This window comes from Epinephelus lanceolatus, chromosome 15 (genome assembly GCF_041903045.1).
Source record: "Epinephelus lanceolatus isolate andai-2023 chromosome 15, ASM4190304v1, whole genome shotgun sequence".
Taxonomy (NCBI): domain Eukaryota; kingdom Metazoa; phylum Chordata; class Actinopteri; order Perciformes; family Serranidae; genus Epinephelus; species Epinephelus lanceolatus.
The window spans coordinates 26,843,941-26,907,904 of NC_135748.1; the positions used below are offsets into that span (position 1 = coordinate 26,843,941).

The 63,964-nt window shown below is 41.9% G+C and overlaps 3 protein-coding genes and 1 pseudogene across 5 annotated transcripts; all 4 read left to right on the forward strand.

Annotated features, from left to right (window-relative positions):
- The first annotated feature begins 13,290 nt into the window (after positions 1-13,290).
- Positions 13,291-19,537, forward strand: bdkrb2 (bradykinin receptor B2). Its single transcript, XM_033642380.2, has 2 exons — positions 13,291-13,501; positions 15,607-19,537. The coding sequence occupies exons 1-2, from the start codon at positions 13,482-13,484 to the stop codon at positions 16,646-16,648; spliced, it is 1,062 nt and encodes a 353-aa protein (XP_033498271.1). The 5' UTR covers positions 13,291-13,481; the 3' UTR covers positions 16,649-19,537.
- Positions 19,538-19,794: 257 nt separating this feature from the next.
- Positions 19,795-25,096, forward strand: LOC117267153 (B2 bradykinin receptor pseudogene; annotated as a pseudogene). Its single transcript, XR_013493363.1, has one exon. The product of XR_013493363.1 is annotated as a B2 bradykinin receptor pseudogene (transcript).
- A 158-nt stretch (positions 25,097-25,254) lies between these two features.
- bdkrb1 (bradykinin receptor B1) lies at positions 25,255-27,852 on the forward strand. The gene is made up of 2 exons (XM_033643569.2): positions 25,255-25,373; positions 26,008-27,852. The coding sequence occupies exon 2, from the start codon at positions 26,011-26,013 to the stop codon at positions 27,094-27,096; it is 1,086 nt and encodes a 361-aa protein (XP_033499460.1). The 5' UTR covers positions 25,255-25,373; positions 26,008-26,010; the 3' UTR covers positions 27,097-27,852.
- A 3,379-nt stretch (positions 27,853-31,231) lies between these two features.
- LOC117267532 (B2 bradykinin receptor-like) lies at positions 31,232-41,934 on the forward strand. 2 transcript variants are annotated; one of them, XM_033643494.2, is made up of 4 exons: positions 31,232-31,343; positions 35,593-35,704; positions 38,933-39,954; positions 40,071-41,934. In XM_033643494.2, exons 2-4 carry the CDS (start codon positions 35,685-35,687, stop codon positions 40,271-40,273), a joined length of 1,245 nt encoding a protein of 414 aa, XP_033499385.1. In that variant the 5' UTR covers positions 31,232-31,343; positions 35,593-35,684; the 3' UTR covers positions 40,274-41,934. The 2 variants fall into 2 exon arrangements, with proteins under 2 accessions (XP_033499385.1, XP_078031222.1); XM_078175096.1 differs by lacking the exon at positions 31,232-31,343 and adding an exon at positions 38,297-38,585 and having other exon boundaries at positions 35,591-35,704.
- Positions 41,935-63,964: the final 22,030 nt, after the last annotated feature.

A 63,964-nucleotide genomic window follows, 5' to 3' on the forward strand; every position in this document is an offset into this window, starting at 1 on the left:
AAAAATAATAAAATTCAGTTAAAAACCAGACTAAAAAGGTAAAAAATAATAAAATAAATAAAATTCAGTTAAAAGCCAAACTAAAAAAGTAAAAATAATAAAATAAATAAAATTCAGTTAAAAGCCAGACAAAAAAGTAAAAATAATAAAATTCAGTTAAAAGCCAGACTAAAAAGTAAAAATAATAAAATAAATAAAATTCAGTTAAAGGCCAGACTAAGAAGTAAAAATAATAAAATAAATAAAATTCAGTTAAAGGCCAGATTAAAAAGTAAAAATAATAAAATAAATAAAATTCAGTTAAAGGCCAGACAAAAAAGTAAAAATAATAAAATTCAGTTAAAAGCCAGACTAAAAAGTAAAAATAATAAAATAAATAAAATTCAGTTAAAGGCCAGACTAAGAAGTAAAAATAATAAAATAAATAAAATTCAGTTAAAGGCCAGATTAAAAAGTAAAAATAATAAAATAAATAAAATTCAGTTAAAGGCCAGACAAAAAAGTAAAAATAATAAAATTCAGTTAAAAGCCAGACTAAAAAGTAAAAATAATAAAATAAATAAAATTCAGTTAAAGGCCAGACTAAGAAGTAAAAATAATAAAATAAATAAAATTCAGTTAAAGGCCAGATTAAAAAGTAAAAATAATAAAATAAATAAAATTCAGTTAAAGGCCAGACAAAAAAGTAAAAATAATAAAATTCAGTTAAAAGCCAGACTAAAAAGTAAAAATAATAAAATAAATAAAATTCAGTTAAAGGCCAGACTAAGAAGTAAAAATAATAAAATAAATAAAATTCAGTTAAAGGCCAGACAAAAAGTAAAAATAATAAAATAAATAAAATTCAGTTAAAAGCCAGACAAAAAAGTAAAAATAATAAAATAAATAAAATTCAGTTAAAGGCCAGACTTAAAAGGTAGGTCTTGAGGTCTAGTGGTAACCCATAAAAATACCTTCATCACATCACCAATAAATGAGAATAAAATAAATTATAATCAACAATAAGAGGCAAATGTATACTGTACATGTATACTGCCAGATACTAATATATACTTTCAACATATTGTACCACAGTAGCCAGAACTATAACGATAATATTATTTCTTTCATTAATGTTGTTGTAAGCTACTGTCATTACCTGCATATCTCTCTCTCTCTCTCTCTCTCTCTCCCTCTCTCTCCTTCCTCCTACTTAAAGGTACAGTGCATATTTTCAGATTTTAGACAGGTCACATGAGATTAATGTTTAGAAATCATCAAATTCACATGCTCATCAACCCAAAAAAATGTTAGTAGCCTCCTATAAATATCATGCCTGATAACAGTGACATGGACACAATGTATGTTTAGCATTACTGAATTATTTCCATTTATGTCTAAGGAGCATTTTTAAAAGAGGATGGCCGACTGTCTTCTCACTTTTAGATGTGTCTAGTAAATTTCCAAGGCTCAGAGCACTTTGTGTTTCATCCACTAGAGGTCTCTATTTCCAGTTTTTCCAGATGGTATTCCAAGATGATACAGGTATACAGTACATGCATTATACACTGTATTCTGCAGAATCAGAATCAACTTTGTTGGCAGACATATGAGGGATTTTACTTCAGTTTTCAGTAGTTGGAATGCTGCCATTTTAAGATGTGTAATAAGTTATACATATATTTAAAGTAGAGATTGCTCAGACTGTTATGCTTGTGTATAGATTAGCCTATGTTCTTTACATTGCAAGGATACTAAACTTGCTTTGCCTGGGGGCCATGTGTGCAAAATGAAAGAGGCCAAATCAGTGGCAGCAGCCCGCACAGGGGCATTTCTGTAATTTGAGGACATTCAGAACTAAGCCCAGACCTCTGTCGGCAGCTTCAGGGGGTTTCCTCCTCTGGCACAAGCTTTATTTTGATGCTTTTCATTCATTCTGACACCTTACTTATATTAAAAGTACAAAAAAAATCCTAAGTGTGAATCATTTAATTTTCAGTATGAATTATAAAATGCTTGGGGGGCCACCTGGCACCCCATTAAAAGTTGAGTATCCCTGATATGTGTGTGCAAGTACAGTAGATTTTTTTGTATTGCAGGGTTAATGCAACATTGGTCTGTAAAGTAATATGGCTGATTTAACAGTTTACACATGTTCAGTGAGCTGTGTGGTGCCCACTAGAAGGAACAAGTTGGATAAAACTGATTATGTGCATGGTGTGATGGGTCTGTGTTGATTTCTCCCTGCCTGTCTCAGTCTATACAGAATACGCTTAAGAATTATTTTGCAAAAACATGTCATTTAGATTATTTAGATTTCAATATTGTATTCAATCCATACGGTTCAAGATATACTGTGTTTTTACTAAATGAATAAGAGGCAGCTTAACTTAAATGGAGGTCGAAAGGTTTAACCAAATATGTCTTGACATTATTTTTTCATTGCATCAGGATTTCTGAAAGTTATCCCTTTTAGATAGAGGAGATGTTTCAGGGATGTAGTGAGACACGTTAGAGACATGCCGTAGCAGTCCTCTCCCAAAGTATCACCACACTGTCAGAAGTCATTCAGTAAAACAAGCAGTCATCTCTTTTGTCCCTCTGAGGCTAACATTTGTAGTCTGTCAGCTGGGATCAGAGTAAAAAGAGACAATATTTGATTTTCTAAGACAAGACAGTCTGAAAACTAAAATGCTGTGTAAGACAGACATTTATCAGACCTTCATTTAATTGTGAAAAAGGTTTAAACGGTAGAGTATGACGCAGAGATTTTTGCTGAGATGGTTTTAAAGCATGTAAAATCTTGCAGGAATATGTGTGATGCATATCACAGTTGGGAAAATTCCCTTATTTCTCAATAGCATTGACAGATGTTGACAAAGTGGATACTCAGAAGTTAGAAAGTAGTTCAATAAAATCAATCGGAGCCATAACCACAATTAACCACTATGAATGATGAAATATTCATTCTCAATCAAGTGGCTTTCTCCCACGTAGTTTACCTCTTACTCAGTCCTTCTCTAAACTATTAACGCCCACAGACAGCTCTCAGCTTGCTCACTGCACATAAACATGTTTATTTCGCCATAAATGGCAGATTTCCTGGCCAGTGGCGTCCCAAAGGAGGAGTAGGGGGCCCATGGCCCCACTAATTCAATTGACCCTTTGCCCCCAGACGCAGAATCCTAATGTAGCATCGGGCCGGCTCAGACCAGGGTCTGACAACAACACAGCTGTGCTCCATTGACTCTAATGCAGTTGTTTCAGATTTCCTTCATTTTCAGGCTGGTTTTGTGGATTTGGAGCTAAATGTTGTGCCTGGGGCACGTCATGTATTAATGATACTCGTTACCTGGAGAGGTTGGAAAAAGATATACGTTTCTTCCCTGTTCCAAAACCAAAATCAAACCCTGAAAAGTGTAGGGTTAGCTAGCTAGCTACTGAAGATATAGCCTACTGAATGTATACACATGCTGCTTTTGCTTTTTAATGATTATAACAGTGAAACAAAGACCGACCCTGCTGTACAGGAACCAGTGAAGGGAAGCAGGGAAACTTTGCTGATATTCAACCAGCTGTGTGTCATCCCTGCCCGTTTGTAGGCGGAGATCCGGGTGCTGGCAGTGACACGAGGGCGAAGCCAAACACCAGTCATCAGCACACGCTCAATATCAGCAAAGTTACCCTTTATATTCATTGTCTTGTGTGGCGATCAGCAGTGATGTGGTGGTTCACTTTTACGCTGTGATCTGTAGCCTATAGTTCGGCTTTAGCTTCTAACTATCTTTGTCTTTTTAACCTGTTGTTGCTGCTGAGTCAGTTTGACATCTTGGATATATCCTTCAAACACAGACTGTAGACCCCTCTGTCTGCTTCTCTCTGGAATCACTCTTTCATTTTTCCAAAAATATGATAATATTTCATCAGGGAGTGCTGTTGGTTACAGTGTGGGCTCCATGCTTACCGTGACAGCTTGTCGGACCATCACAAAGAAGTGGGGCTTAGCAAAAGGTCAATTGCTGGTCCCCCCCACTGCCCACCATTGACATTGACTTCCGGCATCAGACACTGATGAAAAAAGCTGTCCTTTTACATTGGCTTGATACGCAGACAGTCACCATTATTCTGTAATGGTGGTGGACAACAACATAAGTTAAGGGGGGAAAAGTCTGACAAGGCTGGGTGGGACAGGTGATAGATGGGTCCAACAACCATCGGCTTTCATCCGTGTATTGGTAAAACATTACCACTTGCGTTCGTTATTGAAGGGTTACCGACGTAGTGCCCTTATTTTGAAAGAGACTGTATACATTACCTGTGTATTTTGAAAACAGACAATGCATGTAACCGGCAGAAGGTGACACAGCATCCCAGAGCGTCAACAACCAACACACCAAGGGTACCTTGCATGTCATATCTCAACATGGATAGACCGTGACCAAACGCTCATATGTGACGAGATCAGAGTGAGAATGTGCTGCATATCAACACAAATGAGAAATCAAAGTATTTCAGCATGCAATCCCTTCTTTACTATTCCTGTGTAGCTCATCCACATATAGACCTCATGAAATTCAGTTATGGTTTTTGGTTCTGAAGTGCCACCCCAGATTTTCCAGTGGCCTCATCTGGCCAACCCATTGAAAAACGTCTGGGGGTGTCACCGTTCCTGGTGTGGCTAAAATGTTTTATCTTTGTTCTGACAACCAATTTGCATGAATAAAAACTAAACCAAAATCCAGACAGCAGATGTTTGGACTGTGGGCGCCCACCAGTAGCTTGCTCAACATATTGCATAATGTCTCATGATGACTGGTTTGTTGATATGAAAAAGGGGATGTGAAATTCGAGCCTATTTTTACCCATGTTTGATTGGCTCATTTTGCAACGCCTGTAGTCCAGAGCAATATAACAGACTAGAAATTAGAGAGAAAAATATGAGGGAGGACACATGGATCACTTTCCAGAACGGCCTCTGTTTCAATAACAGTCAGATACACAGCAGCAGAAGAAGCAGAGTTTGAATTCTACTTTGATTTTATTATTTTCTTTAAGAGATGGCTTATTGTTCCATGGCTGCATTAGTGGTATCACACAGCGCTCGTCAGAGCTGCATTAGTGGTTTCAGACAAGAGGCGAGGCCCGGGGCCACTCCCTGCATGAGACCCTGGGGCCGGTATGACTCCGTCTCTTACGAGGTCTCATTCACTCTTTCAAAGCCTCTGATTGTACCGGACAGCTGTAAAAACAATATAGAAAGTACACGAGAGGAGCCGTGCCCTGCTGTCTTAAATCCGTCAGGAGTTATGAAAGAGGGAACGGGGGCGGGATCAGGGCCGAGTAATGGGGCTCACAGCCTGGAAGAAAAACATGTTAAGCAGACAGGCAGAAGGAGACAGGAAATGAGCTGAGTATTTTTTGAAGAGGAGCATGAGCCCTGCCGCCCCCTCGTCCAGACATTTGTTATATACCTCATTACACACCACTGAGACATAACTAACAGCAGTGGACAGAGTTGTGGCCTGTTGTCATGATTACTCAAGGACCTTTGGGTTTGCTGTGATAAATTACTTTAGCGTCTACCGCATGACAGTTAATGTATTGTAATGTAAAGGATTCACAGAGTGTGTCTCTATAAACTTAGGAGGGATTGAGTCACACACATTAAACTGAAGTTATAAGGCTGTTAAATTTAATAAAGGTTATGTTTAGACACAGGCATTGTGCTATTAAAAACATTTCTTTTCCCTCTTCACTCCTAATTAAGGTTCTGTTTGCTGAGGTTTCAAGATAACCATTGTGTTGACAACTAAAAAAACAGTGGCTTGTCTTTCCAGAAACAATGCCTTGGTTAGTGAGGATAAACCACAGACCTTACCGTCAGCGTTTATTTGATAATTTGACAATTGCACAATATTTTTCCATGTTCGGTACAAAATAGTTTCTCATGGAAACTGTCTACAACACAAAACAGTCAACCTACACTATTTTACTTTAACTTTAGTTCTCCACCAGCCCATAATATACTGCAGCAAGAAACAGGAACAGGCTTCAAACCGCAGTAAAACCACCAACGTGCATGTTTTCACTGGCAGTGTAGTAACGTTACTGAGTCGTTGTTATAACAGTTCAAAAAAATGGCCAAAAAACAGCAGTCATTTCGGGGTAGCAGCAGTGCCGATAACTCTATAAAAACAGCACAATAAATAAAGGATGTTTCTTGGGAATAGTGATTAGGTATCTGTAAGCTGACAGTCTGTGCAATTAATTTCATGGCTCAAACAATTACTGGAAGTGCAGTCAGTGTGCTTTCAAGTGCCAAAATGATAATTTGGATCTGCTGTTTTTGGGAGTAGTTTTCCCTTTTGATTTCTCTTTTTCTCTTTTTGCCTCATGTAATTGTTTAATATTTGTTAGAATATAGCTTTCACTGCACTAATGACACTTCAGTCACAGAGATCACCCACCTAAACGTCACTACAAGCAAAACTTCAGCAGCCACCTCTCATACAAGATTGAGCATCAGTGGTATGGAGCAAAATTCTAAAGAAAAGGAAACAAAAGAAGATGTTTGATTGCATAAGACGCCACAAAGACATCTTTCTGTGTTCATTCTGTGGATGTGAGTCACTCATTTGGTTCCTGTGCAGTAAAGATAGGGGAAGTAGGTTATGGATCAGTTGTTTGTGAAATAAGACAGGATGGGCCCATTCATGTCCCCAAAGCAACTTATCTTTATATGTCTACACATATCAAAATAGCTTTATTGTATAATGCCATTCATTCTGTTCAGGTTAGCTTGTCAAAATACAGGCACACCACACCCACACAGAAACAGATGCAGAATAAGATTTAGAGAGCAAATGATGAGCAAACCGAAACTTACAAGTAAATAAGATAACCTGAGAGGCATGCAGGTCTGGGAGGATGTTGGCAGGAGGTCAAATATTCTTTCAAATGGTGTGAACAAACCAGAGACAGCAAGAGAAGTGCAGTCTGAAGTCAACATCTCTTAAAGGAACAGTTCACCCGAAATTTGAAAAATACACATTTTCCATCTTACCTTTAATGCTGGTCTTTAATCTTGATTATTTTAGTGTGAGTTGCTGCTGAGTGTTGCAGAGATCGGCCGTAGAGATGTCTGCCTTCTCTCAAATATAATGCCCTAGATGGTGTACAGCTTGTGGAGCTCAACACGCCAATGACTTCTTGTGAGCAGTTTCATGTTTAATTATTTTCATTCTTCTAAACAACACCCACCGATTATATCATGGCGTGGAAGACTGTATACATACACTCATGAATGAGAGGCTCATGCTTGTGAAAGCTTGAGATGTAAATATTTATGGCATCTAAGCTGAAGTGAGCAGTAGATGCACACTTCCTTCTGCGCAGTGATACTGTTTGCGGCTGTAGTTTGGATGAAAGAAAAGGTTCCTACATGAAACTTCTCACAACAAGGTCTGTGGATTATCTTGAATAACCGGGTAATGATTTCTGGAAAGAGACATTGCTGTTGAGCTTGATATTTTTTGGCGCTTTGATCACCATAAGCCAAGTTCCATCTAGTTCTATTAAATTCAAGAAAAGGCAGACATCTCTACGGCTGATATCTCCAACACTCAGCAACTAACACCAAAAAAATCTTGACTAAGAAATAACACTGCAGTTAAGAGAGAAAATATGTATTTTTGATTTTGGGGTGAACTGTCACTTTCAGAAGTTGAATTTGTCAGAACACCCACACTAAAGGCTAGTTCACATTACTCGATTTTCACCCCGATTTTGCATCACTGAGACTATCGTAATCTTTTGAGTGTTCATTCCTGGCGTTGTGTGTTTCTGTCATCGGGAGTCTCTCTCCAGATTTCTCCACCAAGCACTCGCCGACAGAGCCCCAGATAACATGGTGACGTCACCAGTGTTGGGTAAGGGTTACTTTAAAAGTAATCAAAGTACATTACTGTGTTACTTTCTAAAAAAGTAACCATTTACCTTACTGCAATACTCCCTGAGTAAAGTAACTCAATTACTTTAAAAGTACTTCCAATGTTACTCCCTGAGAAAAGTAACTCAAGCACTTTTAAAGTACTTTTGAGTATTCTACATTTCCTATTGGACAATGGACCACAGGGCTCTAAGCCTACATTTTTTGTCTCCAAAATTAAAGTTATGGACCACTTGCCCTTCACTGAGATCCAATTCTCCCATCACAGCCATCACTTTGACCAGTAGAAACACAGGACGATCTGCTGCCGTAGACAACTGTATGACAACAACACCCCAGCGTTTTTAATATTTCCTCTAGGGATGTTACCACACAGAGTAAAAGGGGGAAATGATGGTGTGAAACAGCAGAGGCACTTTGTCAACCCGCTGAGTTAACGTTACTATCATTAGCATCAAGCTAGCAAACAATGGTACATCCTCACGGTCGGACATAAAGTAATAACATTAACAAATAGCGGCGGGGCTTTTACTCACCACAACTGCAGAGGTTCCCAGCTTCATTTGAAACAAACTACATTATAGACGGTCCGTTATTTATTAATCCCTCTGTGTGTTTATATATTTACTTTTTATCCGCTCTGTTGTCTTTGTAAAGTTAACATATCGCACCGTCATTTCAAACTCAACACTTGTTTCAAATTAAAAGCCCCTTATATCCTCGGCTAGGCTAAGATACAGTAGCTTGATAGTTAACATATGGCGCTTCAAATGTAGCTCCTGCCATCTGCTGACGCTTTTAGGTGACTGCAGCAACATGTCGGCTGGCACATGAACAGACACAGTGACTCAAATAATAGCAAAAGTGATAAAAACAGGACAAGAATAATCTGATGACATCACACACGCCGTGAAAGATGACCGGGGATAAGTGGTGAGTACCAGTGTGTAGCGTGTACCAGGCATAATGCAAGTCCTGAGTCTGAAATATGTCTGTCAGCGAGTCCTATTGCACATATTTAGACTTCACCGTAGACAACGGCAGCATTTCTCCGACTATGTAGCGAGCCAGAAGCTCCGTGGCTTCTTTCAGACTGATAGGTTTAACGTTATCTCCGTTATTAGAACCAAACGACAGCCGTTGCTGTTTCGGACCTGAAGGACCTGCGTTGTAAAAGTAACGGAAGTAACTGATGTCTTGTTTGAAAATGTACTTAAGTATTTGATTACTCAAACAGCAAACTAACGCCTTAGGTTTCTCGTTACTGCAAGAAGTAATCAAAGTACTCTAATGCGTTACTTTGTTACTTTGTTACTTTGTAATGCGTTATACCCAACTCTGGATGTCACCAAACTAAGTTTTTTAACTTGGAGACGACATATCGTAAAGGCATGGATATCCTTCCCAGTGTTGAATCAGATCTGCCTCCAGGGCCTAGCTCCAAATACAACGCGCTCCCCGTGATCCTGTGGACGCCACCGTTGTTGTTGTTGCTTGCCGGCTTGTCAGTGTTGCTAGATCTTGGGAGAGAAACAAGCAACCAGGGCTATGGATACAAGCCCAAATGAAGCGACAGATATATATAGAGAGAGAAAGATGACGTTTAGAGAGCAAGCCCAAATAAGCAACTCCACTTTAGAAACAAGCCCAAAAAAACGCAACCCGCGACTACCAATATTTGTAAGCGACTTTACAAAAAAACAAGCCCAAAGTCGTGGCTAATAAGCGGACCTGGCAACCCTGCGGCTTGTCCTCCTCACATTTCTTCCGTCCTCCTGCGTGCTGACGTGGGACGTATCCCGCCTCTCATTGGCTGATGCTCTTTGCCAGTCAAACTTCTCCAGTTTTCTAGCATGCCAGATATCCAGACCCAGTCACAGACGAGGGGGCGACTTGCTCGTAGGTTTTTTCACGCATGAGGACTCGTCGTGGCAGACTATCTGCCGACTCACCGCCGACCCAAGGTGGCTCTCAAGATCCTCTGCGACGTCAAAATCGGGGTGAAAATCATGTAATGTGAACTAGCCTTAAGTTGATGTCAGTGTTGATATTTATTTATTCCTATATCAACCCTGACCATTCAAGGACTTCCATTGTTTGTAATAAAGGTGTTGCATAACTACTTTTGTTCTGTTATTTAGATATTTAGCTTCCCTTTCTACGCATTTGACTCCTGGGAAATGTCTTGGTAAAGTGTCCTAAGTGGAAAATCAATAGTGCACAATACACTCAGTGGTAAATAGACCAATCAATCATACAAGTTTATAATAGCATCCAATTAATAAGACATCTTAATGTGATTCTTATCATTTCAAGAAACAAGGAAAGGGTGGCTGAGAAAAGGAGGAAATAAAATCTCTGTTGCAACACCAGGACGTCTCATGACTTAGCTGTTATTAGATTGTCTGAGAGACAACCTGACCTGTCAGAGGAAACTGATGGTGGGTGAGAGAATGGCGCCAGCACCAACTGGAAATTTACAAGTGGATGTTAAGTGCTTTGGTGTGGCCACAGGGCTTCATCCTGCTGGAAGTCATTTCGAGGTTACCACTCAGATTGTGGGCCTTCCCCTAACATAGTTAAGGGTTCATGTGTAACAACAGCTACACTTCTAAAGTATTCATTACAGAATATCATGAGGTGGTTCTTCAATCTGTGCGTGTGTTTTGAACCAACAGAAAGTGGCAAAACTGAAATCCATCATTGCGACATTACTTCAATAAAGATCACAGTCATGGTCATGCACTTACTGCACGCTAATCCCATGACTATGATGCACCAGATCAGTTTTCACACATTACTGACTGCTTTTAAGCACTTTGTCTATTCAGATCAATGCTGAATCAAGACCTTTGTTTTAAAGTGTTTCTTGCTATTTAGCTGCACTGTGAGATCTTAATGTGCCCAAAATTGCCATGTTGTTCATCCAAATGTTGTCTGTGAGATAACTGAAGATCTCAGTCATTAGATAAGAGCTGAAAATCACAGGCTTGATAACTGAGCCAACAGTCCATCTTCCTGCATTGTTCGTGACACACACACACACACATGTCCATTTGTGCACAGTATAGAAAATGTAATAGTGTAACTGATCTATAAATCTTAGTCAAGTAGATTAAGAAGAGACTGGAGGGTCAGTGTTGAACATTAAACAGGGGGAAGGGTCTGAGTCTTTATCCACAATACAAGACAGCAGGAGAGCAACAATGGGTCATGAGCGTGTCCTGCCGGGACAATGGAGAATGAATGAATTTTTTGAGTTTCTGTTTTGCAACAACTCAGGATTTTTGCCTCCAGTAAGAGACGAGCATGAGGAATAGAGGCCAACCGCAATGGCTGTTTCCAATCCTGTGGTTTTGGCTGAGTCAAAGCACACTCATTCTTGTGTCAAACTTGCAACATGCAGACACCAGACCTTGGGTTGAGGACACATTAGGTGAAAGGTAGACCATGTTTTCAAATGTCTTGTATAAGTCATAATGTTTCACTTTGGAGAGAAGTTTGAAATGGCTCAGATGATCATAAACTGTGTATAGAAGCAGCAGCAATGTCAAAGTTTCAATGTTCATAAGTGTTTCTTTTTAGTCTCTCTTGTATTGTCCATCCATCTATTTTCATCAACTTATCTGGAGCCAGCTCATGGGGGCAGCAGGCTGATCAAATTACTCTAAATGTCCCTGTGTAGCGACGATTTCCAGCTCCTGCTGCAGGATCCTGAGGCATTCCAAGGCCAAATGAGATATATAACCCCTCCAGCGTGTTCTGGGTCTGCCCCGGGCCTCCTACCACTTGGACATGCTCAGAAAACTTCTAACGGGAGGTGCCCAAGAGGCATCCTTGCAAAGGAGCAGTAGCTCTACTCCGAGCTCCCTCCAGATGCCCGAGCTCCTCACCCCATCTCTAAGGCTGAGTCCAGCCACCCTATGGAGGAAGCTTATTTCGGCCACTTGTACCTGCAGCCTTATTCTTTGGATCACTACCCAAAGCGCATGACCATAGATTTTGCAGATGATGTGGCTCTGTTTACTTCATCACACCATGATCTCCACCGTGCACTGGGGCAGTTTGCAGCCAAGTGTGAAGTGGTTGGGATGAGAGTCAGCACCTCCAAGTCTGAGGCCATGGTTCTCTGCCGGAAAATGGTGGATTGCCCCCTCCGGGCTGGGAGAGAGTTGCTGCCCCAAGTGAAGGAGTTCAAGTATCTCGGCATCTTGTTTATAAGTGAGGGTAAAATGGAGCGTGAGATGGATAGGCGGTTTGGCACAGCATCAATGATGATGCAGGCACTGTGCCAGACCATCATAGCAAAGATGGAGCTGAACTAAAAAGGCAAAGCTTTCGATGTACCGGTCCGTTTATGGCCCAATCCTCACCTGTCATCATTAGCTCTTGTATTGTGTCACGATTAAATATGATCCAGGTAGAAGTGCTTGCAAATTGCTTTCATGAAATGGCCACCATGATTTTATGATCTATCATAGTGATGACAATGAAAATAGTAGAAACACACAAAACACATAGTAAGATCTGTCAGGAATCTCTGCATGTATTTAATTAGCCAAGCAGTGCCTGGCTAAATGACTCGTCATTTTATTCTGGAACTGTAATTGCAGAAATTAATACTATTTTGATATTTAAAAAAAAGTCTCAGCAATTTTGTAGAAATGACAAACATTTATGGTGAAAACAGGAAGATTTGCAAGTACTTATCAATAACTGCATATTGGTAAAGTATATTGGGTGGTGTAGGTCCACCCCCAGTGATGGACTCCATGTTTGCTTCTGTCTGCATAAACACATTTGAAGGTTAGTTGTGGAGGGTAAGTAATGGTTTCAGGTTCACCACAGTAACCATACATTTCACTGCTCAACAGTGTCCCTATCATAATGCACTTCTGAGGCTATTAAAACATTGTACATCAGACACAACACTGGCAGAAGTATTTACTATAACAATAACCTTACAATAAACTCAATGTGGTGCAGTAAATGGATTCATTTGTCTCTAATGCACAGCGAGCAGTGCATGAACATAACATTAAATGACTCTATAGTCCGAGCACACATCTACTTCACTTTAACGCTGAGGGAATAGCATTACTATGCTCACGTCAGATGTTTGTGTAATTGGAAATTCATTCATTTCCCACAAAATATCCAGTAAGTCCTCAAATATGCTGAAATTCTCAATTTTACCTGCAGTGTATTTACACCAAGACAGACGTCATCTGCCCACACTGACACTTAAACTTCCAGCTCAAGCGGCCGCATTCTGAACAGTCCTCATCCAATAATAAAACCTCAAGCAAATAAACATTAGCCAGGTCGCAAACACATAGACATTGCTGTATGTATGATGTTACTCAGAGGAGGGCAGGGGACAAACAGGAGAGTGAGAGAGAGAAAAAGAGAGCATAAGAACTGAAGTTGGCTGACACCCTTATAATTTCCTATAAGAGGGCAAGTCAGAGGCAGACTCAGTAGAGTAAGGGAGGGCTACTGAGCAGTGCAGCTGGGCATCTGGACATTTTACATCTGGACTTACTCAGGAGGAATGACTCTTCAATCTACAAGGTATGCATGACCGCCGTTTGGTTTTAGATATTGTGAAATATTTCACAGTAACACTGATACATTAACTCTTCTTAAACATAAAGTAGTGTTGTGCTTTATAATCACTGTATGCCAATGACTAAGTGCAGAAACTCACAGAAAATCACAGTTATCACACATCAGGGTGTGTTGGGTGACAGAATGTCTTGATTCCTAAAAGTAAATGATCCAGTGAAACAAAGACAAAACAAACCAGGGGATGAAAAACCAGAATTGTCTCTACCAGTATAGACATGTCTTTCATCATCTCATCTATTTATGTAAACATATTCAGTGTTATGTAACAGTGATCAGTAGTTCCCTTTCATTTTCACTATAAACATTTTGGTTACAAGGTTGTTGTTTTTACGATTTTGACTACCAAAGAAAACCATGCATTTTACGACAAACTTGTGGTTACTGTAAAGTTCATGTTGCAGAAGTTGCATATGCGTTCAATTTGCCCACTGTTGCAGAGCTGCCATCTTCTACTTCAAACTCCTGTGTGATACATTTGATGTGGACCTATGCTCTTAAATTGCAGCTCTGTTACTGATTCTTAATACATTCAGAAATTCTCATATGTGTATGTACAGAGCCAAGCCTGTTGCTCATTACTGGAACATGGTGACCGCTCTACGACAGTACGTGACTTAAAATGAAATGAATGATGAAAAAAAATGCCTTTTTAACTCTTTTTGATCACATCCCCTGACGTTTTGTGCACCTATTCAACAATATATGCCCAAAACATTTACAAAAAAATCGTTCTTCATTTTGTTAAATCAAAATCCAATAAGGGTTTCTCCTTTAAAGCTAAATATGATGTGTGCTTACATGAGCTACAACGATCCAATTTCAACCGATAATATCACACCATCCACCCATAAATCAATCTGCACAGGGCTAAGGTTATGTTCGCTAGCTGGCAATAGTATGGTACATCAGGGTGGCTGTTTACCAAAAATGCTGTGGTGACAGGCAGCAGGCCAGAATTTATTCACTTGAGGAAAGTGGTATCTGTGAAAGCTCCAGATTATGTGCAAGGCAATTTAAAGTGGATTGCTTGAGCAACTAATGTTACATGAGGCATATGATGGACTTTGTTTATATCTCCCTGATGGATCATAAAAGAGTTGGCATTACCCCGTCATGGCCTCACTGTTTGATCTAAATTTGAGGGGTCAAACACGTGAAGGCAGAAAAATCCATTCAGGGAAATCACACCAAAGTCCCTCACTTTAAGCTGAGACAAAAACCAAGGAATCAAACACAAAGTAAAGGCTGGAAAGCATGAACACAAGAGGAAGACAATGACAAGAGGCAAGTGAATGGGGGAAATACAGGGCTTTAAATACACAGGGGTTGATTACTACGTACACACAGGTGAGTGGAACAAGACACAGGTGAAACACATGAGGTAATTAACAAAGGTGGGAAAACTCAGGAAGTAAAAAAGAAAACCCACTAAACACAATGAGAGCACATTTCAAAATAAAACAGGAAGCGGACACAAAAACATGAGCATAAACTTGGCAGAGTATCACAACAGGTATAGTTGTAAAAGTTATTGATTTATGGGTGAAGGCAGGGCTGCTGGTGGTGTGTGTAAAGGTTCAATGCAGCAATTAGTAGTTCCAGTTGCAGTGAACTGCTCTGTTTTATGATCAGCTGTGTAGGTGGTGCTTAAAGAGCTAAGAGGCTTATGATCAGCTGTCTGTAGAGGCTCAGTTGCTAGTCATGTTGTGTTGTTTTACTGCACAACAAAGCTCACAGCTTGAACGTACAGAAAAGAGTCGTAACAGCCATCATGTTGAACTCTGCTCTTGCTGAATCCTCATCTCAGGGGATGACCTAATAATGAACATTTCCCCAACAACACACCAAGTTGGATTTTGTTACCTCTGGACAGAGACAAGCCGAGCTACTGCAGGTGTTTCCCACTGTTTTCAGTTTTAATGCTAAGCTAGGCTAACCAGCTGAGCATAAAATAGCAGTAAGAGTGGCACTGATGTTCTCATCTAACTCAAAAAAAAATGTTGTTTTAATGCTAACATTTATTGGTCTTTGTTTTATGTTCCCAACAGCATCCCAGACTTAAGCACCACAGCTCTATATGGAGCACAGAACAACACCAATGGCTCCGATTGTATTGATCCGTACGACTGGGAGTGGCTCCACACCGGCCAGCCGGTGTATATCCTGGTCATCACTGTGCTGGGAGTCATTTTCAATGCGTTCGTCCTGGTGGTTTTCTGCTTCCACAAGAAGCCCTGCACTGTTGCTGAGATCTACTTGAGCAATCTGGCTGCAGCTGACTTCGTCCTGGTGTCCTGTTTGCCTTTCTGGGCCGTCTACATATCCAATGGTTTTAACTGGCATTTCGGTCTGTTCCTGTGCAAAGTGATCAACACAGGCATTAAGCTGAATGCCTACAGCAGCATCTACTTCCTCGTCCTGGTTAGCATAGATCGCTATGTGGCACTGGTGCGAACAATGTCCCATGGCAGAATGCGTAGGCCAAAATATGCCAAACTGGGCTGTGCGCTGGTTTGGGGTTTTGGTTTGCTCCTGAGTGTCCCCACGCTCATCTTCAGGAAAGTGGACTACCTGCCTGACCATGATGTCACCGCATGCTATCTGGTCTACCCAAACCATACTGTAGAGCTGCTCTTTGATGGGATGTTGGTCGTTTTTAGCTTTATCATCCCCATTACGATTATCTCATTCTGCACTATCAGGATTATTCAGGCTTTGAAGGTCCAGGCAATAGAGAGGTTCAATGCTGAGAAAACAGAGCAGAAGGCCACCACGCTGGTGCTGGTGGTCCTCCTGGCATTCCTTATCTGCTGGGTGCCATTCCACATCGTCACCACGCTGGACGTACTCCTACGAGCCGAGGTCCTGGGAGGGTGTCACCTCTTGTCTGTCCTGGAAATCTGCAATCAGCTCTTCACCTACTTAGGCTTCTTCAACAGCGTTCTCAACCCCATCCTCTACGTCATTGTGGGAAAGAACTTCCGGAAAAAAGTTCGGGAACTCTTCAAGCAGTGGCACTTGGAAAGAACAATTAACTCTGAGTCGTCGCGTTCGTCAAACCTGTCCTCTACATTGAAGACAATGGTATAAAATGCTGCTTTCAAAAGCAGTCTTCCCCGTCAAAAAAGACTTTGCAGAAAGAGTGGTGGAGTGTCATTTAATAGACTTGCACAAATGTAAATTATTCCAATGATAAGCTTAATTTATTATTACATTTGTAGTGGATGCAATGGGACCATATCACCCTTTCTCATATCAATACTGCAGTAGATGCCTGAAGCATCTGCCCTTTGCATCTCATTACCATCGATAAAGGGTGCCTCTGTGCATGATATGACCGAGTGTCTGTGTTTAGCAAGTTGGGAGTGAGACCTGGATGGGCCTCTTTAAAAAGATAAACTGAATTTTAAGAAATGAAGTTATACGTGTAGGACCAGGGCTTGAATGAATTGCTTTTCTCACCACATGCAATAAACTTCAGCCAGTCTCTTGTTACAAACATTGGCAAACATCCGTGTCGTGAATGTAGAGATGGTGTGGTGTGAACCAGCCTGGATGCTGTAAAATAATTCATGTAAATACAGTTTTTATACTCTGCCTTGTACTGCTGATAACTCAGATTGTAATAGTACCAGTATCTGTTTATCTCTGAACATATTACATGTCAAATAAAACATACAAATGGTTTTATGGATGTCTTGTTGAACCTTGCATTTCAATGTTGAGTTGAGCAAAAGACTAGACTTAGAACGAGAGCTCCAACAACTGCTTGCTAAGTGTTTTCTGGTGTTTCTGACTCATTGTCTGCTGCAGTTAAAAACAGGGCTCTGTCAAAGAGTTTCCACTGGTGACACACAAACACACTCATTTTCGTTGGCTGTATGGACATCTCACTTTATATTTTTCCACACTCCCAACATTTAATGGCCCAATGTTGACTCATTGTGGGCTGTGGGCAAGGGTACACCCCTAGCTGTCCCCAAAATGTTAGGCATGTTGCGCCAAACAGGAAATCTTTGTTGGGAGTCAGGTTTTACCACCACTGCCAGAGCTGGAAATTGTTGTGGAGCGAAAAAAACATGCAGGCAGACAAAATGACTTCAAAGGGTGAAATGCATGCTGAAAATACACCGTTTGACCTTGCTCCATGTATTTTTGTCTGCCTTTTAGGATTATGCAAGTTATCCTAGCTTGTTCCACTTTTTCAGAGGAATAAAAACTTAAGCACATAATGGTCAAATGTGAGGGGGAAAATGTTTAAAGGCAACACAAGGCGTTGACGTACTCCTGGTCTGTAGCACCATGGAAGTTGACAGCATGCCTCCCAGTAAATCCAGCCCTCAAATGTCAGCCTGCCATGAGAAAGATCTTGCCAGATGCTTGAAGCTTCATCCAAAAAAATCTGCTCCTAATAATGGGAGGAATGTGCACAGCAGTTGCAGTATCATCTCAGTTCATATTTCTTTGCACAGAAAGTAAGAAGAAATTAATTTTCAGTTGGACTTAAATATATAAATACTCACGGTGTGTGTGGATGGTTCTCCAACTTTTTGTGTTCTTATCAAAAATAAGAAATATAAAAACACATTTCTTATTTTCTATTTGTGTCCCACTTACTTGACAGCAAAAGGAACAAACAGTATCTTGTGTGTTTTTTGCATTAAAAAATAGCACCACTTTGGGTTGCTGTCATTTCCATCACACTGTAAAAAATGTAAACTCAGGTAGGTTCTTTTAAGGTTTGTATACTTGGTGACTGCAGCAGAGGTCATGTGACAAGGGAGCACATGGCTGGAGGACAGCTGGTTCCAAAGAGGAAACTGTTAAATAAAGAATATGTTTATTGGCTGTCAAACTGCTGATATATTATTTGAATGTTAAAAAAAAGAACAACAGTTTATATTCTGTATTTTGTGTTAATTTAATGCTAATGCTAAAATGGACATTAGCAAGCTAACATATAATGAGATGTGGTGTTGTTTTTTTTTTGTTTTGTTTTTTTGATGTAACAAAATTACATATTTTCCATAACTTTGTTCATTATAGTCATGGGCGGATTATGATTATTATGGGCCTCTGGGCATAGATATGTAAAGGGCCCCACCACCTTTCCTACGTAGGAGCAAGACGTGTGGTCATGAAGCATCTGTCTGTGGTTAATGTCTCTTTGTGGTCATGTTGTGTCTTCTTGTGGTTGTTTTGTTTGTATTTGAGGTCATTTTGTGTCTTACTGAAGTAAATTTATACATTCTTTGGCCATTTTATGTCACTTTGTAGTCATTTTGTGTCTCTTAGTCGATGTTTTGCCCATTTTTGTGGTGATTTTGTGCGCTTTTGCAGTTCCTTCGTATTTCTTTGTGAGTTTTTTGTCTTTTTGAGGTAATTTTATACATTTTTGGTAATTTTTTGTTGCTTTGTAGTCATGTTGTGTCTCTTCATAGCCATTTTGGGGTTTTTTTGTGTTTTGCCATTATTTGTGTTGTTATTTTGTCTCTCTTTGCATCTCTTTGTGATGTTTTTGCCTTTTTGTCTTTTTGTAGTTATTTTGTGTCTCCTTATGGTTGTTTTGTGTGTCACTGAGGTCATTTTATGTCACTTTGTAGTCCTTTTGTGTCTCTTTGTAGCTGTTTTGTCTTTCTTTGTGAATGTTTTGCCAATATTTGTGTTGTTATTTTGTGTCAGATGCAGTTCCCTTGCATCTCTTTGTGATCTTTCCGTGGCCATTTTGTGTCTCTTTTTGGTTGTTTTGTTTTTTTAGGGTCATTCCGTACCTTGTTGAGGTAATTTTATGTATTTTTGGTCATTTTATGTCACTTTGTAGCCATTTTTGTAGTCTTAGTGGACATTTTTTCTGGTCATTTTGTGTCTCATTGCATCTCTTTCTGATCTTTTTGTCTTTTTAAGGTCATTTTGAGTCTCTTTCTGGTCGGTCCATGTTAATTTGAATGACATTTTGCAAGGGAAGGCCATGCAGCCCCCTGACACTTTTTTGCCCCTGGATCTGTGCCTGCCTGGTAGGCCCGTTCAGTAATCCATCCATGATCATCATGGAAAAGATGTACAGTAATGGAAATAACAATGGCAGTTTTATATTACTGAAAATATTGTATCAATATTTTTTTTCTAAATTTGTGTTAGTTTCCAGACCAGTAATCATACTGAAAGAGTTTGAAAAGAACCCAGGCCACAAATTCATACTTGCACGGACTGACGATCAGACATGTTCCATACAGTACCTGTTGCTAAGATTCCCCTCTTTGACAAAGGCATGTGTGTGCTGTGAGCTCTGACTGATAAACCACCACTAAATCACTTACACCCTACTAAATCAATAATCCCTTATCACTTTAAAACACAAATCATGATGTGAAGGTAGCAACACAGATATTACGCCTGTGTTGACACAGCTGAAAGGTTTTACTGGAATTTATTGTGAGCACACCCTTTTTCTAACCCTAAAATTTCTGTTAGTGTGCAACAGCTTTCACAGTGATCTACATCACCCATGGAGACTGATGCAAGAGATGAGCTTGTCTGCAACCACACAGAAGCATGGGACTGGGTTTATACCATGCAGCCTGCCTACATGTCCATCATCTGCCTCCTTGGAGTGATTGGCAACTCCTTTGTGCTTTGTGTGTTCTGTCTCCAGAAGCGGCACAGCTCTGTGGCCGACATCTATCTGAGCAACCTGGCAGCTGCTGATCTCCTCATGGTTTCCTGCCTGCCGTTCTGGGTAGCAACTATTATCAACAAGTTCAACTGGAGGTTTGGGGAGCCCATGTGCCAGCTTACCGGCATTATCATTGGAATGAATTACTATTGCAGTGTGCTGTTCCTTACGCTTGTGAGCGTGGACAGATACCTGGTCCTCACTAGACCCCTCACCCAGGGGAGGGAGAGACGGGCCTTCTGGGCACATGTGATTTGCATCAGCATCTGGATTGCTGGGGTCATGCTCAGCTTCCCAGCTATCCTCTTCCGCTCCGTCCAGTTCTTCCCTCATCTGGACATTGAGGCATGTTATCTTGAATATCCCCATGATGGCTGGAGACTGCGCTACAACATGACTGCCAACATAGTGTGCTTCCTTATCCCTGTCTCCATTGTGTCCTTCTGTACTTACCACATTACTAAAGTCCTTTGGCAAAGCCAGAAGCTGAGAAAAGGCAGCAGAGGCAGTGTGGAAAGGAAAGCGGCGTGCCTCGTTCTTGTCGTTCTGGCAGTGTTCATCCTCTGCTGGCTGCCCTACCAGGTTATCATCTTCTTGGACACCTTGGATCATTATGAAGTCATCACAGGATGTACATGGGCGTATGTGTTGGACATTGGAAACCAGCTTGCTACTTACGTTGGCTATAGTAACAGCTCACTGAATCCTTTCCTGTATGTAATAGTGGGGAAGCACTTTAAGCAGAGGGCAAGGGAGGTGTTTAGATTGGTGTGTAGCGGGAGGAAAAGACAATGGAAAAAGTCCGGACATTCCAATGCCAATGTCAACTTAACTCAACAAACTGAGAGCACGGAAATTTAAATCATCCTACACATATAGAGAAGAGTTTTACCAAAGAAGCTGTCCAGTGTCCAGTAGGATTTAGGGGGATATACTGGTGCACATAGAATATAATGTAATGAGCATGTTTTCTTTAGTGTATAATCACCTGAAAGTAAGAATTACTGTGTTTTCGTTACCTTAGAATGAGCCTTTCATATCTACAAAGGTAGTAGGTAACCATGTTGCAACACCATGTTTCTACAGTAGCCCTAAACAGACAAACCAAACACTGGCTCTAGATATTGCCATTCATGGTTTCGCATTGGTCACCGTAGTTGCCAAACAGCATTAGAGAAACATTGATTTGTCCCTGAAACCATTTCATTCATTGCTTTTACCAGCTTGATCACCTGGTCCATTTGTTTAGGTGACGAGGAGACCTATAAGAATAATTTGGCTGCTGGTGAAAACCACCTGAACATCTGGATCAGGAATAAGGTGAGCACACATTAAGTTATCAGAGAAAATAGGGGAGCACACAGCAAAGTGCGTAACATGAAACTGCTTTATTCAGTGTTTTTTATACTGGTTTTGATCACCATGTCCATTTGTTTTGGAGAGGGAGAGACCTCTGAGGATAATTCATCTCCCAGCAAAAACCTCCTGAACAAAGAACATTGTTAGAATTCATCTGGTTGCAATCTGCAGTCCTCACTGCTCGATTCCACTAAATCCCCCTAAATCTTACACACTGGACCTTGAAAGAAATCACTTCATTTAACATGCTAATTTTTTTCTTTGTTATATACATATTAGTCATTGACCTATGGAAACTTAAAGGAATAATAATTTCACATTTTGGAAATACACTATTCACGTTCTTAGATGACGAGGTCGATACCACTCTCATGTCTGAGGGCTATATACGAAGCTGCAGCTTAGCATAGCATAATGACTGGGAAGACAGGGAAAAAGCCCGCCCACAGAAATAGTTGGTCCCCTGAAACGGTCCAGTGAATGGGCCCTCCCCATATCTGCTTTACTAATAGCAATGCATGCTCATACCATTTTTAGTGAAGGGGGTAGTCATCATGAAACAGACTACATTTTACGAAAGGGACAATAAATATATTTATTTTTGTTGTCTTAATGAAAGAAACAGTGAATATTTTGGTAGTGCTGCACGATTAATCTAATCGCAATCGCGATGTCAGGCTGTGCGATTACGTAACCGCATAAATGGCTGTGATTTGCGATTTAATGTAGGCTAAATAAATGTTAACGTGTGTGCCTGTGAACGTGACTGCCTGTCCTGTAGTGTGTGGAGTTTGTTGACATCACGCCCACAAGCTATCCTGGTGCGTGCAGCCGGCGTGCAGCAGTGACCAACACAGACGCTGAAGAAGAGCATGAGCTCGACCATGAACAGGCTGAGTTGGTGGCGAAAAAAATGTCTGTTACATGGTGATACTTTGGATTCAGGTACAGCGACGTTGAACAGAAAGACGTGCTGTTTAAGTGTAAAAGTTAAAGTCGCCACATCCCGCGGCAACACTACCAATCTATATCAACACTTGAGACAGCACAGCACAGGGAAAAGTAGGAGGAGTGCATGTGAGAGAAAGCCGAGCTGTGTAACGTTAAAGACAAAGAGACAACTGAAAGTCGCCAGAGCCTCATAAAACAACATCCAAGCACAGTTAAGCAAACATTTGTAAGTGTCACAGGGAAATCATGGACTCCATAACAAATGAAAAATTGAGAAATTTTGCTCGGGTTCAGCCCACTTGACATGCTGCTGTGTTGTGCTATGGCGCTGGAATTTGTCATTTACATGACAACGCCTGAACGCAACATATGCTCGCTCCGCTGTGTGTACAGTTCCATGCTGCGCTGCTGTGTGAGCAGTGTGTTTGACTGTGCTCAGTCTGTTGATGGTCATTGACACACTGTCTGTCCATAACAATAACTGGCAGGTCAGTGCCCCCCTAATATAATGTAGGGGAAACACTGAATCAAGCAAAAAGACTCATGATACCATTTATTTATTACATTTTATTGTAATTACATTGTAATCGCAATCGCAAATCACGATATTGTCCACCATAATCGCAATCGCACATTTTTATCAAATCGTGCAGCACTATATTTTGGTTCTAAATAAAATGTGGTTAATATTGCTTATATTCAGGATGAATATGATTATTTCTGTATAGAGGTTTTTCTTTTTTTCAGACAAAGAGATTAGGAGATGTTGCTTTACCTTGACATGTTTCAATTGCCATCTGACGTGCGTCGTGACGTGTCTTTATCAGCTGGTGTTTCCTTGAAGGTGTGACCGGTCTGGCAATCTGACAGATCTGCTAGGTCGGTCACGCCCCCTGCCGCCCTATGGTCTCTGGAGAGAGTCCCAGGTGTGTGACAGCATGAAAGCCCCCTCATTCCGGTTGATGGTGTCCCTGGCCCGTTTCCTGATCTCTATGGTCTCCTTGCAACAAAATTTGCCTGCCAGCACCTGTAATTGCTACTTTGTACAAAATCAAGCCACCCCACCCCCATATCGATATTGGGTGGTTTTTAAACTTTTAGTACCAATTGAAAAAATTAGATACAACATGTTGATTCATGATCTTAGAGGTGCTGGAGGTGGATTTTCTTAGCTTCAAACAGAGCCAGGCTAGCTGCTTCCCTCTGTATCTAGTTTTTAAACTAAGCTAAGCTAATCAGCTTCATATTTACAAATATGTGAGTACTATCAATCTTCTGCAAGTAATCTGCTGTGATGGAACATTATCCCAGACTTTGATTTTGGATTGGATAATTTTCTTTAAGTGTGAAATAAATATTAGGTGTAAGAGCATAAAAGTTTTTGCTAAATAACCTCAAGTGCACACTAACTCTTACATTACTGTGTTGTGTTTGTCAGTCTTGAATATGATGTCATGTAATTATGATTTTTGTAAACTGTAGTTTCATTTCCGAGCTGTCCCACCTCTATTGTTCTTGCGAAACAAAGCCATGGTGGGCTGTCTTGACAAAACTTAACCTGGCGGGTGTAACCTGAGGCTGTGCTATCTGTTTCCATAGCATTTATCAGAAAGCTGAGTTGTTTTTTATGGGGTTTTTTTTAAGATGTTGGGAATTTATTCTCTTGAGAATTTACACATGTTGAAACTGGCTTTTACTGCCACTGATGCAATGCAGAATATTTGAAGTGATGGATCATCATGCTTGTGTATTACCCTGCCACTGTCCTGTCTGTAAAGAGTGAAATATAACTTTTTCTTCTGCGCTATCAGTACAATAAAAATAGTGAACCAGTGAGCTTTTAATGTTTTTCAAGATAATTCTACAATGTATGACTTCCTTTTCTCCAGTAAAGCATGCAGTGTCTTTGTTTTGATAAGCAGGGAATGTTTCTGTCATGAAAATGAGCTTGATTACCTCTCTGAATGTCTTAATGGATCCCATGATTCAAGTGTGCTGTTATCATTTTGACCATAAAAGGGGCGCTGCAGCCTCACACTCATTTTTAGATAACATACTGACAAAAAGCACTGTTTATATTTTCTGTCCAATTTGATTGTTGTTTGGTTTCAGGCCATATCGAGTTTGTTATTGTTGCCATTTCATCAGCTTGACTTCGCATGAAATTTAGAATAGATTAGGATAGGATTACACACGGATACAAGGATAAATGGAGATGGGAATAAATGTGTTTTTATCATCCAGGCAAACATGTATTTACTGGAGATAAACAGTATACTGTTCATAAATTGGAAAGCAAATTATGAATTACCAGTATCTCAGCATCAAAGCGTAGGCAGAGGTACTGTATAAACAGGCAATAATCCTGTTAACCGGTTAAATCAGATTGATGGGTAACACAATGACGTCACCTGAGCGTAATTGTCCCTTTGGCCTTGAGGAATGTCATGACTACATGAAAACACTGTCACTTTACTTTTGAAGCAATAAAATACATCATTAGTGATGATAAATTAATACTTTCTTAATCTTTTCTGATGAAGGTGAGCACTCTCTCCAACACATGCAGTGCATGGCAGTTTTAGCCTCTCTAATAAGTGCACGGGCCAAATTTTGACTCTCTCACAAACAAGTTGATAAATTGAACGTCTTGGCGATGGGTGTGGAGGAATGCGACTCTATATACAAAAGGCCTCCTAACACATCTCCCTTCTGACCGGCTGTGTACTCTTACCAGGAGCTCCATGTACACATGTAAGCCCTGTCCCAGAACCTTGTGTTTATCATTAGCATTTTGACCATAGGAGGAGGAAGATTTTCAGGAGACGTACGGTAAGAAGCTTTTATCTTCCGTCGAATTTTTAGTTTGGAACGTCAGAGTTTGTACCCTGAAAATATAAACAGGTGCCATTCAGCTCGATGAGAAATAGTTGTTGAGTCTTTTTAATGGCAGGAAGTGAGTTGAGATAATTCCTGAGAACAAATTCATAAGTTATTTGGCAAATATTTGAAGTCAGTTGGTCACTTTATGTCTGTTTGTAGTCATTTTTGTGTCTTATTAGGCCTTATGTGTTCTTTTCAGTGCATTTTTGTCTCTTTATAGTAATTTTACATTTCTTCGTGGTCATTTTGAGTGTCTTCTTCATCAGCACGTTAGTTTGAGTGACATTTTACAGGTGAAGGTATGGGGTGCTTCAACCTGGGCCTGTGTCCAGTGGCTCATGGTGGCCACATGTTTTCCTCAGCACTAAATCTGCCTAACTGTGAATAAACATGTGATTATTGTGGCAGAAATTTCTACAATTTTCGTATGTTTTGTGTAGTTTTTGTGTCTAAAATAAAAGTTATGAACCTTGCATGTTTATTTTCAATCTCTAGTGCAGTACTTTTCAAACAAGCTTAATGTATTTTAAATCAACTAACAGCATTTTACCGATGAGTTATGTCTAATTATTTTGTTTCCTAGCCCATGGAGCCCATGACACTTGTACCCATGGCAACGCTGTGGCCCGAAAACAGCACTGCGTCACCAACTTCTGCAGAATGGGAGCTCGTCCACGCCATCATTCCCCCGTACATCTTCACCATATCCCTGCTGGGCCTCCTCTTTAACAGCTTCGTCCTCGGGGTGTACTTCATCCACATGGATCGACTGACTGTAGCCGAGATCTACCTGAGCAACCTGGCGCTGGCCGACTTCATTCTCCTGTGCGGCCTCCCCTTCTGGGCGATGTACATCATCAACGACTTCAACTGGCTGTACGGCGATGCATCCTGCAAACTGGTCAACTCCATCATCATCATTAATTTCTACACCAGCATCTACACTCTGGTTATGATTAGCGTTGACCGCTACCTCGCACTTGTGAAGCCAATGAAGGCCAGGTGGCTGAGACGGACACTCTATGCCAAGGTGATCTGCTTTAGCCTGTGGATATTAGCCGTCGTACTGAGCACGCCGATACTTGTTCACAGAAAGGTGAAGTTCATCGAGGAGTTTGAGACAACATCCTGCATACTGGATTACAGTCACGAGAGCTCCTGGAAGTTGGCCCATCAGATGTTGATGAATGTGGTGGGCTTTGTTCTCCCTGTTCTGGTAATTGTTTTCAGCAGTGGGAACATAATCAAAGCTTTAGGTCAGAGGAAGGACAGCATTGCTTTTAATGACACCAAAGACACAAAAGCCACAGTGCTGATGTACGCTGTCACAATACTGTTTTTACTGTGCTGGGGTCCCTTCCAGATCTTTACCTTCCTCGACACACTCTGTGATATTAAAGTGCTGGATGAGAAGCTGTGGTTCCACACACTCGACATAGGAGGTCAGGTCTCAGCGTATCTGGCCTTTCTCAACAGCGCCCTGAACCCACTGCTGTATGTCTACTCAGGGCAGTATTTTAGGAGGAAAGTTAGCGCCATCTACAGGAGGACTAGACATCCACGCAGAGGATCAGACATGACCACATTTCAACGCTCCGTTGTGTCCACTTACATTAACAGAACGGAGCAAATTAAGACTGTGGTGATTTTTAATGCAAAGGATCAGATGTGACATGACATCCTCCATTTCCGTCGCTGCATATAGGAAATGCATACAGGATATGAGGATAAGTCATCATTTCATGGGACTTAACACAATAATAATGCTGTTACATTGTTAAACAGCACTATGAAAGGATTTTTTATACTGTGCTGTGCAGAAATAATGGACATTGCTAGAGATAATGGCTGTAATATGTACAAGAAATGAAAGCAGATTTTATGTTTACAGTCACCATAAAGACACTTTTGTCTTTGTCTGCAGACACAGTGTGTATGTGTCTCAGACAGGCAACTTCACAAGACATGTTACACTCTGCAGGCTAACTGGAGACACTTTGTGTACATTGACATGCATAGTTTCCTTATACAGTGTACCTTTGCGTGTAGAATAAATATTTATCCAGGGCTGGATACATCGTTATGCAAGATTCCCTTTAGTATCAACACTCATGAATTAAGCTATTTCTGTGTATTACTGGAATAATGTGTGTAATCAGTTCAATGGAAATCCTTAAGTATTATAATAAACAATGTCAAATATCATTACTGAGACATGACATGAAGCATAACCTCCTGAACAGCTGCGTCACAGCTGGTGTAAGTAGATAGAACTTGATAAATTCACTTATGGTTATTGCAGTTAATAGTGTCCTTTTGTGTTGTACATTTCACACATTTGATTGCAAACATTATAATGTATAAATCTAGCAGGCTCTCCTGTTCTGTTTGCATGTCAGATATTTGCATCAGACAATATGTGCTCAGTGGTTTCGCATGTGCGTTTTAAAGAGCAGTTAAACAACTGAAAATCTTCAGTGGTTTCATTTCTCACCTTACTGCACAGGTGTACGTCAGGGTGTTTTAACAGAGTGACATCATTGTTGGGTATGGCTACAGGTGCAACCATCATCAACCACACAGAGCAGCTTCTGACCACATGCAACCAACATCTTAACATCTCAGGCACAGGAGCATGTTCAGGGATAGACCTGTGGTATGACTGCTCATTGCCAAACCCTGCTCCAAAACAGTGACTGTCACAGTCACAGTTAGATGACTGTAACAAGGCTCATTTTAAAGAGACAGTCAACCCCTGCATCAAAAACATATTTTTCTGCTTGCATGTAGTGCTTTTTATCAGTCTAGATTGTTGTAGTGTGAGTTGCCAAATGTTGGAGATACCAGCCATAGAGGTGTCTGCCTTTTCTTGAATATAATGGAAGTAGATGACACTCCCTTGTTGAACTCAGCATGCCAAAAAATACATTTTACTCTGCAGTCTCTTTCCAGGAATCATGACTCAGTTACTCAAGAAAATCCACAGACCAACTCACACCAAAACTAGACTGATATATAGCATTACACTGTTGATTTTGGGGTGCACTGTCCTTTTAAAGTCAAGTCGTGTAGTTTCTGATGTTAGCACGCCTATTATCTTACACTTAATAACCTATGTTGTGACTTTGACTGGCACATCAAGTAAAACTGGCACATCAAGTAAAACTGGCACATCAAGCTCATGAATGCAGCTTTGCCGTGCTTTTTAATGGGTGTAGGGACTTTCACCTGAGATTTGGCAAGCTGATTTGTTAGTTCTCCTTTTCAAAAACTTTTCTCTTGTAAAGTACGTATATGTCATAATAGTCACATTTGTGACTGTCCAGGCATGTCATTTTATGGTAAGTTTCCATGGATAATTAACCGGTGAGGGTGCCGACATCCTCCCACAGCCTGCAAATTTCATAATGAGGTCTCTAAGAAACTGAAATTAAGGTTGAATCACTTGCTGGCTACACTTCTGATGAAACTGCTGGCATACATTTGTTTTAGTAAAGATAAGAATCCTCTTTTTGTCTACATCCGCCTGAAATGAAGGATAATATTTACCATGTAAGGAGAAACTTTGCCACCATGTCAGTGTACACCGCATACACATTGTGCCAGATTAATAAGTGTGACAGATGCAGCAATGAGTCAGCTGACAACCGTCTCCTCTGATTTACTGCAGCCATATTAGTCCTTCATTTAAAGAATCCTGATGATTTTGGTGATCATCTGACTTTTCATAGAGCACCACCATGCAACAGCAAGAGGGTTCCTGGTTCGAACCTTGGGTGGGGGGGGCCTTCTGTGGGGAGTTTGCATGTTCTCCCCATGTCTCAGGGTACTCCAGCTTCCTCCCACAGTCCAAAGAGATGCAGGTTAGGTTCACTGGTGACTCTAAAGCCCTTTTTAAACAGGAATTGTGCAAATTTGCAGGAAAGCCCAATCAGTCTTCTTTCAGCATTGGCAGTATATAAACAAAATCGGGGAGTGGGGCAAAATGCCGCCTACCTACTTTTGTTCATATAAAATGTGCCTTTTTCGGGGCAATGGGGGGCGTGATCAAGTAACAAAACGTGTAGCTCAGCGTGTGACGTAAACAGTGACGTGGGAGGGAAGCCGCGGCTGGTCAGTCCTTCAGCGATTCTCTCATAAATTAGCCCGTCCTTCACCGTTCCCGTCATTTGACGGTTAATGGCCTCTTCGTTTGCGAGGACAAGGAGGGCGCGCAATTCCTTGTCTCCCCAGTTGCTCATCTTTACAGTGTCTGTCAGATTTGCGTTTCCCTCTTGCTACTAGCTACTCGCTAATTCCTGTTATCAGCTGTTTCCTGTTAGTCCACCGCCAATGGGTCGCACGTGTGGCCTCATCAACAGCTCCTCCCACAAGTCTTCAACAGCCCCTCCCGTTGCGGAAGGCCACCTCAGTCTTTTTAAATTAAAAGGGTTCCACCAATATGACTACCCTACGAGGCGGAAAATTGGGCGCCTTGGATCAACTCGCCAATCCGGCTCTGTGTGTCTAAACGCTCACAGTTTACTGGCAAAATGGCCCAACATTCGCGGAAAATCTGGCAGTGTAAAAGGAGCTTAAGTTGGCTGTAGGTGTGAATGTGAGTGTGAATGGTTGTCTGTCTCTATGTGTCAGCCCTGTGATAGTCTGGTGACCTGTCCAGGGTGTTCCCCACCTCTCGCCCAATGTCAGCTGGGATAGGGTCCAGCCCCCCTGCGACACTCAACAGGATAAGTGGTTATGGAAAATGAGTGAATGAATGAATAACTGGTTACTTACAAAAGTAATAAACCAATTTTTGTAAGCTTTAGCTATACTTTGAGAAATTAGCATGCTAGCTTTAGTATGCTAACGTATGCTGCCATTCCAACTGTATCATTAAAATGTCTTACAAAGTTTTTCACTTGAAAAGATTGAGGTTCAACTTTTAGCAGTAGTAAAAGAAATAAATCATATGGTATTCATTTTGATTCTTCAGCCACTTGATCTGTTGTTGCACATTTCAACTTAACCTCTATCTACCAAAGGCCTATTTATCCCAATCTAATAGCAATCACAGCTAATTACTGTGCAGCTTTATTCGTGCCTGGTTAATCTAGTTTTTGTCCATGCATGGCTTTGATCATCCCATTTCCCTCGCTTGCTACGCCTCTCATACCAGAGTCTTGGAGAGGAGTCAAGTGTATTTTGCAGAGGGAGGGTCTTTGTTTTGTGCTGCACGTGTTCTGTTCAGGCAAAAAATAATAATAACCCTCTGTCTTTTCCTCCGCTCAGGATAATGCAGTAAGATTTCCATGAATGATGACAGTTGTCTCATTTGTGTGAATGTGTGCATTTGTTTTGTCAGCGCAGAGTAACTGCAACTGGATTTTGCCAAATGCCACACCTCACCATTTCTGTCTGGCATTTGCCCCCTTGCAGCACAGTTAGATTTATGAGAAGGAGGAGGCAGACGGGGAAATGGGTGTGTGCAAACAATGGTCCTTTATAAAGAGCTCAATGTAAAACTTAAATGAAATCTGACACAAACACACAGGCTTGTTTGGGTGCCAGTATGACAAAAGAAAAAGGTAAAACTTAAAAAAGTAGACCAGAAGAAGAACCAGTTTTTAAGCCTTTATTTGTTTACAGTATGGAAATTTGTACCTGCAAAAATGCCTTTAGGCTATTAGCACATGCTGTCAGCAATATATGTACAGACAACTATGATTATATAACTCTGATACTGAAGAAAGCTTGAAACATGATACCAGTAATAATACGTTCTGCATGTAATGGGTGGGACTTTAAGACCCAGGAGATCTAGTGGATTATGGAATGATACATAAGAAAGTGTTGTATCAGTGGGAGGTTCCAAGGTGAAATAAGGGTATGAGAGGCGTCTGTACCTTCACCTCTTGTTGAGACACACTGAGATCCCAGGTAAGACACGCAGCGCCTTTTAAGTGTAATATGTGAAGACAGATAAGAAATTTATAGGAAAGCTGCATATTTGCACTTGCATATAACAGCTGTGGTAGTTCAAGTGGCTTAGGTATGTCATGGTTTAATGTCTGTGTGCCAAGTTGTGATAATATTTACTGTGACTAACAGGAGTTAAGACGATAATCTGCCCTGATTAAATAAGATTGCACAACTCAACACAACAGCTGAGAATCAGGGGTTGCAAATGTATTTTCTGCCGATGTGTTCTATGAAATGTTAGACTGTCATAAACTGCACACTGGCTGTTTGTACAGTGACCGGACAGCCATAGGGTAGTGTTAGCACAGTGTTGCACTATGAACAACACAGCAGTCGTTCTCAGTAGAAGCAGGTGACATGAAGCTTCAAACTGATGCCCAGAACTTGTTCCTGCAGACGGGTGTGACACGCTGCAATCAAAAGCTGAGCCACCCTCAACTTTTTTCAGCACTCCAGGGACACGCTGAAGCATGAAACATTCACGTTTTTGATTCTAGGTGTGGTGCTGTGTTATTTTGTTTAGTTGGCTTATGCTAAGTTAACTGTGTATTGCAGTGCACATGCAATGGGGTGATGAAATGTGATGTTAAACTTTGTTTTTTGTTTGTTTTTTGGATGACATTCTGTCGAGGTGCTTTTTTGCAAGTAGCCAACACACACAAGCTTGTGAAGACGTAGCTACATTAAAAAGCTGCTGGGCAACACTTCAGCAGCTGTGATAATGTAGCTGGTCACGCTGGTTTGTTGGCGCACTTAAGCGTTGTTTCAACCGAGCTGTACAGTACAGTTCAGTTCAGTTCAGTTTGGTACGCTTTTTTTCCATTTCCGCTGTGAAAAGTTGTGAATGGTACCAATGGAACTGTTCCATACCGTCCCCATTTTTGGTCCCCCCTCTGTTGGGGTACCTAGCACACAGATCTGGTGCCAAAAGGTGATGCTGTGAACACTGCAGTCTGTTGATTGGTCAGTAGCAGATGGTCACTCTTGCTGGTGATAAGGAAATAAAGCAGGTGTTTGACGAAGCAGCGAGTGTAAACAACTCTGCCCACATTTAAGAGTACTGTTTGCAGTGGAAATGCTAAGCGGACCTAATGTCTAGGTACCATGTCTGATGGGTTACTTTTGGTTACAAACGTACTTTACTAAAAGTGTTTGATGGAAACAGGGCTTAAGTGTGAGCACAGCATAACAGTAAGAGAAAATTAAAAGGCAAAACCACTCTGGGCCACAGTACGGAGAACAGGAAGAAGAAGAAACTAGCTGAGTTGTTTATTTTTGTCATTTTCACATTAGCTTTTGTTTTTGTTTGTAATAACTACAAAAAAATCTAATAATGATAACAGTGGAAGTGGCAGCCCTACCACATTTGGTAATGATAACAATACAGCGCGTTTCAGGGTTCACATGACGTCGGATAAGTCACTCATCTCCCCCAGAGAGAGCAGAGGCCTGTACAACGAAGCCAGTTCAACTTACTTGGGTTATCTTTTCATTATCTGGCTTGACTAACCCTAACACTGGCTGTCTGGATAACCGTTATGACGAAGCTTGTTATCAACAAGTTCAATCAACAATGGGTTTTCCTATCCAGCCACCAGCGCGCTCATGTGGAAGAGGGGGTGGGTGTTAATTAATGAATGAGGTAGGCTGCTTCATATGACATGAAATGGTACCGAAACTATCTGCAACTACAAGACAATAGAATGTCATTGGTGTGGATGTAGGCTATACTGTTGGTGACATTAGTACAGAATATTTTTTGCTATTAAGTTGGATGATGACAAAACTACTCTGAATATGTCACATAAAACACTTAAGTGTTGCCAGACTGTTTCTGCTATCGAAGTAAAGAGTGGAAAGGTAGCCTAGTTAATGACTGATGAGATTCATCTGACCCAAATGTTGCATTTATGGTTACAGGAGTCATTTAACAGTGTGTGGATTATTCATAAACTATCATCTTTTTTGCTAGTCCTCATGACACGGGTGTCTTGTTATTTTGAGCTGCAGTGATGGAACCAGAGTGTAAAATGTGGACTAAATTAAGCTTTGCAGAAGTTAAAATCCAGCTAAAATCATGTGTTTAATGTTTCTCTGTGTTTGTTAGAAGCTCTGTCTAAAAAAAAAAACAGTGGAAATAGAGCCCTGGAACAATGAAATATTCTGACCTAAAATAATACATAGGCTCCTCTTTTTTTACTTGAGACTCTGAACATTTGTCTGTGGATACTTTTTTCTTAAGTGATCTGATTGGTCAGAGGTCAGGGTGTTGACAGGCTGTGATCCGATACTCTGAAGTTAACCTGCTCCGGAGCAGGTTAGCTTTTCAGCATAAGTTGCCACAGTGATTTATCCCGATAAAAAGAGAACCAGCTTCATAGTACTGAAAACCCAGAGTTAACCCTGAAGTTACCTCGCTAACTCCAAATCCTGCTTCCTAGTACAGGCCACAGGTAAAGTGTAATGAGCTGGGGAGCGAGGCCACTGGGCGGCAGGAAAAAAGGCCTCATGAGGCTTTGCTATGTAGTTATGTTGTTAGGGCCCTATATAATCTCACTATATGACGAAAACTCTGTCTGTGGGTGTATCTGTCTGTGTGTCTGTTCCACGTTTTTCTCCTCACTGACTTGGTCAATCCATGTGAAATTTGGAACAGTGGTAGAGGGTCATGGGAGGATGCAAATGAAGCAATATTACATCAGTTGGCCAAAGGAGGGTGCTATAGCAACCGATTGAAATTGCAAACTTTGAATGGGTATGTCGTAGAGACATGAAACTTTGCACAGAGATGCCTCTCGTCATGAGGAACAAATTTGCCTCCTGAACCCATAACTTCCGGTTATATAGATTCCGCCATTTTGAATTTTTTGAAAAACACTTAAAATTAATCTCTTCATAGGAAGTTTGACCGATCTGCATGAAACTCAGTGAACATAATCTAGGGACCAATATCTAAAGTTCCCTCTTGGCAAAAGTTGGAAAACTTACTAAAACTGAGCTTCTATAAGGCAATGAATATTGTGGAGGGCGTGGCTCATCACATAAAGGTGTAGAACATCTCAAGGGTTTCACCGATCACCACGCAACTTTGTAGGCATATGACCACACATAATCTGAGGTGACCCCTCCATTATTGACCCCATCAAACAAAATGGGGGCGCTAGAGAGCTTATTTGTTATCTAGGCCTAACCTCCATATCGATTTTTACTAAACTTGGTAGATATGTAGAACAGGACGCCTCAAGGTGACTGTAGAAATTTAACTCTAATTGGCAACTGGGTGGCGCTATAACAACAGAAAAATGCTTAAAAATGGCTAAAATGCGACCGATTGCTGTGGCTCCCCCTGTGGCCCAATGTTTTTTTTTTTCTTTGTAATTTTGGTATGACTAAGTCATGGTATGCTGTACATAATCACGGAAACTGTCAGTCAGTCATTCTGTCTGTCCCACGTTTTTCTACTCACTGACATGGTCAATCTATGTGAAACTGCACATAGGCATTGAGGACTGGCATAGGTAGAAGGTGACAAAGCTACCAATGGGTATGGACTAGTATAGTATTAATAAAAAATAGTAGATGATTAACATTTAGATTTTTTTTTCTTCCCCCATTTGTGGCGCCCCTACAGATGATGGACAGGGGTGTCAAGGGGAAGCTTACCAAGGGTGCCAAATGTGCAAGCACTGACAAGAGCGATGTTAAATGCAACAAAGGAAATCCTCATACACTGCTGAGGACTATTTCCTGTAACAAATAGAACACACTGTTCAGTGAAGGCTGCAGGTTCACATTATATAAACAGTCCATCCACTCTTGATGAGTTCATTCACTTAAACACGTAGCCCGTTCCCTGTTCCCACAGCTTGTTCGTTAATATTTACTGGGAATATTTACTGAATTGTGAATAATGCCTTCTCATAAACAAAATATGTTTTTACAGAGAAATGCTAAATATGATGACCCACAACTTTGTTTAGAAACTTTCACCTTCAGGTCAAGTCTGTCAGTCAACAAGCTTGTCCTTAAATTATGCTAAAAATAAACATCTCAGAGTTCCACTTAAAAACGTGACAGGCTGTGTGTCCACTGCTGCTGGAACATGGGGGGAGAAAAAACAGAAGAGGGGCAGAGTAAAGAAGGAGGGGTCGTACCACGTGAGATTTTGTCTGACATCATTTAAAATCAATTTCCTTTCTCCTTTAAGGGAGTGAGGCACAGAGGCACAGAGCACAGTAGAGGAACGTACTCGAGCAGTGTATTGTGTCTGAATTTCACATCTGGACTTCTTCAGGAAGAATGGCTCTTCTGCCTACAAGGTATGTATGCATGTTTTACCAATCATTCACTGTAGTCAGGATGTTAACTGTCAACAGCTGAACAATGAACAATGTTCAGTGTCAATTTGTGCTTTCTAACATTGTCTGTGAATGACAGTTTACAGACACTTAAAATGTACTTACCTTTACAAATAAAACTGATCTCAAACTAAAATAGGGTTAAATGTAACATGACACAGACACAGCCTGTTTATATGAAGTGCTTTTGGTGTTCTGACATGTCTTGTCTCAACACGTCAAGTGTTGGATTTTGGTGAATTTCAGTCCCAGTGTGAGTCAGTGAGATCGGAATTACCAGTATTCAAAACTGTTTGTACTGTGCTGATACAGCAATACATAAAGGGTTAAAGAACATTTTTGATGCATTAAAATTGAAAGCATTTATTATGTGCCAAAAAAAGTAATCAGTGATGGAAAGCAACTCATTTACTCAAGTGCTTAGGTTCAGTTTTGAGGCACTTTACTTGACTACTTGTTAACTTGAGTTACTTAGCAAATACATAATAATAATACCACAACACTATATATATAACAATATATAGATAAAACCTAATAAGCTACACAGCAAATACATACATTTATATACATTTCAACTGTACATAACATAGTTGAGATCTGTCTCACATTTACCAGCTTCAACATTTAAGTGATGTACATTAATACATTAAAAAGTAGAATCTAAAAAGAATATATATATGTCTTCTGAAACTGGCTATTCTGCACAATGAGTGCTTTACTTTTGGTTCTTTACGTATATTTTTTATTGCCAGTGCTTTTGTACTTTTACTTAAGTAAAAAATTGAATGCATGAGTTTTGCTTGTAACAGCATTTATACGCTGTCTTATTGTTATTCTTACTTAAATACAAAATCTGAGGACGTCCACCTCTGATAATAATACACAAGGAAAAGTTCAACTGTAGTATATGCACACAAGTTGGGGGAAAAGAAAGACAAATAAAGAGTCTTTCCTACGACTGCTCTTACTGTTTTAAAATAACACTATAGAAACAGGGCTCTTCGTGAGTGTGTTTTGCTGTACACATATTGCATTTAATGACATGTACTGTCATGAATGCAGCTCGTCATATGCAAATGTTGTCAAAAATATTCCAAACTGCATGTTTATGGTTTAGGGTACTTTCACTGCAGTAGTTTATCCATTCAAAAAGGGGAACCTGACCAGATGGGTGCAGGAAACACTGCCATGGATGTTGCTGGTTCAGCAGCTTTACCCACAAAACTATCAGGAAATCACAGTGGGTGTCATCTTTCATTGCTCATTGTCAAGGATGTATCTATATCTTTATATTTATATCTATATCTATATATGAACATGATTTTTTTTTTAAACATGATTTTTTTTGGCATGTTCAGCCCCTGACGTAGTGTGAATCTTATAAAAAAAACGATCATACTAATTTCAATTATTCATGGCACAATGGCAGTCTCAGTGTCTCATGTCAGCAAACACCCCACCCTCTGCATGGTTTATTTTCTCGGTCTTTATCATTTTGTCAAGAGTGGTGCTGGCTCACAAAACAGGCCATTATCAGAGAAATTATTTATTAATCCTTGACAAATGTTTGAAAATGATTTGTAAGCACTTCACGTCATAAGGCACTTAAAAAAGAATTATTTATTATTCGATGATCCTCTTGCTTGGGCTTACACAAATATGAAATTGTATTCTGCAAAAACAGGATTACTTTGATTATAAAATATAGGTAACATAACCTTAAGCTTTATTTTAAAAGTTAGCTCTATTGGTCTTTATTATTTAAAAGAAAAACATAAAACTGAAGACAATCGTCTATAAAACACCACGCTAATGTCTCAGCTATACTTTGTTTTATAGTAACTCATCAAACCTGACTGTAGCTGTCTTATTTGAGGAGTTATCACAGTGGTGTGCCAGAAAGATTACTGTAAATCTGCCTCATATAGGGTCTAAATGCTCCCACCCTTATTTTCATGCGCAATCAATTTCTCTGGGAACTGTTTAAACATCCAATGTCACTCAGTGTTCAATATATAAAGCTGTAGCTGATAACTTTTCAAAAATAAACTTTATATATCCTGAAACTGTTCGTATACACAGCACTAAATGAGGCAGATAATCATATTCCTCTGCCAACTCTATTGACATGCAGCATGCACTTCTAATGGCCTTACCGCACCTGAACAAAAAAAAAAAAACAGCCAATCAGAGCCGATGCGTCTCTAACGAAGCTGTCAATCATGTCAGGCAGCGCTGATCAAATATTAATCAAGATTCTGTCTGATACAATTAAACAAAACACCAAGCACCGCCCAATAGCTGGACCAGCTTTCTCATTTCACAGCTAAACAGTGCACTAAAATGTTTCTGAAAACACGAGTTGAGATTTAAGCAAAACAGTAACAGAATATTCAGTCATATTTGACTGTTTAATGTACTTCTTTCAGAATATAGTGACAGCTATTTTCAGTTAAAGGCACTGTATGTAAGAATGTGGCCAAAACGGTTACTGCACTCAAATTCAAAATACTGCCGCGAGTCTTGTCCGCCCCCCCCCCCCCTCCCCTACAGATTCGAGGTTGCTGGACAGCAGCATGCTGGAGACTGATTTGGTTGCCCATGGGCGGCTGCCGTGGCAGGGCCGCATCGCCGTGTCCTTGATCTTCGGTTTTCCAGCAGACCGTTCAAGCAAGTCTGGCTTCTCTGCTGCTAACGCTGCTGCCGGGATACAGCTAAGGAGAAGCCGGCTGCTAATGCTATGTACTGGGACACTGCTAATGCTGCTTGCCGTGCTGCTGTAGCTCAGTCGTAACTGTAACTGATGCTGAGACTCTACTGACTGCGTGACTGGTAGACAGCGGTGGGTGGCCAGGCCAAAACACAAATTCAAAACATAAACATGATTTGCGGACCTTAAAAAAATTTTTTAGATGCAAATATTCTGGCCGTACTATTGCTGTCGGTGAGATCAGTATGTTATATGAACATTATTCCTTAGTCTCTGTGACATATTAGGAGGATTTTACGACTATTTGCTTTAGATTTCTTACATATAGCTCCTTTAAAAGTTACCAACTGTAGCTTTAACAGTTGACAGCATTAACTTAGTGTCTCTCTGTATTTCACACTATGAAAAGAAAATGTCAAAGTTACCTTCAAATTGTCTTTGTTTTAATCTGCTGTCTTGTTTGCCTTCCTCCTCCACAGCATCCCTGCTAACTTCACCACTGTGGCTTTATCTGGAGATCTAAACAACACGCATGGCCCTGATTGTCCTGGCGCAGAATCCGCGGAATGGCACTACACTGTGCTGCCAGTGTACATCCTGCTCGTCAGTGTGCTGGGAATGGTGTTGAATGCGTTTGTCCTGATGGTTTTCTGCTTCCACAAGAAGGCCTGCACCGTGGCTGAGATCTACTTGAGCAACATGGCCATTGCTGACCTTGTCCTGATGACTTGTTTACCCTTCTGGGCTGTGTATGCAGCCAAAAAATTCAACTGGCCATTTCCTACTCCCCTGTGTACACTGGTCACCCTTTCCATCAACATGAACGCTTACTGCAGCATCTACTTCCTTGTTCTGATTAGCATAGATCGTTTTTTAGCACTGGTGCACCCGCTGTCCCATGAACAAATGCGTAGGCCAATATGCGCCAAACTGGCCTGTATGCTGGTGTGGGGTTTTGGCCTGCTCATGGGTGTCCCCACACTTGTCTACAGGGATGTAAAATATTTCCCTCACATAAATTCTACTCCATGCTATCTTAATTACCCAAATACCCATGTACAGCTTACGTTTGATGGGATGCTGATGATGTTTGGCTTCATCATCCCTGTTTCAATTATTTCGTACTGCACTTTCAAGATTATTAAAGCCCTGCAGAACCGGTCAATTGATGCGTTAAACACCAGGCAGACAGAACATAAGGCCACTACTCTGGTGCTGGCAGTCCTCCTGGCATTTATGATCTGCTGGGTGCCATACCACCTGATTAAGATACCAAATGCACTAATAATACTTGAGCTACTGACATGTGACGTCCTCACCATCGTAAACACCTGCAGCCATGTCTTCATGTACTTTGCCTTCTTCAACAGTGTTCTCAACCCCATTCTCTACGTCATTGTAGGAAAAAACTTCCAGAAAAAAGTTAGGGAACTCTTCAAGAGACAGAGCTTTGACAGGTCAACCTCCTACACACGCTCAAACCTGACGAGAAGTGTTAAAAGTGAGCAAATCTAGCAAGGTTTTTTTTTAACAGTTTTGCATGATAAAATAGTTTGTTACTTTCTCAGAAATTCATTCATTCATTCATTCATTTTCCATAACCGCTTATCCTGTTAGGGGTCGCGGGGGTGCTGGAGCCTATTCCAGCTGACATGGGCAAGAGGCGGGATACAGCCTGGACAGGTCGCCAGGCTATCACAGGGCTGACAAATAGAGACAACCAACCATTCAAGCTCTCATTCACGCATGGGAAGTTTAGAGTCGTGAATGTGTTTGGACTGTGGGAGGAACCCAGCGAACCGGGAGAAAACCCACGCTGACACGGGGAGAACATGCAAACTCCCCTGGGATTGAACCCCCCCACCCTGGGTTCGACCCAGGAATCCTCCTACTGTGAGACAACAATGCTAACCACTGCACCACCGTGCCGCCCACGTGAGAAAAACATTGTTTGAACTCCCTCCCGATTGTTTGCTGCGAGTGAATTATAACTCTGGGCTTTAGCTAAGAGGAGTGAGGGTGGTGTTCTGGTGTTTGCCATCTACACTTTGTTTGATCTGTTCCCGGCCTATTTTTATTGCACTCCGTGATGTTCTCACTCCTATTTCATCAAATACGGACACTTGGTCAGTGGCCCACTGGAGTTAGACACTGACACACAAAGGCACACTTAAGGAGTGGTATGAGATGTCCCAGGCAGCAGCATTTGTTGACACTCCGGGTAACTACCGCAGTACAAATAGCAAGAAAGTCATTTGGTGAAAGGGAGTGGAGGATGGGTCAAGCATACTCCAGACTTTTACACAGGAGTCCGTCGTTTGTGTCCTGTGTAAACCCCAAAACATTTTTTTTACCTGCTTTGTAAGTTTATTACGAAAAGACCGTATGCATTTAATGAGCAGAGCAGAAATTTCACATTTACTGTGAAAAGAGACAATGCATGTAACAAGCATAAATCGACATCCCTGAGAGTCCAAAATTGATGCAGGAGGGGTACTTGTCACATCATATATTGACGTGACAGGCCGCTGACCAAGCATCTGTGTTTGACAAGATGGAAGTGAGAACTGATGTACTTGCACTTAAACCCGACCTCTTATTCCTGAGTGTATTAGGCCTTTCTAAACAGTGCCATGAACCCATGTCTTCTCCGTGCAACACTTCAGAAGGAAAGTTGACGCTCTGTTGTGTCCACTAACATCAGCAGACCAGAGGAAGTCAAGGCTGTGGTCATTTATTGCAAGGGATGAGATGTGAATCTTTCATTTTAGGATATGAGACTCAGTTTACTGTACATGCCAGTCTAACACTGATGCACTAAATGCTGTTTCATTAGAAATGCTTTTAGACTTAACACAATAATAGCACTGCTACATGATTTAACAGCATTACCAGATTGTGTTTGATGTAATCGGCACAAGCTAAGACAATGGAAGTAATGTACAAAAGAGATGGGAAAAGACTTTGTGTCTCTGTGGAGAAGCAACGCTTTAAAACGTTACAATGACACCTTTATGGTAAGCTGTTTGTGTTGGGTGTATGTCTGTGAATGTGTGTTTCTGTACTGTTATACTCTCACTGTCTTGTGATGTTTCTATGTTAAACACCAAACGAACATATTTATAGCCATGTATTCTCCCTTCTGTTTCTCACACTGTAACTCATGTATCCTTTCCCTGACTCTAGAGAGCTAATGTAAGAGTCGCCACCTACACACTGCGCCTATTTGCATGCTTGTACAGTCTGTTGCTTTGTACTGTTTGTTTTCTGTTCAAAGTCACAGCAGCATGTTAGTTTAGTCATGTTGTTATTTCTTTACAGTGTGAGCAAACGTCACTGCTCATGAAACGGCCTCTGTGTATCAATTGTGAAACTATTTGCATCATCAGTTTAATGCAACACCTGGAGAGGCATAAATGGAAAGACTTAATCCTTTGCTGACTTATGAATAAACATGCACCTATGTGAGTGTATAAAGACATGCTCTTCTGTTTTTTTCTTCAGTCTGCAAACCACTAATATGTTCCATCTGTACATGTTATATGTACCATATCGATTTTTCGAAAGTGACGTAGTTCAGAATACATGGACATGAACATGAGCTGAGATTCTCATCAGGAGAGGGAGGAAGGAGGAGTGCAACACACAGCTCCAGATCACAGTTCAAGACTAATAAAAATCAAAGCGGGCATTTTTTAACAACACGTCACAGCATTTCTAACTGTGTTTGTGGTAAATGAAGGTATTTCCTATCCCTTACTAAGGGGGACTTGGTCCTACACCCAACCATGTTAACTACTGAGTTGTCAAAACATAAAAAAAGAGAATTGACTTATGGCTAAGCCACGCCCCCCTCTACTCACTCGGACAAACTATCAACATTCAGTGACCGGCGCTATGGCAGGTGTCACAGTACACGGCATTTCGCAGGAGGCAACTGATGATTTTTGGGGACATAACGATCAGATGTCATTGAAAAGTAACCAAAAGGGCCTAAACTACGCATTGGAGGGATACATTCATCATTTTAGTGTTGAGGAGGTTGATGAAAAGCTTAAATTACAAGCCAAAATGTACAGGTCACAGTGTACGCTTAATGTGAACCGCATCTCATTGCTGTCGCCATCAAAGACAGCAAGATAAAGTGCCACTGAAGTTCAGGTTTTTGGCTCAGAATATGAGAAAAGGATAACAGCCTTTTTACCATCTTTACCAAGAGTGTCTCTCCATTAGTTTGGTGCTACAGTATTTACACTGGGTCATTCAGCATAACGTTTGCCATCCTTCGTTATCTCTGCAATTATTACAGATAAATTAATGAAGCTAAGCTCCAGAAGTTAACGTTAGCTTAACTAGAGCCCTTTGGACAACAGCTAACAATGATGTTGGATCACCAAAGTACAAAACTAGAACAAAACAGGCAAATGAACTCCCAGCAAACAAGGTGACATGATGAACAACGCAGCTAGGAGCTAACATGAGGCTAACGTCAGCTAACGTTAGCTAGAAATGTTAAAGATAACTTTATATTTCTTTCCAGCAAAGTGACAATATGTTGCCTCAAACACGATGTTGTCTTACCTTAAAACAGATGTAGACATCATTGTTAATCTTATTCATGTGACGTGAGGTGCAGAAAGGGAACCCAGGAGCGGAAACGGAGCCGGTTATAACAATGATTTATTTAACAAAGGGGCGGGTGAATCCACAAAAAATCAAAATTGCAAGAGTCCTTCAAAAAACACAAAAGACGTCCAGAGAGTGCTGGGCTGTGAGGGCACGGGAGGCACTGGAAAAGACGGAGGAGAGACACGGTTACAAAAACTCATCAAAATGCACAAGAGAAAGTTCACAATGTTACCAAACGGGAGCCAAGCTAATACCACGGAAGTTCTCTGTATACTCTGGCGTCGAGGAGTGTCTCAGCAGGCTTAAAGTAGGCGGCTTGATTGGCAAAGCAGAAACAGGTGAGTCCAATCACTCCTCGACGCAGCAGGGGGGAAGGGTGCCTCCGGAGGAACAAAAGTAAAGTTACCCAAACAACACATACACAACCGGAACATACTATCAAAATAAAAGCAGCAAATACAAACCCCCCCCCCCCCTCAACGAACGCCTCCTGGCGTTCTCCCAGGCTTGTCCGGATGAGCCGCGTAGAACTCCCGGAGCAGAGAATCATCCAGAATCAGGCCCCGTGAGATCCATGACCGTTCCTCAGGACCGTACCCCTCCCAGTCCACCAGAAACTGGAACCCCCGTCCCCGCGGGCGAACATCCAGGATCCGAGACACCATGAAGGCGGGATGGCCATCAATGAGCCGGGGGGGAGGCGGGGCGACGGTCGGAGGGCTGAGCTCACTGGAGCTGACAGGCTTCAGCAGGGAAACATGGAACGAAGGATGGATCTTCATGGAATCCGGCAGTCTGAGCTTGACAACAGAGGGGTTAATCACTTTCAAAATCTCAAAGGGGCCAACAAAGCGAGGGGAGAGCTTACGTGACTCGACATCCAGGGGGAGATCACGTGACGACAACCACACCATCTGGCCGGGACGGTAGGCAGGGGCGGAGGAACGGTGGGCGTCAGCAAGACGCTTGTTTCTCTCCGCGGAACGGGTGAGCGCTGCCCTGACGGACCTTCACACCTCTTTCACCCTCCGGAGATGTTCCAGAACCGACGGGACCGCCACTGCAGCCTCCTGTTCTGGGAAGAGGGGGGGTTGGTAGCCCAGGCAACACATGAATGGAGACATACCTGTGGCCGAACTGGTGAGGGAGTTATGGGCGTACTCAATCCAGGGGAGCTGGGAGCTCCATGAGACTAGGTGATGGGCAGCGACGCAACGAAGGGCCGACTCCAGGTTCTGGTTGGCCCGCTCTGTCTGGCCGTTGGTCTGGGGGTGATAGCCTGATGACAGACTGGCCGTGGCTCCTACTGCCCTGCAGAACTCCCTCCAAACTTGTGACGCAAACTGGGGTCCTCGGTCCGACACCACGTCGAGAGGAATCCCGTGAAGCCTGAAGACATGGTTCTCTAGTAGACGGGCAGTCTCGAGGGCAGAAGGCAGTTTAGGGAGTGGCACATAATGAACAGACTTAGAGAATCGATCAACGATAGTCAATATCACTGTGTTACCTTCTGACGGGGGCAACCCCGTGATGAAGTCCAGAGCGATGTGGGACCAGGGACGACTAGGGATGGGCAGAGGGCGTAACAGACCAGCGGGGGGTTGATGAGAGGTCTTTCCCCGGGCACAGACAGAGCAGGCGGCAACGAACTCATGTGTGTCCCGGTACATACTGGGCCACCAGAAGCTTTGACGGAGGAACTGGAGAGTACGGTGAAAGCCGGGGTGACACGTGAGCTTCGATGAATGGGCCCACTGGAGGACCTGAGAACGGACCGAGTCGGGCACAAATCTCCGGTCGGGGGGTCCGGTACCAGGGTCGGGCTGCCGCTCTTGTGCCTCCGCGACGATGGACTCGACCTCCCAGGAGGCCATTCCCACGAAGCAGGAGGGAGGGAGGATGGGGTCCGGACTCTCCGAGTCCGAGGGAGGAGAGTGGAGACATGACAGGGCGTCCGGCTTAATGTTGCGGGAACCAGGGCGATAGGAGAGGGAAAAGTTGAAGCGACTCAAAAACAGTGCCCACCGGGCCTGGCGGGGGTTTAGCCTCTTGGCGGAGCGTAGATAAGCGAGGTTCTTGTGGTCGGTCCAAATCAAAAACGGAACCGTCGTGCCCTCCAGCCAGTGCCTCCACTCCTGTAGAGCCCAAACCACAGCCAGCAACTCTCTATTCCCCACGTCGTAGTTACGTTCAGCGGGGGACAGGCGGCGAGAAAAAAAGGCGCAGGGGTGCAGCTTGTTGGTTTGGGGGTCTCTCTGGGAAAGCACCGCTCCAGCTCCAGAATCCGAAGCATCCACCTCGACCACAAACTGTAAGGCGGGGTCAGGGTGTTTTAGGACTGGGGCGGATGTGAAGAGCTCCTTGAGACGGGTGAAGGCCTGCTGGGCCTCAGGGGACCAACGGAAAGGGGAGCTCTGGGACGTGAGTCTGGTTAGAGGGATGGCCACCTTGCTGTAGTCTCGAATGAACCTCCTGTAAAAATTTCCAAACCCGAGGAATCTCTGGAGCTCTTTGCGGGTCGAGGGGGTTGGCCAGTCTGTGACCGATTAGATTTTGGCCGGGTCAGGTTGTAGCTGGCCCCTGGCTATGATGTAACCGAGGAACCCAACTGAGGCGGAGTGGAACTCACATTTCTCGGGTTTGACGTACAACTTGTTCTCCAGAAGCCTCTGGAGGACGAGTCGGACATGCTGTCTGTGCTCCTCGAGGGTGCGGGAAAAAAATCAGGATGTCATCGAGGTAGACAAAAACGAAGCGGTTCAGCATGTCTCTCAGCATGTCATTAATTAGGGCCTGGAAAACTGCGGGGGCATTGGTGAGACCAAAAGGCATGACCTGGTACTCGAAGTGTCCGAGAGGTGTGTTGAAGGCGGTTTTCCACTCATCTCCCTCCTTGATCCTGATGAGGTGGTAGGCGTTCCGCAGATCCAACTTGGTAAAGACGGTGGCGGAACAAAGGGGCTCGAAGGAGGGGTCAATGAGAGGGAGAGAGTACTTATTTTTTACGGTGATATCATTGAGGCCACGGAAATCAATGCAGGGGCGTAGAGAGGCGTCTTTCTTCTTGACGAAGAAAAACCCCGCCCCCAACGGAGAGGAGGAGGGGCGAATGAGTCCAGAAGCCAACGAGTCCTGGATGTACGCCTCCATAGCCTCCTTCTCTGGGCGTGACAGGTTGTACAGTCGACTGGAGGGAAGGGGAGCGCCAGGGAGGAGGTCGATGGAGCAGTCGTAGGGCCAATGAGGGGGAAGGGAGAGAGCCAACTCCTTACTGAACACGGGGGCTAGATCGTGATACTCTGGGGGCACAGAGGTGAGATCCGGAGGGGTAGAAGGAGTCACAGGGGGCCGAGGAGAGAAGGGATTGGCCGAACGCAGGCATTGGGAGTGACAATGGGGACTCCAATTGGTTATACTGGAGGCTTTCTAATCAATCTGGGGATTATGGAGTAGTAACCAGGGGAAACCTAGGACCAGGGGAACATGGGGGGAAGGAATGACGAGCAACTGAATGTCCTCACGGTGGTTACCAGAGATGATGAGGGTGACAGGGACAGTGCGGAACTTTACCTGAGCAATTAACCTACCATCAAGGGCGGTGACATTTCTAGGGGTGGACAAGGGCTCTAGGGGAAGGTTGAGCTGAGTGGCTAATTCGTCATGGATGAAACTCTCATCAGCCCCAGAGTCGATCAGCACCTTTAACGGCAGCGACTCCCGACCCCAGAGCAGACAAGAAGGGACAGTGATACGTGCAGAAGAGCTAGGGGAAGTCTGACTCACCAGTGCGCTCTCGTTCACTGGCGAGTCTGCCCTTTTGGCGTCTGGGGACAGGAAGCCAGGAAGTGCCCCGCCTGGCCACAGTAGATGACATTCGCTGGGGTGTAGCCGGGCCCTTCCCAGCTGCATGGGCTCAACAGGGGAAGCGTTGGGGGTGGCATGAGCTTGAGGTGGAGAGGGAGGGCCGGGGGAAGCTGACAGAACTACAGGTGGCGCTAACTCTCTATCTCTGGTGGAGCTGGTTTGCATCTTCTCCTGACGCCTCTCCCTGAGTCTGTTATCAATACAGATGGCTAAAGAAATCAACGACTCTAAGGAGTCAGGCTCATCTCGGGAAGCTAGCTCATCTTTGAGCTCACTGGAAAGCCCTCTTAGGAAAACCCCCTTTAATTCTAGCTCACCCCACCCACTCTCTGAAGCTGCGATCCTAAAATCGATGGAGAAGTCAGCCACTGATCTAGAACCCTGAACAAGAGAGAGCAAACGCTTAGCTGCTTCCTGTCCCTGCCGGGGGTGGTCAAAAATTCTACAAAGTTCACCAGTGAAATTGTCAAAGGAGGATAGGATGGGGGATTCCTGTTCCCATAACGCTGTAGCCCACTGAGCAGCTCTACCCCGGAGTAAGTTAACAGTGTAGGCGATTTTAGCTCTATCTGTGGGGTAACTAAGGGGCTGCTGGTCAAACACTAAAGAACAACGTAACACAAAACCACTGGCCCCCCCAATCTCACCGGCGTAAGGTTCGGGGGAAGGGACATAGGGCTCCTTGTGAGGGCTGTGGTGCGGTGAAACCGGGGCTGGCGGGGGAGAGGGTGCAGTACTCACAGAGGGCTGTTCAGGGGTGGCGCTGTGGTCCAAGAGGCGAAGCTGTTCAGTGAGGTTGGTGACTTGAGCACTGAGATTCTGGAGTGTCTCCATGATTCCCTGGAACATGTTCTCATGTTGTCCGAGCCGAAGTCCTTGCCTGGCGAGTGCCGCCTTGATGGGATCCGATTCTGCTGGGTCCATGTTGGCCAGAGTATTCTGTGACGTGAGGTGCAGAAAGGGAACCCAGGAGCGGAAACGGAGCCGGTTATAACAATGATTTATTTAACAAAGGGGCGGGTGAATCCACAAAAAATCAAAATTGCAAGAGTCCTTCAAAAAACACAAAAGACGTCCAGAGAGTGCTGGGCTGTGAGGGCACGGGAGGCACTGGAAAAGATGGAGGAGAGACACGGTTACAAAAACTCATCAAAATGCACAAGAGAAAGTTCACAATGTTACCAAACGGGAGCCAAGCTGATACCACGGAGGTTCTCTGTATACTCTGGCGTCGAGGAGTGTCTCAGCAGGCTTAAAGTAGGCGGCTTGATTGGCAAAGCAGAAACAGGTGAGTCCAATCACTCCTCGACGCAGCAGGGGGGAAGGGTGCCTCTGGAGGAACAAAAGTAAAGTTACCCAAACAACACATACACAACCGGAACATACTATCAAAATAAAAGCAGCAAATACAAACCACAACAATTCACGTAGAGCTGATGTTGTGGTCTAACGTTACCACACAACTTTATCCAAAGGAGACACTTTTCTCGGTTGAGATGTGGTTTAAAGTGTAAAAAATACACCTTGTCGCCCAGCCTCTCAGGATACCTTGTGTCGGAGTCGCATGTACCCTATGCACACCGTTTGACCATTTTTAAACTTCAAATCTCCGAAAAAGCTCATAAAACCGAACAAAACTGACTTTCTGTAATGCATTTCAATGGACGTCCAGGCAGAGAATGTCCGAGTGTATGGGAATGGCTACATGCACTGTGATTGGCACATCGCGTTTGAGGGCGGGGCTTAGCCATAGGTCAACTGAGATGTAAAGAAATGTTAAGTTTTAACATATCTGCTACATATAAAACATACAAAATCAGCATATCTGTGGTTGCAGAAAGATAGATATCATATATAGACAATTTAAGAAATTTTATTTATGAAATAGAACAGTGGTATATTACATATCATTATCATTCTTATAGATTTCTGTTTTTAGATTGTAAAAATATCAACAAGTTAACTGCTGAGATGGTCAGGATACTTTCAGGCAGTTCAGGCAAAACGGAAATACCATGGTTTTCCCGTTTTTTTCCTTTTTGGTTTAAAATGAAAAAATGAAAAAACTGAGCCGTTTTTCCGTTTTTGTTATCAGAACCAAAAAACAAAAAACGACAAAACCAAATTCAAATAACAGCCCGATTTTGTTTTTTTGCAGATTCATTTTTTCATTTATTGTTTTGGACAAAATGTAGAACTGTGGTGACATCAGAGGCGGAAGTAACTTCAAAATAAAAGACAGGAAGATAAGATTGCCTATAAAACTTATAAATATCCTATAAAACTTTCCCATGTATCTTTTATTTCCACTTACACCTGATGTTTTGCGCATTTTGAAAAGCTGCCTGCCATTGCTGTGAGGAACTTTTTATTCATAAAAATAGAAATAAAATGTTATGATCGCAAATTTTATGGCTACAGTAAAACTTGTTGTTCAACCATAACGTTGCTCTTCAGAGACTAATAAGGGAAATCGTCATGCATATTGTTCCCATGAAGGACGTATAGGGATTCCCTCAAAGGTTGTGTTTTAACATTCATTCGCCGAATTGTTTGCAATAAAGTAATCGAGGATATAATGAATTATTGTGTGTGCCACGTTGTTACTGTTAACACAGGTTTTCTCCATAACGCATCGTTGTGTCAAGCTGATGTGTCAAGCTGATGTTTGTCCTTTTTACCAGCAGATGGCAGTAGGCCTATGGATTTATTTGCTGTCAATGAAAGCCTGGTTTTCTCTTAGTTTCTGTTGGATTATACAGACCTGCAATTCTTCAGGTTATTGATACGGACAATTCAAATCATATTATAGCGTATATTTACTTGTATTCTTTTATATTGTTGTATCACATAGGCCTATGCATTGTTGGCAGAGATGGGCAGCATTTTAATTACATGTATTTAAAATGTTTTATCACCTACTATGTCAATAGAAATGTCATACAAAAATACATCCTGTGCCTTTTTTCAAAATCTGATTAATCGAATAAAATAATCAATGATTAATCCATTATTTTTTTAAAATAATACATGAATAAATACGTGAATACAAACACCTTAGCTACTATTGAACATTAGAATGTGATGAGGAACCTTTAATGTTCATATGAAGGCAAGTGAAGGAGCTGCTATGTTACGTTCTAATAACATTTCCTATTTTAATTTAAACTTTTTTATGTCAACCTCCCAATGAGGTGCAGTTTCCTCATCGTTGCCCTGTGCAGTGAGGCCCTCCAGACTGGTCTTTTTTTTTTTAAATAAATTGATTCACATGAAAATCACAATTCTTTTCTTCGACGATTCTGAATCGATTCATTAATCCAAAGAACAGATTTAAAAAAAAAAAAAAAAAAAAAAAAGCCCTAGGATCAGGCATCGTTTTGAATTTTAACGATTCCTGTTCTGATTCTTTTAAGAGGTGGGTTCAAAATGTTTGCATTGTCTAAATGAGGTGAGTTGTTTTTCGGCGGCTTCTTCGTTGTTTTTCGGTGGCTGCTTCTTCCTTGTTTTGCTGGCGGTCAACGGACTGAAACCAAAGACGAAGCACAGATGAAAATTGTTTACAAAGTGTGTATCGAGTGGGGAATTGAAATTAAAACTTCTTAATGATTCTGATGAAATTTAAATGTTAGAACAGGTTCAATTCGATTCTCAATGCCCAACCCTAAGCAGCACTTTTAATTTATTTTTTGATAACTTGAATCTATTATTCTTGAAGTCACTGAGAATTCAGTTTTCATTTGTGCAAGTTAAGCATGAATAAATGTTACCTTTTGTCTTAAGTTTGCCTTTGTATGTTTGATTATTGCAATCAGTTGATTTGACTTGTTCAAATATAAAAATTACATACTTTTGTACATACTTTACTCTGCTTTCATGCCATAATTTTCCACACTGTCTCTCTTCGTGCACAGCAGACTGGAGTAGAAATTAAACACCCCTATGTACTGAATCAAGAATCAATTTTTGAACTGGGAATCGTTTTGAATCAATAATCGATTTTGAATCGAATCGTGACCCCAAGAATCAAAATGGAATCGTGAGGTACCCAAAGATTGACATCCCTAGTCAACATGGCTCAGGCAGGATGAAGATGGGGCCTCCGCGCAGTATGTGCTGCTCCTGAGAATCACCGGTCCAAACCTCCCGGCAGACACGTCCCCAGCAACGCTGAGCACAGCGAGAGTCTCCTGACCGTTTCATTTTTAATTCCAGCCAGGACAAAACAGGAGTTTTTTTTCTTGTGTTAATTGAAAAGTAAAGATTTGTTAAAGATTTGTTATCAAACTGCTTGCGGTCCCCACTTTACGCATGTTGTGGTCAACACAAGCCTGGCCTTAATACTAGTAGCCTAACTTTAACTGGTAGGCACTACATTTTGAATCTGTCATTACTGTGCCACTTCAATATTATTCAGTCTGGATTAGATTAGTTATATTCAAAGTATAAACAAACTGAGGAGCGTAAGGGTGACAATGCTGCTAGCATCATTCTATAGGACTATTTAAACAAATACAACACAGACATCAATACAGTTGGTTTTATGGACTTGCAATCACATCCAGGTCATAAATGATAACATAGTTGTATTTTTTAATCCCAGTTTTCATGAAGTGGATATTTGTCGAGGCTCACTGTTGCAAGACTATGTTATCCCAGTATAGGTCAGGCCCAGCAGTAAGGAGGACCACCCTACACTCCGTCCATAGCAGTCCAGTCTGGAGGGCCTCACTGCACAGGGCAACGATGAGGAAACTGCACCTCATTGGGAGGTTGACATAAAAAAGTTTAAATTAAAATAGGAAAGGTTATTAGAACGTGACATAGCAGCTCCTTCACTTGCCTTCATATGAACATTAAAGGTTCCTCATCACATTCTAATGTTCAATAGTAGCTAAGGTGTTTGTATTCATGTATTTATTAGTTTGTTTGTGAGGGACATTGCAAGAAACACTAACAGGTTAAAATAATATGAATCAGATGTGTTGCATACAGTTAGGGCTGCCACTAACTTATATATTTTAAAAAAATAATGGATTAATCATTGATTATTTAATTTGATTAATCAGATTTTGAAAAAAGGCACAGGATGTATTTTTGTATGACATTTCTATTGTCATAGTAGGTGATAAAACATTTTAAATACATGTAATTAAAATGCTGCCCATCTCTGCCAACAATACATAGGCCTATGTGATACAACAATATAAAAGAATACAAGTAAATATATGCTGCATATAATTTGAATTGTCCGTATCAATAACCTGAAGAATTGCAGGTCTGTATAATCCAACAGAATTCTATTTTTATGAATAAAAAGTTCCTCACAGCAATGGCAGGCAGCTTTTCAAAATGCGCAAAACATCAGGTGTAAGTGGAAATAAAAGATACATGGGAAAGTTTTATAGGATATTTATAAGTTTTATAGGCAATCTTATCTTCCTGTCTTTTATTTTGAAGTTACTTCCGCCTCTGATGTCACCGCAGTTCTACTTTTTGTCCAAAACAATAAATGAAAAAATGAATCTGCAAAAAACCAAAATCGGGCTGTTATTTGAATTTGGTTTTTTAATTCTGACAACAAAAACGGAAAAATGGCTCCATTTTCTCGTTTTTTCGTTTTAAACCAAAAAGGAAAAAACGGGAAAACCACGGCTTCTCAGTCAGACATCACAGTAGCTATGTCCATTTAACTTTAAGAGAGACTGAACAGGTCAGTGATGCCAATGTTCCAATTTCACAGCCCTCATGCTCCTTTCTATTGTTTATGTACCTGTTTTCTGGCTGTCCATGATGTCGAAGGTAACACACCAGAGAAAAACACAGAATGCTATACTCATCTGTTGCAGAGCCTTGTGCATAGCTCTGGTTTTCTGGTCATGTGAAATTAGTCTATAGCCTATTTGTAGTGGGGTTTCTCATGTAAAACAAAAACCCTGTACATATGATGGCCTTGGGATGAGAACAGGTTGGATTCACACAACCTCCCACTTTTGTGGCTCCAGAGGGAGCTGTGTGAAGTCACTTGAGACAGTAACCAGAACTAATACAAAAAGAAAAAAAAAAAGATTTGATGATATAAGGGTAACTGTGCTTATTTTGAAGTTCTTAGGGAGTACTGCGACATTATGTGGGAAAAATGTATAAAGCCTTTGGTGATTCCAGAGGAAGCTGCATGAAGTCTGATAAATATACACTTGTGAAGTCACTTGAGACAGCGACTGTCACTTGAGACAACTTTGGCCGGGGCTGAAGACTACAAATTTGAACATTAAAAAAAAAAAGAAAAAAGAAAAAGAACTTTAGAAAGTAATGAGTTTACCAGGCTGTAGCTGGCTCCTCATCTCTGCGTTTGGCTGAAGGCTCCAGTCTATGTTAGCCGTCACAAGCATAACACACCTGAATCTTCAACTGAAGCGTCTGAAATGCATTGTGGGCAATGCAGGCACCTGTTTTTGACCAAGCGGCAACCTCCAGGGTTGAAAAATGAAGCCAACACAGAAGTGCCCAAAACTGCAGTTCTTGAATGGCCACTTGATCCCATAGACCTCCATGTTAAAATGCCCAACTTTATAGCTGAAACATGTTTACAGGCTGTTGAAAGCACGGGCTGTTTTGAGTGACGGGCCCTCTGCCGAAAGTGTCCTCAGCTTCTCAGTGAGATCCACCCCTCGCTCCACAGCACCAGCCTCTCGCCCAAATATGGTCACTTTTGGCCAGTGTTGGGCAGTAACGCGTTATTAGTAATGCGTTACAATAATGCCGTTCATAGACGTCGGAACTAGGGGTGCGGGGGGTGTGGCCACACCCCCTCCCATCCGCACCCCAGCCTCCCTACCCACTGCATTACGCTTTAAAAAAAAAAAAAAAAAAGAATCTGAATTTAAACTCAATTTGTCTGACTTACATTTATCTCTTTCATATCATTAATGCATAGATCTAGGCTTTTGATATGATATGCAGCCTGCCTGACTACATACAGTAGCCTTGGCATCCAGGATGTTGTGTCCATCCTGCAAACCTTGCAGCCCCAAACCCGCTCCATGCTGTCGGAGGTGGAGAAGCTCATTAAGCTCTGTCTGGCCCTGCCCATATCTGTCGCGGCATCCAAGCGCTCTTTCTCAGCCTTGCGCAGGCTGAAAACCTGGCTGCGTAACACCATGACGCAGGAGAGACTCACATTTGGCCATTATGAACGTTCACAGTGACCTTATGGATGAAAGCGATGTCTCGACCCTGCTTAAAATCTTCATCAGTAGGTCAACTGAGAGAAGGTCCACTTTTGGAAATGCATGAAAGCTCTGAGTCAGGAGCACAGACTTTTCGTTTTTTTCATTCAAGGTTACAAATAATGTTATGTTCCTTAAATGGCTTGATTTAGTTATCAAAGTTTCATTTTCTTAACAATAAAGATGCCGTGTTCATCCATTCTAGTTCTCTTATAACTGCATGTTATTATAAAATAACTTCAAATCAAATCCTTAATCACTGATAAGTGTGCATACTTCCCCCACCCCTCCCAACAAAAATCCCGCCCCCCCTCTCAGAAAATAGTTCCGACGTCCATGATGCCGTTAGTTTTGGCAGTAACTAATACTCTACTGCGTTACAGTAACTCAGTTACCGTTACCAAACGGTGTGTTACTCCGTTATTTTTGGCCAGGTTTTAAAACGGTGTGCAGCATGCAGTATTCCTTCACAAACTGAAGATCCCTTTCACTAAAGCATTTTAGCCCTAAACAATAAAAGATAGTCGAGTCAGATAGAGGTATATGAACAATTCTTACCAGAGCATCTTAATGAAACACGTCTCTCGCCATCTCTGAAGTCACTGTCGACCTGCTGGCCTCACCACAGTGCTGCACATTAAGCGGTAGCGCTTCTGTAGATTTTTAGTCCCAGTATCATTAGCCTATATCCAGTGACATGATATCCATTGTTATCCCGAGAAAGCTTTTGTTGTGGACACACAATATCTGCGGTGGGCGACAGACTCAACATCATCATGTAACTCTTCAAATGTTGTCTTTAGCTCATTTTCCATATTTGTATCCAAGTACCGTAGTTGTAAAACGTTTAGCTGCCTGACAGTGAGTGACTCCAATGTAGAAGACGGTTGCATGTTTCCTATACCGTTCAATTGTTTTGTCAAGTTGTAGTCTAACAGTCCCTTGGTTAAACTGCATCCGCTGTCGCTTAGGCGGTGTAGCCACAAGTCAATACAGTTAGGAAATGTTTTGCGCTGCAGGGCTGAGTTTCCCAAAACATGATCCTTCTTAGCAACGTTGTCTTCTTTGTGGCTTAGAAAAACTACACTGCAAAAAAGAAAAGCACCTAGCGCCCTCTAGCTTCCCCACTCAGTCATCTACAGCCAGGACGTACTCAGAGTATAGTTGACACTGGTGCGCGTGCGTCAAGGTCATGGCGTGATGGCGAGCCAAGACGAGAGTCCTAAGTCCAGGGGGGGAGGTAACTAAAAAGTTACTTTTCTCAGTAACGCATTACTTTTTGGTTTAAGTAACTGAGTTACTAACTGAGTTACTTTTTAATGAAGTAACTAGTAACGGTAACTAGTTACTGTTTTTCAGTAACTAGCACAACACTGCTTCTGGCTCCGACAAAACCAAGATAGCAAAAGTGGTAATGCTGAACTCAAGGCTCAAAATCAGGAGTGCCAAACCAATGGGTGACGTCAGGGTAGCTACGTCCATTATTTTGACAGCCTGTAGTTGCATTGACAGGCCACCAGAAATTATTATTCACCTCCAGCCATGCAGTGCTTAAACATTCAAAATTTAGGCCGCACCAAGTTTGAGAGAGACTGAACAAGTAATGATACAAAAAAGAAGTAAGCAACGTAACAATTTCACAGGCTCCATGCTGCTTTCTGTTGTTTACTAACCTGTTTTCTGGCCCGTCCATGATGTCGAAGGTAACACACCAGAGAAAAACACAGAAAGCTATACTCATCTGAGTCCTGCACATAGTTCTGATTTTTTAGCAATGGGAAATAAGTCTATAGCCAATTTCTAGCAGGTTTTCCGGCGTGAAAAAAATGTATACATTTTTGGTGGTTAAATGGTATATGAGAAGCAGAGAGACATGACAAAGCCTGTACATATGATGGCCTGGGGATGAGAACAGGTTGAATTGTGGCTCCAGAGGGAGTTGTGTGAAGTCACTTGAGACAGTAGCCAAAACTATGACAAAAAGAAAAAAAGATTTGTTGATATAAGGGGAACTGTGCTTTTTTTGAACTCTTAGGAAGTACTGCGAAATTATGTGGGAAAAATACACAAAGCCTTTGGTGACTCCAGAGGAAGCTGCGTTAAGTCTGATAAATATCCACATGTGAAGTCACTTGAGACAGCAACTGTCACTTGAGACAGCTTTGGCCGGGGCTGAAAGACTACAAATTTGAACATTTTTAAAAAAAAAAAGAAAAAGAAATTTAGAAAGTAATGAGTTTACCAGGCTGTAGCTGGCTCCTCATCTCAGCTGTAAGCTGAAGGCTCCAGGCTATGTTAGTCGTCACAAGAATTACACACCTGAATCTTTAACTGAACTTGAAGTAGCTGAAATGCATTGTGGGAAATGCTGGCACCAGGTTTTGACCAAGAGGCAGCCTCCAGGGTTGAAAAATGAAGCCAACACAGAAGTGCCCAAAACTACAGTTCCTTGAATGGCCACTTGAGGCTGGCTCCAGAAGCCAGTCAATCCCCATAGACCTCCATGTTAAAATGGCCATCTTCTGTTTTAGGCCTAATTGCGCATAGTTAAAAGGCAGGGCTGCTTTGAGTGACGGGCTGTCTGCCGACAGTGTCCACAGCTTGTCAGTCAGGTCCACCTGTCGCTCCACAGCACCAGCCTCTCGCCCAAATATGGTCACTTCTGGCTCCACAAAACCAAAATGACAACAGCCTAAATTTCGATCTCGAGGCTTCGAGATGGGAGTCTGCAAAATAATGGGTGACGTCACGGTAGCTACGTCCATTTTTTTCCCCCTATCTATGGTTTTCATTTTCATTTTCTTACAGATACAATGTTATTAAAATGTGCAAAACTAGGTTTATGTCACTACTTTGTTTACATCTATAACATGAGCTCACCTTGTAACATCATTTGTTGAAATGTCTGTATTACAGTGCACTGTATTTTAGTGCAGCCTAGTGAATATTAAGCTGTTGGAAACCACACCCACAACCCTTCCAAAACAATAAATGAAAACCCTTCCAAAACAATAAATGAAAAAATGAATCTGCAAAAAACCAAAATCGGGCTGTTATTTGAATTTGGTTTTGTCATTTTTCGATTTTTAATTCTGACAACAAAAACGGAAAAATGGCTCCATTTTCTCGTTTTTTCGTTTTAAACCAAAAAGGAAAAAACGGGAAAACCACGGCTTCTCAGTCAGACATCACAGTAGCTATGTCCATTTAACTTTAAGAGAGACTGAACAGATCAGTGATGCCAATGTACCAATTTCACAGCCCTCATGCTCCTTTCTATTGTTTACGTACCTGTTTTCTGGCTGTCCATGATGTCGAAGGTAACACACCAGAGAAAAACACAGAATGCTATACTCATCTGTTGCAGAGCCTTGTGCATAGCTCTGGTTTTCTGGCCATGTGAAATTAGTCTATAGCCTATTTTCAGCGGGGTTTCTCATGTAAAACAAAAACCCTGTACATATGATGGCCTTGGGATGAGAACAGGTTGGATTCACACAACCTCCCACTTTTGTGGCTCCAGAGGGAGCTGTGTGAAGTCACTTGAGACAGTAGCCAAAACTAATACAAAAAGAAAAAAAAAAAAGATTTGATGATATAAGGGTAACTGTGCTTATTTTGAAGTTCTTAGGGAGTACTGCGACATTATGTGGGAAAAATGTATAAAGCCTTTGGTGATTCCAGAGGAAGCTGCGTGAAGTCTGATAAATATACACTTGTGAAGTCACTTGAGACAGCGACTGTCACTTGAGACAGCTTTGGCCGGGGCTGAAGACTACAAATTTGAACATTAAAAAAAAAAAAAAAAAAAAGAAAAAGAAAAAGAACTTTAGAAAGTAATGAGTTTACCAGGCTGTAGCTGGCTCCTCATCTCTGCGTTTGGCTGAAGGCTCCAGTCTATGTTAGCGGTTACAAGCATAACACACCTGAATCTTCAACTGAAGCGTCTGAAATGCATTGTGGGCAATGCAGGCACCTGTTTTTGACCAAGCGGCAACCTCCAGGGTTGAAAAATGAAGCCAACACAGAAGTGCCCAAAACTGCAGTTCTTGAATGGCCACTTGATCCCATAGACCTCCATGTTAAAATGCCCAACTTTATAGCTGAAACATGTTTACAGGCTGTTTAAAGCACGGGCTGCTTTGAGTGACGGGCCCTCTGCCGAAAGTGTCCTCAGCTTCTCAGTGAGATCCACCCCTCGCTCCACAGCACCAGCCTCTCGCCCAAATATGGTCACTTTTGGCCAGTGTTGGGCAGTAACGCGTTATTAGTAATGCGTTACAATAATGCTGTTCATAGACGTCGGAACTAGGGGTGCGGGGGGTGTGGCCACACCCCCTCCCATCCGCACCCCAGCCTCCCTACCCACTGCATTACGCTTTAAAAAAAAAAAAGAATCTGAATTTAAACTCAATTTGTCTGACTTACATTTATCTCTTTCATATCATTAATGCATAGATCTAGGCTTTTGATATGATATGCAGCCTGCCTGACTACATACAGTAGCCTTGGCATCCAGGATGTTGTGTCCATCCTGCAAACCTTGCAGCCCCAAACCCGCTCCATGCTGTCGGAGGTGGAGAAGCTCATTAAGCTCTGTCTGGCCCTGCCCATATCTGTCGCGGCATCCAAGCGCTCTTTCTCAGCCTTGCGCAGGCTGAAAACCTGGCTGCGCAACACCATGACGCAGGAGAGACTCACATTTGGCCATTATGAACGTTCACAGTGACCTTATGGATGAAAGCGATGTCTCGACCCTGCTTAAAATCTTCATCAGTAGGTCAACTGAGAGAAGGTCCACTTTTGGAAATGCATGAAAGCTCTGAGTCAGGAGCACAGACTTTTCGTTTTTTTCATTCAAGGTTACAAATAATGTTATGTTCCTTAAATGGCTTGATTTAGTTATCAAAGTTTCATTTTCTTAACAATAAAGATGCCGTGTTCATCCATTCTAGTTCTCTTATAACTGCATGTTATTATAAAATAACTTCAAATCAAATCCTTAATCACTGATAAGTGTGCATACTTCCCCCACCCCTCCCAACAAAAATCCCGCCCCCCCTCTCAGAAAATAGTTCCGACGTCCATGATGCCGTTAGTTTTGGCAGTAACTAATACTCTACTGCGTTACAGTAACTCAGTTACCGTTACCAAACGGTGTGTTACTCCGTTATTTTTGGCCAGGTTTTAAAACGGTGTGCAGCATGCAGTATTCCTTCACAAACTGAAGATCCCTTTCACTAAAGCATTTTAGCCCTAAACAATAAAAGATAGTCGAGTCAGATAGAGGTATATGAACAATTCTTACCAGAGCATCTTAATGAAACACGTCTCTCGCCATCTCTGAAGTCACTGTCGACCTGCTGGCCTCACCACAGTGCTGCACATTAAGCGGTAGCGCTTCTGTAGATTTTTAGTCCCAGTATCATTAGCCTATATCCAGTGACATGATATCCATTGTTATCCCGAGAAAGCTTTTGTTGTGGACACACAATATCTGCGGTGGGCGACAGACTCAACATCATCATGTAACTCTTCAAATGTTGTCTTTAGCTCATTTTCCATATTTGTATCCAAGTACCGTAGTTGTAAAACGTTTAGCTGCCTGACAGTGAGTGACTCCAATGTAGAAGACGGTTGCATGTTTCCTATACCGTTCAATTGTTTTGTCAAGTTGTAGTCTAACAGTCCCTTGGTTAAACTGCATCCGCTGTCGCTTAGGCGGTGTAGCCACAAGTCAATACAGTTAGGAAATGTTTTGCGCTGCAGGGCTGAGTTTCCCAAAACATGATCCTTCTTAGCAACGTTGTCTTCTTTGTGGCTTAGAAAAACTACACTGCAAAAAAGAAAAGCACCTAGCGCCCTCTAGCTTCCCCACTCAGTCATCTACAGCCAGGACGTACTCAGAGTATAGTTGACACTGGTGCGCGTGCGTCAAGGTCATGGCGTGATGGCGAGCCAAGACGAGAGTCCTAAGTCCAGGGGGGGAGGTAACTAAAAAGTTACTTTTCTCAGTAACGCATTACTTTTTGGTTTAAGTAACTGAGTTACTAACTGAGTTACTTTTTAATGAAGTAACTAGTAACGGTAACTAGTTACTGTTTTTCAGTAACTAGCACAACACTGCTTCTGGCTCCGACAAAACCAAGATAGCAAAAGTGGTAATGCTGAACTCAAGGCTCAAAATCAGGAGTGCCAAACCAATGGGTGACGTCAGGGTAGCTACGTCCATTATTTTGACAGCCTGTAGTTGCATTGACAGGCCACCAGAAATTATTATTCACCTCCAGCCATGCAGTGCTTAAACATTCAAAATTTAGGCCGCACCAAGTTTGAGAGAGACTGAACAAGTAATGATACAAAAAAGAAGTAAGCAACGTAACAATTTCACAGGCTCCATGCTGCTTTCTGTTGTTTACTAACCTGTTTTCTGGCCCGTCCATGATGTCGAAGGTAACACACCAGAGAAAAACACAGAAAGCTATACTCATCTGAGTCCTGCACATAGTTCTGATTTTTTAGCAATGGGAAATAAGTCTATAGCCAATTTCTAGCAGGTTTTCCGGCGTGAAAAAAATGTATACATTTTTGGTGGTTAAATGGTATATGAGAAGCAGAGAGACATGACAAAGCCTGTACATATGATGGCCTGGGGATGAGAACAGGTTGAATTGTGGCTCCAGAGGGAGTTGTGTGAAGTCACTTGAGACAGTAGCCAAAACTATGACAAAAAGAAAAAAAGATTTGTTGATATAAGGGGAACTGTGCTTTTTTTGAACTCTTAGGAAGTACTGCGAAATTATGTGGGAAAAATACACAAAGCCTTTGGTGACTCCAGAGGAAGCTGCGTTAAGTCTGATAAATATCCACATGTGAAGTCACTTGAGACAGCAACTGTCACTTGAGACAGCTTTGGCCGGGGCTGAAAGACTACAAATTTGAACATTTTTAAAAAAAAAAGAAAAAGAAATTTAGAAAGTAATGAGTTTACCAGGCTGTAGCTGGCTCCTCATCTCAGCTGTAAGCTGAAGGCTCCAGGCTATGTTAGTCGTCACAAGAATTACACACCTGAATCTTTAACTGAACTTGAAGTAGCTGAAATGCATTGTGGGAAATGCTGGCACCAGGTTTTGACCAAGAGGCAGCCTCCAGGGTTGAAAAATGAAGCCAACACAGAAGTGCCCAAAACTACAGTTCCTTGAATGGCCACTTGAGGCTGGCTCCAGAAGCCAGTCAATCCCCATAGACCTCCATGTTAAAATGGCCATCTTCTGTTTTAGGCCTAATTGCGCATAGTTAAAAGGCAGGGCTGCTTTGAGTGACGGGCTGTCTGCCGACAGTGTCCACAGCTTGTCAGTCAGGTCCACCTGTCGCTCCACAGCACCAGCCTCTCGCCCAAATATGGTCACTTCTGGCTCCACAAAACCAAAATGACAACAGCCTAAATTTCGATCTCGAGGCTTCGAGATGGGAGTCTGCAAAATAATGGGTGACGTCACGGTAGCTACGTCCATTTTTTTCCCCCTATCTATGGTTTTCATTTTCATTTTCTTACAGATACAATGTTATTAAAATGTGCAAAACTAGGTTTATGTCACTACTTTGTTTACATCTATAACATGAGCTCACCTTGTAACATCATTTGTTGAAATGTCTGTATTACAGTGCACTGTATTTTAGTGCAGCCTAGTGAATATTAAGCTGTTGGAAACCACACCCACAACCCTTCCAAAACAATAAATGAAAACCCTTCCAAAACAATAAATGAAAAAATGAATCTGCAAAAAACCAAAATCGGGCTGTTATTTGAATTTGGTTTTGTCATTTTTCGATTTTTAATTCTGACAACAAAAACGGAAAAATGGCTCCATTTTCTCGTTTTTTCGTTTTAAACCAAAAAGGAAAAAACGGGAAAACCACGGCTTCTCAGTCAGACATCACAGTAGCTATGTCCATTTAACTTTAAGAGAGACTGAACAGATCAGTGATGCCAATGTACCAATTTCACAGCCCTCATGCTCCTTTCTATTGTTTACGTACCTGTTTTCTGGCTGTCCATGATGTCGAAGGTAACACACCAGAGAAAAACACAGAATGCTATACTCATCTGTTGCAGAGCCTTGTGCATAGCTCTGGTTTTCTGGCCATGTGAAATTAGTCTATAGCCTATTTTCAGCGGGGTTTCTCATGTAAAACAAAAACCCTGTACATATGATGGCCTTGGGATGAGAACAGGTTGGATTCACACAACCTCCCACTTTTGTGGCTCCAGAGGGAGCTGTGTGAAGTCACTTGAGACAGTAGCCAAAACTAATACAAAAAGAAAAAAAAAAAAGATTTGATGATATAAGGGTAACTGTGCTTATTTTGAAGTTCTTAGGGAGTACTGCGACATTATGTGGGAAAAATGTATAAAGCCTTTGGTGATTCCAGAGGAAGCTGCGTGAAGTCTGATAAATATACACTTGTGAAGTCACTTGAGACAGCGACTGTCACTTGAGACAGCTTTGGCCGGGGCTGAAGACTACAAATTTGAACATTAAAAAAAAAAAAAAAAAAAAGAAAAAGAAAAAGAACTTTAGAAAGTAATGAGTTTACCAGGCTGTAGCTGGCTCCTCATCTCTGCGTTTGGCTGAAGGCTCCAGTCTATGTTAGCGGTTACAAGCATAACACACCTGAATCTTCAACTGAAGCGTCTGAAATGCATTGTGGGCAATGCAGGCACCTGTTTTTGACCAAGCGGCAACCTCCAGGGTTGAAAAATGAAGCCAACACAGAAGTGCCCAAAACTGCAGTTCTTGAATGGCCACTTGATCCCATAGACCTCCATGTTAAAATGCCCAACTTTATAGCTGAAACATGTTTACAGGCTGTTTAAAGCACGGGCTGCTTTGAGTGACGGGCCCTCTGCCGAAAGTGTCCTCAGCTTCTCAGTGAGATCCACCCCTCGCTCCACAGCACCAGCCTCTCGCCCAAATATGGTCACTTTTGGCCAGTGTTGGGCAGTAACGCGTTATTAGTAATGCGTTACAATAATGCCGTTCATAGACGTCGGAACTAGGGGTGCGGGGGGTGTGGCCACACCCCCTCCCATCCGCACCCCAGCCTCCCTACCCACTGCATTACGCTTTAAAAAAAAAAAAGAATCTGAATTTAAACTCAATTTGTCTGACTTACATTTATCTCTTTCATATCATTAATGCATAGATCTAGGCTTTTGATATGATATGCAGCCTGCCTGACTACATACAGTAGCCTTGGCATCCAGGATGTTGTGTCCATCCTGCAAACCTTGCAGCCCCAAACCCGCTCCATGCTGTCGGAGGTGGAGAAGCTCATTAAGCTCTGTCTGGCCCTGCCCATATCTGTCGCGGCATCCAAGCGCTCTTTCTCAGCCTTGCGCAGGCTGAAAACCTGGCTGCGCAACACCATGACGCAGGAGAGACTCACATTTGGCCATTATGAACGTTCACAGTGACCTTATGGATGAAAGCGATGTCTCGACCCTGCTTAAAATCTTCATCAGTAGGTCAACTGAGAGAAGGTCCACTTTTGGAAATGCATGAAAGCTCTGAGTCAGGAGCACAGACTTTTCGTTTTTTTCATTCAAGGTTACAAATAATGTTATGTTCCTTAAATGGCTTGATTTAGTTATCAAAGTTTCATTTTCTTAACAATAAAGATGCCGTGTTCATCCATTCTAGTTCTCTTATAACTGCATGTTATTATAAAATAACTTCAAATCAAATCCTTAATCACTGATAAGTGTGCATACTTCCCCCACCCCTC

What these genes read in the sequence shown, in the direction of transcription:
- bdkrb1 (XM_033643569.2), top strand. Translation starts at nt 26,011, where the DNA reads ATGGAGCCCATGACACTTGTACCCATGGCAACGCTGTGGCCCGAAAAC.
- bdkrb2 (XM_033642380.2), top strand. Translation starts at nt 13,482, where the DNA reads ATGACTCTTCAATCTACAAG. An exon ending in ATGACTCTTCAATCTACAAG is followed by an intron (nt 13,502 to 15,606) that starts GTATGCATGACC and finishes TGTTCCCAACAG; the next exon opens with CATCCCAGACTTAAGCACCA.
- LOC117267532 (XM_033643494.2), top strand. Translation starts at nt 35,685, where the DNA reads ATGGCTCTTCTGCCTACAAG. An exon ending in ATGGCTCTTCTGCCTACAAG is followed by an intron (nt 35,705 to 38,932) that starts GTATGTATGCAT and finishes CCTCCTCCACAG; the next exon opens with CATCCCTGCTAACTTCACCA. An exon ending in CCTGACGAGAAGTGTTAAAA is followed by an intron (nt 39,955 to 40,070) that starts GTGAGCAAATCT and finishes TTATCCTGTTAG; the next exon opens with GGGTCGCGGGGGTGCTGGAG.